General features: G+C 51.5%; 2 protein-coding genes and 1 long non-coding RNA gene across 6 annotated transcripts; 1 reads left to right on the forward strand and 2 right to left on the reverse strand.

Annotated features, from left to right (window-relative positions):
• Positions 1-6,072: 6,072 nt before the first annotated feature.
• On the reverse strand, positions 6,073-27,099 carry GLTP (glycolipid transfer protein). 3 transcript variants are annotated; one of them, XM_032398008.1, is made up of 6 exons: positions 26,911-27,099; positions 13,045-13,103; positions 11,945-12,078; positions 9,111-9,261; positions 7,082-7,260; positions 6,073-6,740 (listed from the first exon to the last, which is right to left on the reverse strand). In XM_032398008.1, the coding sequence occupies exons 1-6, from the start codon at positions 27,011-27,013 to the stop codon at positions 6,659-6,661; spliced, it is 708 nt and encodes a 235-aa protein (XP_032253899.1). In that variant the 5' UTR covers positions 27,014-27,099; the 3' UTR covers positions 6,073-6,658. The 3 variants fall into 3 exon arrangements, with proteins under 3 accessions (XP_032253899.1, XP_032253900.1, XP_032253901.1); XM_032398010.1 differs by having other exon boundaries at positions 6,656-6,740; positions 7,078-7,260; XM_032398009.1 differs by having other exon boundaries at positions 6,073-7,260.
• Positions 27,100-39,946: 12,847 nt separating this feature from the next.
• Positions 39,947-46,156, reverse strand: LOC116627974. Its single transcript, XR_004298559.1, has 4 exons — positions 46,071-46,156; positions 44,362-44,423; positions 40,820-40,921; positions 39,947-40,056 (listed from the first exon to the last, which is right to left on the reverse strand). It is a non-coding gene; the product is annotated as an uncharacterized LOC116627974 (long non-coding RNA).
• A 122-nt stretch (positions 46,157-46,278) lies between these two features.
• On the forward strand, positions 46,279-61,443 carry TCHP (trichoplein keratin filament binding). 2 transcript variants are annotated; one of them, XM_032398021.1, is made up of 13 exons: positions 46,279-46,422; positions 47,672-47,865; positions 48,665-48,875; positions 49,483-49,539; positions 51,350-51,418; positions 52,095-52,268; positions 53,125-53,237; positions 53,415-53,481; positions 54,644-54,816; positions 55,651-55,732; positions 57,174-57,359; positions 57,962-58,105; positions 59,318-61,443. In XM_032398021.1, exons 2-13 carry the CDS (start codon positions 47,672-47,674, stop codon positions 59,348-59,350), a joined length of 1,503 nt encoding a protein of 500 aa, XP_032253912.1. In that variant the 5' UTR covers positions 46,279-46,422; the 3' UTR covers positions 59,351-61,443. The 2 variants fall into 2 exon arrangements, with proteins under 2 accessions (XP_032253912.1, XP_032253913.1); XM_032398022.1 differs by lacking the exon at positions 46,279-46,422 and having other exon boundaries at positions 47,783-47,865; positions 48,511-48,875.
• Positions 61,444-69,279: the final 7,836 nt, after the last annotated feature.

The following is a 69,279-nucleotide window of genomic DNA, read 5'->3' on the forward strand; positions in this document are numbered from 1 at the left end:
GTCCTCAGGGTGGACATGGTCTCAAAAAGACAGACAGTAGTAAGTGTCAGCAAGGATGGGGAGGAACGGGAGTCCTCCACTGCTGGCGGGATGTAAAATGGTGCAGCCGCTTTGGACAACAGTCTGGCAGATCCTCAAAATATTATGTCTAGAGTTACCATATAAGCCAGCAACTGCAGTCCCAGGGATAAAGCCAAGAGAAATGAAAACATACGGCCGCACCAAAGACTTGAACACAAATGTTCATAGCAGCATTATTCGTAAGAGCCCAAAATAGAAATGACGCAGATGGCAAATGGATGAATAAAATGTGGTATATCTATACAGTGGAATATTATCCAACAATAGGAGTGACGTATCGACACTTGGCTGCACCGTGGATGAGAACATTGTCATCACCCCAAAAAGAAACCTCAGATGCTTTAGGTAACACCCTCCAAGCCTCGCCTCTCCCCAGCCCCTGGCAACCATTCATTTACTTTCTGTCTCTATAGATTTGCATCTCCCGGATATCTTGCACAAACATGATCACACAACACACACAACAAATGCGATCACGGCCTCCGATGTCTATGTGACTGTTTTCATTAGCATCCCTTTTTCCAGGCTCAACCATGGTGCAGCCAAGTGTCCATATGTCATGATCTCAGGGTCCTAGGATTGAGCCCCGCATCCGGCTCCCTGCTCAGCGGGAGTCTGCTTCTCCCTTTGCCTCTGTGCTCTCCTCTCTCTCTCTAGAAAAATAAATTTTTGGGGTGCCTGGGTGGCTAAGTCGTTAAGCGTCTGCCTTGGGCTCAGGTCATGATCCCAGGGTCCTGGGATCGAGCCCCGCATCGGGCTCCCTGCTCAGCGGGAAGCCTGCTTCTCCCTCTCCCACTCCCTCTGCTTGTGTTCCCTCTCTCGCTGTGTCTCTCTGTCAAATAAATAAAATCTTTTAAAAAATAAAAAAAAAAAATAAATAAATAAATAATTTTTTTAAAAATGTTAAAAATAAATAAATAAAATTTAAAAGATAAAAAGAATGTGGTCCCTGGGGGATCTGGGTGTGGCTCTCCCCTGTGTCTTAGCTGTGTGACCTCAGGCAGAGGACGCTGCTTCTCTGAGCCTCACTTTTTCCTTTATAAAATGGGGATAGTAACCGCTCCTACCTCGCACAGTTGGGAGGATTCGACCTGGTAGTGCTCTGGAGGGCTGGGCAGGGTAAGGACAGGGTAGCTGCTCAGTAACTAGTCCTCAGAAGTCCCCACGCTTCCCCCGCACCGACCAGCTTAACATCCCCTGCCAAGCGCTCCGACGTTCACCCAACGTCCTCCCTCACATTACTGTAACATCTTCCTCCTGTGATTCCTTCGGTAATCTTGGTAGGTTGGCACTGCTGTTCCCATTTTACGGATGACAACTACGGAGCCCAGGAGAGAGCCAATATCCTTGGCACAGGCCCCGCCCCCAGCATTCCCAGGGAGAAACTTGTTTCCTCTCCCCGCACACCCCCTGCTGTTCTGGCCCCATCAAATCATATTTCCTCTTTCTCTTCACAGGCGGTGCCTTGGCCCAGCTGGTGGCCTCACAGCTCCAGAGCTTGGCTGAGGCCAAGGGCTGGTGGGTCCCTGGGGGCCTGGTGTGGTTCTCCAAGTACAGACGAAGCTGAAACCACCAGGTGCGGCTGGATTCCCCCTCTCCTCTGCACAGCCTCGAGGGGGTGAGTCTTCTCCAGCCCCTTCTGCAGTTGGATAAACTGAGGCTCCGAACGGTGAAACCCTTGGCCCAACGTCCATGCCAGCGATGCGGTCAGGATTTGAACCCGGCACCATCTGAATTCAAACGACACCCTCCAGCCCCTAGAGCAGCCACCTGGCCCTAACCCCAGGTGCCTCAGTCCCCTCACCTCGCACATGGGAAGTCTGCTCACTCCCTGGATGAGACTGGGGAGTGTGGGGCTGTTGGGGTGAGCAATTCTGGCTGGCCTTTCTGCTCTTTCTCCAGCAAGTGCGCGGCGTGGATGGGCTCAAGAAGGACAGACAGAAGAAACAACTGGGGAAAGTTGCTGAGGAAGGGCCGGGGCTAGCACGTAGGCATTTACGCGGCCCTCCGTGTGTGCCAGATACTGGATTCCCAGCTACGGGACAGGAAGCGCGCCCAGAGAGGGGAGGCAACCTGCCCGAGGTCACACAGCCAGAAGGGCACTGTGTCTGATAGTCTTTTCTGGGAGCCTTCCCCAGTAGACAGCAGGCCCCCCATGAAATCACATTTACCAAGAAGCCACCGAGACAGGATACAAGGGGCTGGAGACAAATCAGCTGGTTTGTCCTCAGTCCCGCATATGGCTGTGGCCCAGAGACTGGAGGCCCGGCCCTGCCAGACACCTTCAGGGAGGCTCTTCTGGAATTCTCCCTGGGGCAGAAACCTGAGAGCAGATGGGAAGGAAGCCCTTCCCTTCAGATGACGTTGGCACAGTCACCGTCCTGTGGGTGTGGTTGGGTCGCAGCTGCCCACTGGCATTTCAGAGATGAACTTCCTCTGAAGTTGTGGCGTGGGGGGGGGGGGCGCGGGGGGGCATGTACGCCTTGATGCCAGCAGGCTCTGAGTAATTCGGGCCTTCCCACGGGGGTCCCTGGGTAGGCTGCTGGGGGTCTGTGGAGGTCCCTGGAGTGATGAGTGAAACCGTCACAGTGAACTCAGTTTCTGGAGAGAGGCCCGAGGCTTTCTCGAAGGCCTGGGATGCTACCTTGCTCACCCACACGTGTGATGAGGGCTCCATTTTCCCAGCCAGGAAGAGGCGCAGGTTGGGGGCGGGGAGTCCAGGAAAAGGACCCATGAAAATCCTAGAGAAGAGCTTTGTAAACTGTGAATTGGCTTTGTCACCCTCTACTCACAGAGACTTCCCTTGCTCTTAGAACAAACACGAAAGTCACATTGGTTCCATCCCTCTCTGTCCTCCCACCTTAATCTCCAGGCTCCAGCTACTTTCACCTCCGTCTGTCCTTAGAACATGCTGCTTTCTCTCCTGCCTCAGGGCCTTTGCACTAGCTGTAGGCAGCCTCTTTTCATGGCCTGCTATTTCTCCCCTTTCAGATCTCAGCTCAAATGTCACCTCCTCAGAGAGCCCTTCCCTGACCTCCCCCATCTACGTCTCCTCCAGTGGTCCATGAGCCCCTTGGAGGGTAGGGCCTTATCTCTCTTGTCCCTGAAAGAGCTCCTGAGCCAAGCTCAGGGCCTTGAGCACAGTAGGTGCTCAGCAAACAGCAGTTGAATGACTTGCCTTCCAGACAGTCCTCTCTGGGCTAGATCAAGGGCTGTCTAAGGGTGAATCATCACCATAGGCTGTCCTTTATCAAGCAACCTCCAAGTGCCAGGCCCTGTGTGAGTGCTTTGCACATGTCACCCCCTAGGTGTCACAAGGAAGGACTAATGTCCCTGCGTGAGGATGTAGTTTTGATTTCACTGGAATTATGAATACAAACCAGGGGCTCCTTGCAGTGACACGAGGTGTCTGCGGTAGATTGACAGAGCGGGGAGTCTCCTGATGTTATAGATGAGCAAACTGAAGCCCAGAGGGGAGCAGGAACTTGCCCAAAGTCCCACAGCAGATCAGCTTGGAGTGAGAAAAGCAGCCAGATGTTTTCTGGGGTTTTCCTGTTGCTATGTTGACATGGGCCCTGCTGTGTCTTTAAGAACAAGAGGTAAGCGAACACGCTGAGATCTAACTGCATGAGGGGCTGGGATGCCCCTTCAGGAGGCCGGGATTTGTATTCATAATGCTATTGTGTTCAAATCCTGGGATGCTATAGCCTCGTAATAAATTACTAGAGGCCCTTTACTGAACATGTCTGGCACTCGACACACATGATTTTATGGGCTCCTGCTAGGTGGAGGTGATCCTGTCCCATTTTACAGATGCAGAAACTGAGGCCCAGAGCGGTGAGCTGGCTGCCCTGGATCCCGCAGCGACACAGTTGTAGAACCTGGACTTGAACCCCAAACGTGTTGGGTGGCGGTGGTGATGTTGCTACCGGTAGTAGCGACAGTAGAAGTCAAAGCAACAGGATACACATCGGTTTGAGAGGCTTCAAACCTCCCCAACAGTGTTCAAATGGGGCTCCTCATGTGGCCCTCGGAAGCCACCCCGACCACGGGTCGCAGGCCGCGGGGCCGGAGGCCGGGACTCCCAGCCGCGCTGCGGCGGCGGCGGCGCAGGGCCCACAGCGCCACCTACCGGGCCCCGCGGGAGCCGCAGGCAGTCAGCGCGCAGGCGCGGGGCGCTGGCGCGCATGGCCCCAAGGGGGACCCGGGTCACCCCGCGGAGCTCTTCAACAAACCCACCAAACCCAAGGAAGGGAATAGCCCTCTCTTCTCCTATAACGCTCCGTAAATGATAAGTGGGCCAATACCGGACGATTACGCAGCCCAGCGCCAGACCAGTTTTATTGACTCTCGGTGAGCAGGGAACTGTTATATCCCCATTGTACGGATCAGGAGACTGAGGCTCAGAGAGGTTTGTCCGTGGCAACTCAGCTACAGCAGAGCCAGGACTCCAATGCCCAGTCACATCCTTATACGCACCCTGCTGCGTAAATATATCCTTGCAGTTTAATGTAACACTTAGCTAAGGCACCTTTCTGTGCTTCTATACTTCTAATTGCTTTACAAATAGTAGCATTTAATTTAAACCTCACAATCTGTGAGGTGGGTATTAGCAAGACCCCTGTGGTACAGAAAAGGAAACTGAGGCTCTTTAAGGGAGAAATGAATTTCTGCTCCTTGTCTGTAAGAGAGATGTATTATGATGGGTTTGAAACTTTTTTTTTTTAAGATTTTATTTATTTGACAGAGAGAGAGAGACACAGTGAGAGAAGGAACACAAGCAGGGGTTGTGGGAGAGGGAGAAGCAGGCTTCCGGCGGAGCAGGGAGCCCGATGCGGGACTCATCCGAGGACCCTGGGGTCATGACCTGAGCACTTAACCGACTGAGCCACCCAGGCGGCCCTCTTTTTTTTTTTTTTTAAGTAATCGCTAACCCCAAAGTGGGGCTCAAACTCACAACCCCAAGATCAAGAGTTGCATGCTCTATCGATGGAGTCAGCCAGGCGCCCCAAGAAAGGCTGTTTTTAAAAGGAAGATGTAGAATTCTTTTTACGTGTTGGCAGAACTTTGTGTTTCTAGGAAACCCGAAGTGAAAAAAAGCCCCAAAAGCAGTTACAGCTTAGAAAGGCCGGTAGCGTTCTAGACCAGCAAGGGTGGGAAATATGATGAAATCGGAGACAGTAAGAAACTTGGTTCAGGTGTCCATCCCTTGGTCATGCCGGAGGCAGCCTTCCGAACTGGCTACCTGAGTGGATTGAGCAGGAGACTCCTGAAGGCGTTCCATCATTTTCAGGGTCATGTTCAGACCCCCTTGGAGCATGACTGTGTGCATGCACGCACACAACGTGCTGTGTCAAGCCACCAGGTCTTTGCCTAGACCTTCAGGTGTACTTGCCTCTCCCCCTCCGTCAGGCTCTTCCCCCCCACCCCCCGCCCCTTCCACGGAGGCTCAGGGCCCGCTGTGACTCCCTCAGAGGCATCCCAGGATGTGGCCCCTCATCTGTGGCCCCAGGCACCCTCTGGACCCTGACGACTGTGTCGTCACTGTTGATTTGCTGACCCAACCTGCCCCCCCAACTACCAACTCTGGAGGAGCAGGAATGAAGTAAGATCAAGCTGCTCCCTCCATTTAACGCTAGTAATTGGAGGAAGCATCAGCCTGTGAGAAAGTGCAAATAACCCTGCAGGTTAGGGAGGCAATTGGGATTGCTGGGGACTGAGGTGAAGTGGAGAATACATTTGTCCACTTGTCCCATCCGGCCAAGGGGGGCAGTCATTTCTCAGCGCTTGCCACGCAGTCTGGTTTTTTTCCGAAAGCTGATTTGTGTGTGAAATTTCCCCCGTTTTTCAATGTGGCCACCACTTCTATTTTTGTAAACCATGGAGGCCGGAAGACAGGTCCCTGGCTTGTCCCCAGTTGTAACCTCTGTTCCAGGGCCGGGGGGGTGGGGGTGGGGGGGAAGAATCATGAACCAAAACAGCACACCGATGTGATTCCAAAATAGAGATTTATTTATTAAGGATCATTTAGTTTCTTGCATAAAAATCACCAATTGTTGTTCCTCATTGGGTTCTGAACACACATCAATTCTTTTGGGGTTGCTTTGTTTACCCCAACACTTTAAAAAATACAGCTCTTTTTTAGCGCCAGGAAGGACAGTTAAGGCAGCGAGGCATTTTCTTGGGTCTCAGATGGAGGGTTCACCCTCTCCCCCGTGAGAGAATACACATGGTAGGTAGTTTCTTAGGTTGGAAAAGCTGTCCCTGAAGAAAATAACTATGCAGAAGAATGCAAATATAGTCATCTGTGGTCACTTATTTGTGCCTGAGAGCTTTAAAATGACCCCCCTCCCCTTGGCCATCAAAGGCTTGCTGGTTGGTTTCAGCTATAAAAACACTGTCCGGCAAAAGACAGTAAGAAAGAGCAGGATCGATAATGACAGGGTTGTGAGGTCGGGCCGTGCAAACCACATGAGAACACATACCAGTTTGCTTTTAAAAAAAAATGCCCACCACAGGGGCCCTGTATAATTTCAAATCAAACTCCTCATGGTCCTTAAAATACCCAAAACATCATTCAGCCAGATCCTAAGGACACGTGCTTCTTCTTTTTCAAGTGAGGTGTATGACACACAGTTCCCCCCAGAGTTATGCTCCGCCTGGGGGAAAAAAAGAAAAAAGAAAGAAAGAAAGAAAAAACAAAAAAACCCTTGGACTTGAATAGAAACATTGATTTTTACCACAATGAAATGGAGGGATAGCAGTCTGTGCTGTTGTGAAATTCAAAGGGGATTCGGAAGTAGGATCGTTATTTATTGCTCCATTAGGATAACCCCCCAAAATGACTTTTAAACAAAAAAACCAGGGCTGGCCGTGCCCTGCGAGCCACCCCCCCTCCCAGCCTCCAGGCAGCTCCCGGGGCGGCCGGCCGGCTGGATTCACAGTGATTCGGTTCGCCTGGTGCTGCGAGCATCCCCCTGCCCCCGCCGGACGTGCCTACACCTTGTAGTTGAGCTCGGCGTTCATCTTGGTGTACATCTCATAGATGACGTCGATGGTGGCCGTGTAGTTGACCAGGAAGAGGCGGACCTTCTCCAGGCACTCCTCCTCCGTCACGTTCTGCCCCTTGGAGAGCGCTTTCAGGAAGTCGGACTTGTAGGGTGCCGCGAACAGCGCTGCCTTGAGACGGGCAACGGGGGGGGGGGGGGGCCGCGGGGCGGGGGGGGGCGGGGGGGGCCACCGGGGGGGCCCGGCGGGCGCGGGGGCGGGGGGGGGGGGGGGGGGGGGGGGGGGGGCGGCATGGCGTTAGGGGACCGGCGGGGCCACCAAGCGGGGCCGCCGGGCCAGGGACGGTGGGCTTCTGGGAGGGGACGTCCCTGAGGCCCGTGCTCCTCGTGGCGTGGGAAGGGAAAGGAAGAGGGAGACGTGTGTGCCCGTCTACCCCTGTGAGGGACAGCAGGACGGACACGAGCTTTTGGGGACCGACAGACCTGGGTTCAAATTCCAGCTTGTGCCGCCGACTAGCTGTGAGCCTTGAGCAAGTTACTTAGCCTCTCTGAGCCTCAGTTTCCTCATCTGTAAAATGGGGATGATGATGGCACCCACCGAATCAGGTTGCTCTTGTAAAGGATCAAGGGGGTGGCGCCCGGTGCTCGGCGTGGTACCAGGCACAGGGGAGGCTGCCCAGCGCCGAGGAGCCTCTGGCCTCCGGGGCCCCGGCTCTGGAGAAGGCAGACCGCGGGAGGTGACTGCTCATATGGACTGTGGCTTCTCTTGTCCTTCAGGGGATGACGCTTCCCTAACTTTCAGGGCTTCCCTGATCCGTGAAAAGTACCGAGAACCAGAAATGCACAGAATTGCAGAGCCGGAAAGAAAAGAGTGCAGCCGGATGAGAAGCGTAGGCTGAGTCTGACAGGCTGAGGCACCTATAAACAGTGTCACACGACGAACACCGACAGCAAGACTCCGGGTACCTGAGTGTAAACCATGCGCCAAGCACTCTGTACACATTAACTTCTTCAATTTTCACTACGACCCTTGGAGATGGGGCCTCGTTTACACCCATTTGAAAGATGAGGATGCGAAGGCTCAGGGAGGTAGAGTCCCAGACCCCCTCTTACGGTGTGACCTGGAGCAAGACACTTAACCTCTCTGAGCACCAGTTCCTCATCTGTGAAATGGGGGTGAGGATGCACCCACTCCACGGTGCCTTTGTGAAGAATACAAGCCGTGGGCAGCCCGCCCCGGGCCGGGTGCGCAGGACACACCGTGCTCACTCAGGTGCCGGGCGTGAGGACTTGGCAAGGGAGCAGCACACAGGGAGGGCAGGGCTTCATGGCGCCCACCCGGGATGGGCCCTGTCCCCAGCCCCAGCGGGCGGCATAGCCCAGAGGTGGCCCAGCTCTTCCTGCCTACACCCAGACTGGCTGCCGGCCCAGCCTGTGCCCTGTGGGGAAGAGGCCAGCCTGTCAGACCCCGGGGACAGGGGGACGAGGATGGGCTGCAGGCGAGAGGGTGGGCCAGAACTGGCTGGGCAAGATGAGCGGGCCGAGAGAGGCAGGGTGGCCAGCAAGTGTGTAGGGCACCGCAAGGGCTGCTTCATCGCTGGAGTGCGCCTCTCAGCCTGGCGACCCTGGGGTCCCCATTTCCAGAAACCCCGCCCAGTGTCATCCCAACATAAACCACAAGACCCCTGCGGGCCGGTGCCTCTTCAGCAGCTGCCCCAGCGTCAGGGGATGGGTGCGTACAGGAGCCTTTCTTCTCTTCCCTGCCCAGGGTGAGGATCTGGGCGGAATTCGAAGGGGCCAAACAGGCCTGCCCACCAGCAAGAGTCTCTGCCAGGCTTTCTCCCATGGCCTCCCAGTCAGGCCTCATGGGACACAGAAACCCCACGGAGCATCTACAGTAACACCCACTGCAGCCACGGATGGGACTGGGCAAGCGCACAGGATGGGGCCACACAGATCGGGAGACCTTCTGGAGCCCAGGTGGGCCCACAGCTAAGGAGCGGCAGTGTGGGGCTGGCTCACCTGGAAGATCTTCTGCACAATCCAGCCGTGGTACTTCTTGAGGGCCATCTCGTAGGCCTTGGTGGCGTTGACGCGGATGAGGTTGGGGTGATTCTCATCCTGCTCCCCGTCGCAGATGCTCTGGAGGAAGACCTGGATGAAGCGGAGGCCTCTGCAGCCCAGGAGAGAGAGACAGCTCCTCAGGACCGCGCACGCTCCTGCCCGTCGCCCCGCCAGCGCACCCCTGCGTGTGGCAGACCCTGACGCACTTGGACTCGGGCACGTGCTGTGCACACTCCTCAGGTGTTATCCTGAACCCGGCTGACGTGTAATGTGACCACCCGGCTCAACGCAGCCTCTCCCCAGCACCTTGCTGACTGCAGTCCCCGCTGGGCTGTAAGGTCTACGAGGCAGGTCTGGGCCCACCTTGCCCATTTCTGTGTCCATGTGACCTCCCCTGGGTTGGCACTCGGCAGGCAGCTGTCAGCGCTTGAGGACTGAAGACACAGTGCTGGCCCTCAGAGGGCTCACGGACCATGGACTCTGGACACACTGGGCACGCTGACGAGCCTGGCCCTGTGCCCGGGCTCCCCACCCCCACCACGGCCCCAAGCCACTGTCCGCACTCTCCAGCGGCCACTTGGGCCCTTCCTCCAGGGGAAGGACGATGCTTTAAGAGCCAGGAGAAAGCCATGGCCGTGGGGTAGAGCAGGGTGACTACGTCAGAGATGGGTACATGCTAGTCCTTTAATGCACAGCATTTCATCTCCCTCAGCTCCACAATCCACCCATTTCACAGAGAACACTGAGGCACCCCCGAAAGTCTTGGGCAAAGGCCAGGATGCGAACCCAGCTGTCTCACCCCTGAGCTGGACTCCTGCCTTTGCTGTCCCTCACTGTCCCCCCAGGGTGCCTGGATGAGCTGCTCTGCTCCTTCCCTGCAGGGAGGTAGGGATCGGGTTGGAGGGCTCTCAGGGGCAGGAGCACTGGGACTAAAGGATCTAACTTTACCACCTAGGAGGTGAAGGGAAGTCATCTGTACCTGGATCAGAACCCTTAACCATCAGGGATCAGCCTGAGCTGTGGAACTGAGCCCAGGGGACAATCCCAGCCCTGCCCTGGGTCAGCCACCTCTCTTGAGCCCCTGCCTTCCCCCAGCCCTAATGACCACTCCTCTCCCCAGCAGAGGGGATGAAGCGCCATCTGACCCTGTTACTGACCAGCTTCATGGCCCTCAGTGGCTCCCCAGGACCCCGATCATGCTGGGACTCACTTGTCCAATCCCACCTGGTCCCTCGCTGCTCCTGCCTCGCATCCAGAGCCTGCTGGACCAGACCCTCCCAGAGCAGCAGACACACCGGGCCTCTCCTGCCCTCCCACCTCTCAAAGGCCTCGTCCTCCTGGGACCCTCCTGCTCAGTCCTAGAGACTCTGCTTGGCACCCCTCCTCCAGGAAGCCCTCCCTGATCTCTCTCTGCTCCAGGCTCTGCTATCCTGCTGTCAGGATCCACCCACCAGCCCGATGCCCCAGCTACGCTGTGATACCCACAGTGGGGCCCTGCCTCATTCAATGTGGCATCCCCCACACCCAGCAGGTGCTTATTACATGCTCAGCCTGTTGGCATCTGCCTTCACCTGCCCTCCCAGTCACCTGGCTCTGTCCATCTGACCAGGACACGAACTGAGCTGAACATCACCATCTGCCTTGCTCCTCCCCAGAAACGCACAGAGCGTGCTGATGGATAGACCAGGGCAGTTCTCATCCAGGCCTGGGAGTCTCCTATTGACAGACCAAAGTGGGCAGCTCGGTGGGGGCAGTTTCTGCAATGCTCTAAGGATGTTAATCACATCCCACCTCCCCCCTGACGCCCACTAGGCTGCACCCTCCAGGGAGCTGGCTCCTCCTGTTCCATTTCACCAAAGAAGTGTGTGGTGGGGAGAGGGGACTGGCTCCAGGGGATGGGGGGAGAGACAGGGGAGGAGCACCCTTCCTGACGCCTGACTCCAGGCCCGAGAGAGGGCAACACTGGGCACATCTGTGGGGCCAAGAGTGCATCCCTGGCTTCATAGTGGCTGCCAGTGGCGTTTGCACAGCTAAAAGAGAATTCTGTAGCTGGTAGAGAGCAGTGTGAAGGCAGCAAGCAAGCTGCCTGGCCTCTCTGAGCCTCAGTGGCCTTATCTGTAAGATGGGAACAACTGTATGTGGCTTCACGTATTTGCTAGAAGGACAATATAGAGAGAGATTATGAGCATTCTCAAGTCTAGGGTAAGACTGTCTGGGTTTAAATCCCATATCAGGGTACCCTGCCCCCAGCCCAGGGGACAGATCTGTGCAAGTTAGATAGAGTTCCTTCTCCTCAAGACACTGTATTTCTGTCATAATATATGAATCTACCATGTGCATGATGTAACCAGCCCTAGATACGACACCTTTGTGCAGTGCACAACCTGCACAACTGTGCTTGGCCAGAGTCCCAGCTCTGATCTTGTGACTTCGGCCCATGATTTGGCCTCCAGAGCCCCAGTGGCCTCCCTCTGTGAGATGGGGATAACCACCACTCCTAACTCCCAGCACATGAAATAGGATCAGGCGCAGGAAATGTTTAGCACAACGCCCAGAGTATGCACTCACTTGCTATGTCTCTCTGATGGGGCTGGAACAGGGAGCATCACCATCGGGTGGGCCTTGGCCCTTTGGGCGCTTTTCCTCAGCTACTAACTAGCATCACACAAGGGAGCCTATGTGAAAGAAATGGAGGTGACCTCGCAGGGCAAGAGTAGGGCCGGATGTCCATCTTCTGCAGAGCAGGGCCCCGGGATGCACCGCCACACACACCCGCCGCCCAAGCCTGTCACCTTTTCAGCCACATCAGCGCCAGCGTGGCTCCCACTTTGGGCCACTCTGCTCCGTACATTTCCTTCTCCACCTCCAGGATGTTCTGCAGGGTCCGGAACTTGGCTGGGTTGGTGTCGTACACAGCCTTGATTTTCTGGAACGGAGCACATGGAGTTTTCCCCTTGGAAAAGCTGTCTTCCCAGATGGCCGGCCCCCGTGCTCAGTCGGGGAGCACCACTCTCCTTCCCACCAGCGCCAGGCCCGGCAGGTAACTGCCATGGCTGGTTGCATTTATCGAGCACCTTCCGTGGGCCGAGAGGGGCCAAGTGCTTTATGGGTGCTGCTTTATTTGGTCCGCACAGCGATCCCAATGTTGCTCTGTCATTATCTCAGTTTGCAGATGAGGAGACCAAGGCTCAGAGAGGGGACACTGACAGCTGGTACGGGTGGCCATGGGTTCCAGTGCAGACGGGCTCCAGAGGCCATGCCCTCCAACCCTCACTACTGAGAGCCCCTCTGACACCGAGCGTCTGCAGACAATCGCTTTGGGATTCACAGGTGTGAAGGAACAAGGCTCCTGAGTTGGAGCCAGGCAGTTCAGATCGGAATCCCACCTCTGCCCCTTCCTTGCTGTGTGACCTTAGGTGAGCCTCAGCTTCCTCATCTGTAAAATGTGGATAATGACAGACCAGCCTCAAAGGGCTGCTGGGATGTGCCCCAACCCTGCAGGCCAGGCCCTACGTGGATGCTCATAGGGAGAGGGTCAGTGGCTGGGGGGATGGCAGCGGGAGCTCCCAGGAACAGGGAAGGGAAGGGCCAAGCCGATGCCCCTGGGGACTTTGGAGTTTATTTCTTATTTGGTTGGGGTGGATACAAGAACCAGGTTCCTGCTCAGGTCAACCCTTCAGACTGTGGTCCCTGTCAGGTTGTGACTGGGGGGCATGACTGCAAAGGAGGACCGGGAACCTTGAGCCCTGAGCTGGATGAGCTGAGGGCCAAGCCCATTTTCCACATCTTCCTGTTCCTCAAGCTTGTGGCGGGGAGCGGGGCACTGGTGCCCAGTGCTGGTTTAGGTTCCCGATGCAGGCTCCACGCCGTGGCTGCCGGGCCAAGTACATACCGTGATGTTACCGCTTATGTCTGCCTTGATGGGAGTAAACACTGGGGACCCGAGGCAATCTGGGGACAAAACAAGAAGAGAGATTCAGATTCCCGGCCAGGATGAAGATTCAGGAACGCCACAGGCCACGGAGGCTTGGGAACAGGAAGGAGGGTCATTTGGTGTGTTGAGGGAAAAGCCGAGCTATTCATTGGTGTTGAAAAGGCTCATGGGCAAGTTAAGATTGAGTGCTGGGCCCCAGGTGAGACCAGTTTCTTGCTGCAGGACTTGTCAGAGCCTTTAAAATGCAACTGGAGGGGCACCTGGGTGGCTCAGTTGTTAAGCGTCTGCCTTCAGCTCAGGTCATGATGCCAGGGTCCTGGGATCGAGCCCCGTATCAGGTTCCCTGCTTGGCGGGAGGCCTGCTTCTCCCTCTCCTGCTCCTCCTGCTTGTGTTCCCTCTCTCGCTGTGTCTCTCTCTCTCTCTCTCTGTCAAATAAATAAATAAAATCTTTAAAAAAATAAATAAATAAAATAAAATGCAACTGGAGGGGCGCCCGGGTGGCTCAGTCGTTAAGCGTCTGCCTTCGGCTCAGGTCATGATCCCACGGTCCTGGGATCCAGCCCCGCATCGGGCTCCCTGCTCAGCGGGAAGCCTGCTTCTCCCTCTCCCACTCCCCCCTGCTTGTGGTCCCTCTTTGGCTGTCTCTCTCTCTGTGTCAAACAAATAAATAAAATCTTTAAAAAAAAATAAAATAAAATAAAATGCAACTGGAATATCTAGGGGGCAAACCCTTTCATCCACAGCACCCTTTCGCCCTCGGACAGCACCGTCCAGAACTTTGTGCAGTGATGGAGATGTTCTCTATCTGCGCTAACATGGACCCCACGTGGCTCCTGGGCACTTGAGACGTGGTGTGACTGAGGCGCTGGATCTGTGATTTTATTTGACTGCCATCCACTGAAATGTGAACGGCACACGTGGCCCGTGGCTCCCGTACTGAACGGCACAGCTGCACAGGACCCTGCAGAACTAATGCTCTGATAAACCCATCTTGGTCAACAAGGCAGACCACCGCTCACTGACCAGCTGCCCAGTATGCAGACTGAGGAATCTTATGAGGCAGAGGAGGGGCCAGATTTATTAAAAATGACCTTCTCATTCACCAGCTTCTAAGAAAGAAACGAGCTGGGCACGCAGAGGCCCCATGGTTCTGAGACCCTGCTTTAGAGCCCGGGAGAGCCCGCAATGGCATCCCAGTCACTTAACAGACATGAGGAACGCGGGCTCGACCCGCCCCCCCCCAGCTCTGCACGCATGGGCAGTGCGGGCTGGGGTGTTGTCCCTTCAGCTCCCCCCCGGCCTCAGCTTTCCCGTCTGGCCAGTGGGGCAACAGGACCGATCAGACATGGCACGGGCAGGACTTGGAACAGTCCACTTCCAAGACACATGTTTTGTTTATCTCTGGAATTGGAATGTTCTTAACTGGAGGGTTTTTTCCCTACGTGGTTCCTTTCTCGGGGCTACCAGTGACACCTCTGAGTTGAGAAAAGGCAGACCTAGAAACTGGTAGACCTGAAATGCGAGCGGCCTGGGGCCTGCCCGCCCCCCTTCCCTCCGTTGTGACCCCCTGGCAGACCGTCACGAGGACCAGAGATGAGCAGGCTCAACGTGGACTGCACCCTCAGAGCCTGAAGACAGCTGAGCTCCCCCAACACGTTCTCACTGTCCTCAGCGCTGCGTCCAGAGACCCGCCACGCCTGATCCAGAGCCCGGGGGACAAAGACGCCCGAGCAGGCCGGGCGTGGGTACCAGACCCACGGGGGGTAAACGCCAGTGCTAGACTCTCCTTGCCCGGCCGGGGCCTCGGTGTGCACACCACCTTCACCGCACAGGAGCAGAGGACTGGGGGGAGCGGGGAACATCCACAAGCTGAATTCCACCCAAGGTGACCCAGCACACCTGGCCAGCCATCTGGAACAGTCTGAGCACAGCTGTTAAAGGAGGTGCACTGGGGAAACAGCTTGAAGACACTAGAAATGAAATATGAAGCTGGATGAGCTGAGGGCCAAGCCCATTTTCCACATCTTCCACATCGGAAATACCCCAAAGAAATGAAATACCCCAAAGCCCAATGGAAAGAAAGTGCGGTAGTCACCCAGACAGGTGGGGTTCGAATCCTGCCCCAACCATGCCCCAGTTGAACAAGTCTCCTCGCCTGTGTGCCTCAGTTTCCTCTCACGTCAAAAGGGGCAATAATAGTACTTAATTCATAGGGTTGTCACAGGAATTAAAAACCATGCACTGGATGCACCTAGCAGAGTGCCTGGGACAGGAACACTCAAGAAATGAACTTTGATCATTTTTGTGACCTCAAGCTCCATGGTCCAGCAAACGCCACCCAGATGTCACCCAGCTGTGCTTATAAGCCACCAGGCCCCGCAGAATCTCTGCCGAATGGGAACCCACTTGGCCTGTGGGGGCAAACCTCCCTTCAGGGGGCCATGCCGGCCGCGGCTCCGAGGTACTGGGCCGGGGCTCTGGGCACTCAATCCTGAGCACTGCGGCCTCACAGACCCACCTGCCGAGGGCACTCAGAAGTGAGCCGACTACTCCATCCCGCTCGTTAATCTTGCCCGGCAAGCCACTGACGTCATCCAGCAGAAGCCAACCTGGAGACGTCCTGCCATTTGCGTGCCCTGCGGTGCGTTACTACTGGGTCCCGCAAAGGACAAGGCCTTCTAGACTTAACGAATAATGCAAGTGAGCCAAGACCCCCACCGCCACCCGCGGTGCGTGTTCCCCTCTTGCCCGTAAGCTGGGGGCCACCAGCGCCGACCCTCACTGGGGCCAGCCGGCCGCCACGGATGTGCTGCGTGGGGACCGGCACGGCCCCTCTGAAGGCACGGCTGCTCCCCAGCGCTGACAGCGTCAGGTCCCCAGCTTCCAGAAAGGCAGACTGTCCAAACATACAGGGTGAAGTGATGGACGGCGAGCCAGGGGCAGTCAAACATTAACGGCAGAGTAGAGGTGGTGGGTATACAAATTCTCGCCGTAGGGCGCCTGGGTGGCTCAGTTGGTTAAGCGACTGCCTTCGGCTCAGGTCATGATCCTGGAGTCCCGGGATCGAGTCCCGCATCGGGCTCCCTGCTCAGCAGGGAGTCTGCTTCTCCCTCTCCCGCTCCCCCCTCTTGTGCTCGCTCTCTCTCTCAAATAAATAAATGAAATCTTTTAGGGGCGCCTGGGTGGCTCAATTGGTTAAAATCTTTAAAAAAAAAAACAACAAAAAACAAAAAACAAATTCTCGCCGTAAAATTCTTTCAATTTTGCCCTGTGTTTGAAAACGGTCGTATAAAATGCTCGGGGAAAAGTCAGGGTTCTTTTTGTTGTGTGTGGCTGGTTGGTTGGTTGTTTGTTTGTTTGTTGCTCCTAAAGTCACGTATTTTCCTTTTCCTTTTTTTCCAAGACCGTTTCACCGTGACAGTGCTTGTGATCCCACATGTAACTCCGTTTACCCTCCGTCTCCAGCCCTTGGACTTGAGCTTTGAGAGGGCAGGGACCCGGTCGCCTGGGTTGCCCCGTGTCCCCAGCGCCCGGCAAGTGGCCGGACCCCGTCGGGCACTCGGGCGGCATGTGCGGCCCGGATGAGGTGGGCCACCTCCCGCCAGGCCCGTCGGGCTGCAGGCTGACCGCAGGGCAAAGCTGCCAGGGGAGAAGGAGAAAGCCCGGGCCCGGGCGGCAGACTGGCGTGGCCGGTGACGGGGCATTCGACGTGCATTTCAGAGATGCAGAGGAGCGGCCTCCGGCCTCCTGGGCTCTGAAAAGGCTCTTGTGCGGTTCGGAGCAGCCGGGCGGCCGGAGAAAGGCTCTTTGTTCCCCGTGCCCCTGCCGGGGCGCTCCGCGGGTCACGAGGCCGCGTGGTCAGCAGCAGCCGGGCCCTGACAGCAGCGGTTTTGTGCAGCCTGGCCAGTGCGCTGGGGCAGAGCTCCGGCCCCACTGGGGGCAGGAATGCAGGCCGAGAGCCGAGCGGGAGCCGGGAGGGGGAGGCGTGGGGTGGGGGGCAGACCCCAGAATCCACTTCCAGCAGGCCACCTGGGGTCACGGAAGCAGCAGTGTGGAGCTCGGGAGTCTGCCGCTTGGGGTTCAGCTCTCAGGTCTGGAGTGACTGGGGATCAGTGACTCAGCCATGCTGGGCTCGGGCCCCTCCTTGCTGGCCACAGCTCACGGGGCGGGGGGGGGGGGGGGTGCGCTCTGGGTGTAGCTGAGCTGACGCCTTGAAGCAGCTTCACTGTGACCTACCCAAGGCCACCGGGCCCAGAGAAGCCAACAGACCTGCCTAGGGTCACACAGAGGAAGCCAGGCACTCAGGCACAATTACAGGACCAAGGTTGGTTCCACCACTCCCTTGCCTTTCTTTCTAGAATGTTTCCATCCCGTGTGAACTCAACCAAAGGGGGAGTACTCCAACAGGAAAACCAGAAGATGATTTTAATCACCAAGCACACGGTGGCCTTTCGAATAGTTTAAACTCAGGCCTGCCCCTGCTCCGGATAGAGCGTGACAGTATCCAGGCTCACCTTTCCTATAGTATGCAGCCCTGCCCCCAAATTACCTTTCTTGTTTTACCAGTTTGGCAGATACCTCAAAGTTGTTTTTCATTGTTGTCAGCAAACAGGCTCTTTAAAATGCCATCCAGAAGCCCTCTGCCCAGAGGGAGGGAGGGGGCTTGGAAGGCTTCCTGGTTCCTCCTCCAACCTCCAGGGAGAAAGGAAGTTGTCTTTAAAAAAAAAAAAAAAAAAAAAAAGCGAAACAAAAAACCAAAAACCAAAAGAAAAATCAGATATAACTCCACGATTTTACTCCATAGGACCAACTCTAATGAGCACAGATTCTCAATACAGATAAGCCTTGGTTATCTGGAACGTGTGGCAAATGGCCCCTTCTGTTTGGTGTGGAAGGTTTTTCTAAGCCTGCTACTCAACCCACGAGGCATGAAGGAAAATACCACAAATCTGATTACAAAATCCAGAGACCTCCCGTATGGGGCATGAGGAGATATTCATCACTAATCACAGGCCAACAACAAACTGATGGTTGGAGGTGCTGATCAATGAAACAAACCACGGACTGAAGATTATTATCCCTAATATGTAAAGAGCTCTAACAAATCAATAAAAAACCCAACTCAATAGAAAAATGGCAAATCACAGAACAACAATAAAATGCCTTATCTCAGTAATAAGAAAATAAAATTAAAGCAGTGAAATATTTTCTAACTACCAAGTTTTATGAATGCACGGACCTCTAGTTCAACCATTCTGTATGGAACTCATCAAAATGTAACACAAATGTCCCTGATTTTGTACAGCACACCATGCACGGTTTTCTAAACAGGGTCATCATGGAAAATATGAATTATGATAAAGGTGTGACCCAGTGACATCACAGACCCCCTCGACCCTTCACTAAATGGCTCTGCACAGTTTAAAAGAAACTCGTCTTGAGGGGTGATGGTCACTTCCTCCTGCTTTCTCTGCAGTGCTTTCATTCTGCTAGATACTTGGAAAATAAATAGCCAACTGTGTCAGCATCACCTGCAAAATGTGGGCGCCAAGTGAGCATTTTTGTACCTGACCTCTGTGACGATTCTGGCTGGACCACCTCCTACCTGGGTCTTCACCATAGCTCAGATGAGTGAGATTGCCAGAGAGCAGAATTCCCCATGAGCCAGCGGTCACCATATGCCACCCAGAGTCAGACGCATTTCTGCTTTCTCTGGCCTCAACGTGGTTGGAAAGCAACAGTCGCTGTGCTCTGAGTGAGACCACAGCACACTCGATGCATGGCTGCCCCACAAGACCTGCCCGACACTGGACACCAGGGTGACCCAACTGCCCTGCCTAGCCCACCCTCTCGTTGCATCTCAGGAATGCAAAGCCTTCCATTTCTTAGGCACGTGCCTTCACTTCAGCCTGTGTGATTCAGGATGGAAAACACCTAGCCCAACCCATAAATACTTACTCCCCAGAAAGGAAGAACAGGATGCCTGTGTCGTTGATGCTAGGAGCCTGGTTTGGGAAGGTTCTATTTCAAATTCAATTTTTTTTTTCCAATAGCCAGATAATAAGGTTTTGTTGTTAAAGACGTGGGGGAAATTAACTTTACAGGTCCTAGGTTACAAGGACCATAATGAGAGGCACTCAAATTACAGCCGATGGAGATGAATCATTTATTAATCCACAGGTATGTGGGGTGGTGTGTGTGTGTGTGTGTGTGTGTGTGTGTGTGTGTGTGTGTGTGTGTGTGTGATGGCTCGGTTTGCCTATTTTGAAGAATAAGAACGCTGAGAATGCCCACCTTCCTAAAACTAAAACTTATTATTGAGATAAGGCATTTTATTGTTGTTGTTCTGTGAATTGCCATTTTTAAAAAATCCTGGCTGAGGAGGAAAGAATGTTTACAAAACAATCCAAAAACATTGTTTTTAAAAATCACCCCTATGACATGCCAACTCTTTGTCCGCAGTTGCCTGCTTCGTTCAGCAAAAACCAGCCTTGAAGTGGGAATGTGGTTGGGAAATGTGTTTTTCTTGCTGTGTGGCCTGGGAGAAAGCAGTTAACTTCTCTGAGCCTCCTTATTTGTAAAACAAGGCTGATAATGGACCCCACCTCATCAGGTTGCTGTGAGGCTTAAATCAGGTTGTATGAAGGGCTCTGCATGGTCTCTGCCACCTAGTAAGTGCTCCAGAAAAAAGGAAGTATTCTTTATGCTCATTATTATTATTATTACTATTATAAATGATAACATCATTTCCATCTTTTTCAACTGGCACAGGAAATCCACGAAAGAATGATCCCAATGACTGAGAAATCAAAGGACAAAGAGAGGAAGAGAGGGAAGGAGGAAAGGGGTCTCCACAAATGGGTATGGATACAATTAGCAGGAAACCTCCAGTCATAAAATCATGACTTCAAATGTATTCCAGACGGTTAAAAAACACGATCTCAGAAGGGAGTGGAGTAAGGAACTGGGGGGAACAGCAAGGCAGAAAATGAATCATTTCCGAGCACAGGGAAGTGTGAGCGGGCTGGTTTTTATAGGACCCTGGAGAGGGCTGATCAGCTGTAATGACTTAAAAGCTCAGCTACAGTTAACACTCTAACAATAAAAAAAAAAAAAAAAAAGAAGCAGCAGCCAAGAAAAAAGGCCCCTGATACAAGTAACACTGTAAGAAGGTAACAAAAGGAGTTCACACCCACCCAGGCCGGTTTTTAAATGGAAACAATGAAACCTAAAACCAGAACCCCAGCACTGCCAACTCAGGGCTCAGGGAAATGCCAGGTGGGACCCTCCTAGCGTCCCCTTCCCTCACAAACTGGGAGGAAGGGCCAGAAAAAAGAGCCTTGTCTCTGCCCTGAATAAGACTGCCCTCCCTTGTTGCAGGGCCAGCCCACTTCTAAGCCCTGGGGACCCACTTCCTAGCTGCACCACCTGGTCGAATCCCTTCACCACTCTGAACCTCAGTGTCTTCCTCTGTAAAATGGCACCAACTCCTCCTCATTCCTGGGGTCATGATAAGCGGCTAGTTCAAAGCTCGGCCCATGGGAGCCACTCAAAATGGGGGTTTCACTAACTATGATGGGGGGAGGGGGGACGCATTACATTTTACAAAGCCCTCTGTCACTCATGTCACTCATTCTTTTTTCCTTTCACTTCGACACCTGCTGGGCAGCTCCACTGGGCCGGGTGTGCTGCTGGGCTCTGGGAGGACCCAACTTTTCTCTGCCCGTAAGGGATTTGCAGTGGGGCCCGGTTCTTCCTCCAAGCAACCCCAGGCTGGAGCTGAGGAGGGCCTCTTGAGCTAGCAAGAAACAGAACGGATGCTTGGATCTTTTCTCTCCTGTTTCTCCATTTTATTCCCTCTAGGGGCAGAGGCCAGACTTTAGTCCTTGACCTCAGGGCCAGACTTCCCTGGACACGGTAGTTGTCTTGGGCTACCCAAAGTGACTTCTCCCTGCTGGGCCTCAAAAGCAGCCAACCCACAGCTGTCACGGAGACAAGAGGCTAAGACTACGGGGCCAGCGGAAGCCCTCCCATCGGGTGTTCCTCGGATCTTACTGGGGCCGGGCCAGATGAGGAGCTGGATGCCTCAGAACAATGGCAGGCACCCAGTAGGTGCTCCTCAAGCCCAGCGGGCCCTCACCACTTGCAAATGCACTGCCAACTAATAACAAAGAGTCTGCAGGCACTTTCAAGCCTGCAAAAACCCATTGCAGAAAGGGTATTTTTGGCTTCTTTCTCCCGCAGGACATCGTTTCTTCCTTCTAGAAGTGTCCCTCCCAGGCATACGGTCTAGGTCCCGTCCCTAGAGAATCCGGTGCTCAACAGACACTCAACCAAAACGATAACTAACCTGCTGTAGTAAAAGGGTTCATAGAGCTGCTTCTCTTTCTGGGGGATATTCTATATAAAACCAAAAATAAACATCTATTTGTCTAAACTTAACAAGCAAAACAAAACATTGCAGAGATCTGACAGGTGGTCCCAAGTCCCGGAAGGTGCTTGTTGCAATGGGGAGAATAACTTCCCCTAAAGAAGGGGAATTCTTACTCACAGACCAAGGGTGCTGGTGGGGCTGGTTCCCAGGCGGGTTAATGCAATGTCCCAATTACAGGAAAATCTGACCGGTTTGGGACCTCCCCACTGGAGGACTTCTATATCCTACTCATTCAAACTTGCATTCAAATGAGCAAGGGTTATGGGCCCTGCTGGGGAAACCTGTATATCTGGTGTGCGGTGCCCAGCATCTTGGACAAATCACTGTGGGGCCAGCAGAGCCCTGGACTTCTTTGGTCCAGGCTGGCTCCATGGGGGGTGGGGGGTTCTCCTCTCTCAACAGGAAGCCGGGAGAGCAGGCGGGCACGCACAAGCTAAAACCACTGCGTAAGGAGTTCTGAGGCCGGAGTTCTGAGTTCTAGGCAGACTCTACTGGTTAACACCCCCCGCCCCCGGCTGTGTGACCCTGGGCAAGTCACCTAACCTCCTGGGCCTCAGTTTCTCTGGCTGTGTAACAAGAAGATTATTCTGTGCTCTGGGCTGCCAAAAAATTAGCAAGCACTGAACCAAAGGGATGGGAAATCACTCTTTCTGGGGTTTTCCCCTATGACTACTTGACGAGCACCAGATAGGTGTAAGACCTGATTCTCTGGACATCCATTTAATTTAAGAGATCTGAATGAAGAAAAATCACCCCCAGAATTTGGATTTCAGGAGCTGAGAGATGGAAATCATCCCCTTCAGCTCCTGCATCTTAGTTTCTCCCTAAACAGTGAAAGCAAACAGGTGTGATGTCACGCGTCACATCTGACCTGCAGCAGTGTGTTAAGAAAAATGCCAAGGTTGTGTCTAGACTAAAAGGGAGAGAACAGGGTCATGATTGATTAATAATGTCTGCTGTGGGTATGGTTTATGAGTTAGGTATTTTAATTTAGAAAGTGAGAGAAAAGCAAAACTGCTTCTGGAAAGAACCCAGGGGGAAAAAAATGCGAAAGGAACCAAAAGCATTCACTCAGCAAATACCACTAGCTCGCCCAGGGCTAGGCACTGAACTAGCTCAGTCACAGAATGGGATGGGTTCTACGGTAGTCTAAGGGAGTTAGGAAAGACTTTCTGGATGAGGCAACTTTCCCATGGAGATACGTGGAACCCAGCCAGGCAAACGGAAGGTGGTAGGCTGGGGAGGAGCGGTGTGCCAGACAGAGGCAAGGGGTACCATGGTACCATTTGGGGGGTTGTAAGCCATTCATAGAGGCTACAGCACAGATTTGAAGCTGGGGTAATAGGCAGCCACTGAGGCTTCTAGGCAGGGAGTGACAAGATGAAATGACATCTAAGTCTCTCCCTCCTCCTCTCCTACTCCCTCCGCCCTCTAATTGTTAATGCTGGAGGACACTGCTGCATAATTGACCTAAAAGATGAGAGAGCAGGCCTCACAAAAGTCAGTTGCAAGCTGATCACTCAAGAGGTGAGATCCAATTACTGGGTCAAGGTAGAGAAGAAGATGGACAAAGGGCTGGACTCTAAGTGGACATAGTAAAAGCTGGAGAGAAGGAGGAAGGGCTAGCCCACAACTGACCTGCAGCACCAAGAACAAGCATCCACCCAGGCCAGCCTATTCTGTCACAAACCACACGGGACACAAGTGAAAGAGATGCGGTTGCTCTAACAGGTTAAAAGCCTTCACATCCGTCGACCTAGCAATTTCACCTCTAAAAATTAGAACTCACAAAAGAAGTACACAAAGAAACATACACGGGGATGTTCACTGCGGCGTTGTTTACCAGAGCAGACAATGGGAAGTGATGTGAATGTCCCACCGCGGGGGACCAGTTACATAAATGATGGCCACATTCAAACGAAGGAGTTCTAAGCAGCCGCGAGAAACGACGATCGGCCTGGAAAGATGGTCAGGCTGCAGAGCTGGGTGGGAAAAGCAGCTTATACATTTTCCCTTAAAGGTGGATAAAAACGAGTCCAAAAGGAAAATACCCTGAAAGGTCGGAAGAGATGCTCTCAAAACAAAGACACACCGACCCAAAAAACCGTACCTCCAAAGGTTCTGAGAGGGTTAGTGAACGAATCCACGTAGAGAACCGGCACATAGTAAGTGCTCAATAAACAAAAGGGAGATTTTTATTTATCATTTCTTCTTGCTCAATTGTCCCTCAATAAACAGATCTTCCTGGCAGCATTAAATACTTTTTAAAAACACAGCTTTCGGGGCACCGGGGTGGCTCAGTCGGTTAAGGGTCAGACTCTTGAGCCTCAGCTCAGGCCTTGATCTCAGGGTCAGGAGTTTAAGCCCCACGTTGGGCTCCATGCTCTTAAATAAAAATAAATTAAAAAATAAAAACACAGCTTCCAGCCCTTTGCCCTGTGTATATCGAGAACAGTGGTTCTCAGCCAGATTTTGTCGCCTTGTGGGTATTTTTGGTTGTTGCAACTTGGGGAGATGAGGTGCTACCAGGGATGCCACTGGAACATCCTCCAACGCGCAGGACGGCCCCCACCACGGAGTGATCCAGCCTCAGCTGGCAGCAGCGCCATGGTCCAGGCACCCTGCTTTGGAGGGAACTGTCGCTGCGACCTCCCTCGGACTTCTTGCATCCCTTGAGCCCAACCTGCTCCGTTCAAGAGACACACACACACACCACCCAGATCATCCAGGTGACCAGATGCTCCCAAGACTTCACAGAGCCCCTGTGTTACAGCCGACAGGAGATCTCAACTGAGCCCTGAGTCCCAGAGAAAAGCCCCTGGTGGGAGCGTCCTTGGAAACCTTAAATCCTCAAGAACTCTTCTCCCCAGACAAGCATAAAGGTTCCAAATGGATCATCGCTTTTTTTTTTAAGAGTGCTAAGAATGATTCTGCGTGGGCCCACCCACTGGGGCTTCTGTATCAGTGGCACCTCTGTCAGCAGATGTGATGGCCCCTAGCACACGGCTCACAGCAAAGACAAGGGTCCTTTGAGATCAGGGGAAGGGAGGAGGGGCTGCTCTTCAGCCCCGACATCACAGCACTGCTGGTTCCAGCGGCCACCATCCCCTTTCCTCTGAAACCAGCCAGATAATCACATTCAATAAGCCCCCCATCCGCCCCCCGCCCCGGGGCTGCAGACCCGCGGTACACACACTAGTGCTGACGATAAGGGATGAAAAGCCCTAAAAGAGCACAGGGCTTAACTCGGGGTTTCTCCGCCTCGACACTGCTAACATTTGGGGCTGGATCGAGTCTTTGTGGCAATGGCTGTCCCGTTCATGGGAGGGTATTTTGCAGCATTCCTGGCCTCTAGCCACTCATGCCAGGGGCACCTCCCTGCATACCCCCCCAAAGCTGTGACAAACAAAAGAGCCCCTAGACGTTGCTGGATGTCCCCTGAGGGGGCCAAACTGCCCTCAGCGGAGAACCACTAGCTCCAACAGATTCTGAATCCTTGTCCAGGGCAAGCTGGCTCCATCCTGCGAATGTTGACAGAACAAGAGGTGGGAGCGCCTGGGTGGCTCAGTCGTTAGGCGTCTGCCTTCGGCTCAGGTCATGATCCCAGAGTCCTGGGATCGAGCCCCGCATCGGGCTCCCTGCTCAGCAGGAGGCCTGCTTCTCCCTCTCCCACTCCCCCTGCTTGTGTTCCCTCTCTCGCTGTGTCTCTCTCTGTCAAATAAATAAAATATTAAAAAAAAAAAAGAACAAGAGGTGGGGTGGGAGGCGCTGAAGCCAGTTGGTTCCCAAGCCCCTGCCTGGAGGGTCTGTGTTATCTCAACACTGAGATACCAGTAATAAGCACATTTCATTCATTCCATGAGTACTGACTAAGCACCTACTAGGTGCCAGGCACTGTTCTGGGTACTGAGGATGCAGCAGCGGACATAAAGGACCAAGACCCTGCTCTCGGGCTGCTTACCCAGGTCTGAGGATCATACAAACCTGGCGACTGCCCTCCCTCCAACACTGATTAATCACCTACTATGTGAAGGAACCAAAACTGGATCCAGGAACTCATATGATAAGCAACCCCCCCTCCCCCCAGGATCTATTTGGCACTTAAGGCCTCAGGGCTCTACACACATGCATTTACTCCTTGCAGCTAGCCTTAGAGATCAGCATCCCCATTTCGCAGATGGGGATCACCCACTAGGGGGAACGTGAGTGACTGCCCAGGTGCCAGATCTCTTCAGTCCCAAGTCAGTGTTAAGGTTCTATCAGTTTGTGGGTTTTAGCTTAACTCTGTCCTGGAAACTGGTATCTTCCCACAAAGCCACTGAGTGCACCAGCAGGGCAGGGTGCTGGGAAAGCCCACATGGAAGAGAAAAAAGCAGAGGTTCAGGTTGCACCCCTTAGCCAGGACCCGAAAGGCAAAGGGCAGGAGCAGATGCTATTGTCTTCTATTTCCCATTTTCCATCCAGGGCCTGGGCTGGGCTCAGGGAGGGGAGGAAGGAGGCTCTGAAGCTGGGTTAGGGACTGCCCTCCTCATGCTCCCACAACCTTCCTGGGCCTGACATACAAGGAACGGGTCTTCTTTTAGAGCCCACACCAAGCACCCTGTGTGGGATGTCACCCCCACAAAGCAGCTTCCCCTGTCCTGACCCGTTCTAAATGGAGGAAAAATCTTAGGTGGTTCCCCCTAGAAAGGGGTGCCAGAGTTTTGCAACTCCAACTCAAAACCCTCCTCCTCATCCTTCCTGGCTTCCTCGGTTCTCTTTTGGAGTGGGGGTGGGGTGTCTTTCATCTGGAATGGGGGAATTCTGAGGAAAGAAGGGTTCACAAGGTCCCGTGAGGGAGAGGCTGGGAGAATAAGGAAAAGAGAGGGCTTATGAAATGGGAGGATTATTTTAAGGGGAGGGGGTTGAAAGTCATTCTGAAAAGGAAGAAGGGAATGGTGGGGGCAGGGATATGGGATTTGGGGGAGAAGGGGTGGGATGTTTTGGAGGAGATGGAAGACTGGGAAATTGAGGCTTTGGAAGAGTGAGGGGTGTCTGGGGGAGATGGACCATTGGGGGAGCCCAAGGAAGTGGAGAACTGGGGGCATCTGAAGGATATGGTGGAATGTGAGGTGCCTGGAAATGGAGTGGAGACGGAGCATCTGGGGGTGTCTGGGAAGAGATGGAGAATGTGCCATGTTGGAGGGAGAGAGGATCTGGGAGTGGTCCGGGGTAGGGAGAACTGGGGGTGCCTGGAAGGAAAGGGGGTCTTGGGTGCCTGGGGAAACAGGATTCGGGGTGTCTAGGAGAGGGATGGCTGGAGGATGCTCGGGAGATGGGGGGTTCGGGTGCGTCTGGGAGCGCTCTGGGGCAGAGCTGCGGGCCGGCTCCCCCCTCCACCCCGGCTCACCGAAGAAGGGCGGCAGGTGGGACACCGCCTCCAGGAAGGGCCCCGTCTCGATCTGCTTGTCCGCGGGCAGCGGCTTCAGCAGGTGCTCCGCCAGCAGCGCCATTTCGGGGTCGAGGCCGGCGGTGATGCCCCAGCCGGCGCCGCGGGCGTCCACGCCGCCCCCCGGGCCGCCGCCGTCAGCGCTGGGGCCGTCACTGCCGCCCGCCGCAGACTCCTGGGACGCCAGCGTCGCCACTTCCGTCCGCGCCGCGCCCCGCGTAGCCGAGCGCTCAGCGCCGCCCGCAGGCCGAGCGCCTAAGCGCTCCGCCGCGCCGCCCCGCCCCTGCCCGCCCGCGCCAATCCGCGCCCGCCGCCGCGCCCGCCGCCGCGCCCGCCCGCCCAATCCGCGCCCGCCGCCGCGGGCCTCCGCGCCGCCATTGGGCGGGGGGCGGGGCCGGCCTGTCCGGCGTGGAAGCGCGCCGACTCTCCGGTCCAGGTCCGCCCAGGTGAGCCGCTCCCAGGTGAGGCTTCCCCAGGTGTTCCTGCAGCCTCCCTCCGTATTGCCCCTCCGCCCCCAACCTGGGCGCGCCGACTCGGGCTGGGTCCTCGCCTAATGGGGGCGTAGAACTGCTCAGGTCACAACACAACCCACCTACCAGCCCAGGTTTACAGCCCAACGCAGCCAGCGCCCCTGAGGACACCTGTTTCCTCAAGAACAGAGCCTGTCCTCCAACAGCCCCAAGTAGCCTGTTGGACTCTGCTTGGGTCACAGTTCTCTTTAGCTACAACCAATGGGGACGTCTGATTCTTCTCCAGTGATCTAAGATCATACCAATACCTATTGGACCCTGCTCAGGTCACAAGTTTAACTCAGCCATGCCAAGCTAAGACTCCTGTTTCCCAAAATCTGGGCTCTAGTCTGACCTAAACAGTCCGATGTTACCTAATGGACCTGGCCCAACTCAACCACCACCGGACTGGACACTCGTTTCCCCAAACCTAACCTCACATCTACAGTCCAGAATACCTGCTTGTCACCACTTGGAGCACAATTCACATGAGTCGCAACCCACCTAAACGTTTGTGTCCTAAAACCCAATGCCCATCTTCTCCAAAAACTCTAGCACACAGTTATTGAGAGGTTTTCATTCATTCCAGAATATTCATTGTGCCATGTGCCATGCACTGGGCTAGGTAGGAATTGTGGATAAAAGTTATGAACAGTACAGCAAAATTCCTGCTGTCCTGGTGCTGGCATTCTGGTTTGGGAGACAACACAATACAATACACAAATAAGACAGTTTCAGACACTCATAACTAGAAATGAAGAAAACGGAACACCAGAGTGTCAGAGGAGGACTGAGGGAAATAGGATGTAGGAGGTTGGGGCAATACGTCCCTATGAAGAGCTGAGACCTGAAGGAGAAGTAGGAGACAGCCAGAGTGTCTGGAGACTGTGCAAAAGCCTTCAGGTGACAAAAAGCCTGGTGTGTGCAAGCACCCCGGGGGACCAGGGGAGGGAATGGGAGTGAAGAGATAGGAGTTTAGCTCAGGGAGGAGAGCAGGGGCATGTTGGGTTAGGTAGGGGTGGTACAGAGTTTGGATTTTCATCCTAAGGGCAATGAGAAATCACTTGTGCCAGAAAAAAATAATGGCCAAACTGTAATAAATAGTTTTAATTTCATCTTTCAGGGGGCAGATGGGAGAAGAGATTGTTCCAAGACAAGGGTATAACCCAACACAGTCAGGAAGTGAGGGGGTCTGAGGGAGACAAAGCTATCATCATTCTTGCTCATGACACAGACCCTGACATGCCCCATCAAGTCAGATCTCCCACTGATAGGAGCCCAAGCCATCCACTTTGGCTTGTTCCCACCCCACCCACCCTCACCACCTCGGGCATCCTAAGATACAATCTCCTTGAAGCCTCGCCGTCCTGCCCAGCACCCTGGCCCAGTGCCAGTACTCCACCCACATTTCAGACACCTCCATCAATTCCACAGAGAGATTACAACTTACAATGAGGACCTCCAGCGTCAGATGACACCCTGATTTCTCAACTTGCCCCATCCTAGCCAAACCACCCAGAAACTATGGCTAACACAAGAAATTCAAGTCTATAAGAATTGTCTTGCCATGGAATATTTCATGTGCTGAGAAAGGTCATTGCTCCAAGTTAATAGAGTTATTTTAAAAGTTCTTCTATCTACCCATCTTGTCTACCCACCCATCCATCCATCCAACAAATGTTTTAAGTGCGTGCTCTGGGGAGATTCCCATACCTTATTATAGGGATTGGGCTGATCCCAGGGGCCAGCTGGTAGCATAAATGGATCCTATGGGCTATACAATAGCCCATATACTTATACAATAAGGAGTGATGGGGACCGAGGAGTAGGGGTAATGGGGACTGTGGAGTAGGGGTCACATGACCCATCTAAACGGCACTGTCGGGGGGGGGCGCCTGGGTGGCTCAGATGGTTAAGCATCTGCCTTCAGCTCAGGTCATGATCTCCAGGTCCTGGGATCGAGCCTCGCTTCGGGCTACCAACTTCTCCCTCTCCCTCTGCCTCTCCCCCTGCTTGTGCTCTCTGTCTCTCTCTCTCTCTCAAGTAAATAAATAAAATCTTAAAAAATAATAAATAAAAAACAAAGGACACTATGGGGGTCCCTGGGTGGCTCAGTCAGTTGAGCATCCGACTCTTGGTTTTGGCTTAGGTCATGATCTCAGGGTCATGAGATCGAGCCCCATGTCAGATTGAGCACTCAGCGAAGAGTCTGCTTGTCCCTCTCCCTCTGCTCCTCCCCCTGCTCATGCTTTCTTTCTCTCTCTAAAATAAATAAATCAAGTAAATCTTAAAAAAAAAAAAAAGAAGCTAATCACTTTGGGGAAACCAAGGCAGCTCAGTGGCTCTAAGGCTTCTCTCTCAGGACAAGGTGGAGAAAGCTAAGACTCCCAATGATGTCCTGGGAAGAAACAGTCCAGAATGATCAAACCCTCCCGCCTCAGGAAATACCAAATAATTCCTCATTACTAGCTCCTCATCTCCCTAGCAGAAAGTTCTGGTGAAGAGTAAAAGGAAGAAAGCTCTAGATCAGTGGTTCTCAAACTTGAATAAACATTAGAATCGCAAGGGCATTGTAAAACACAGATTGCCAGGTCCCGACCCCCACCCTGCTCATGCGCAAATAAATCTTAAAAAAAATATTAAAAAAAATAAAGGACACTGTGGTTATTCACCTGGCCACTCATTGCCCAGAGTTGTTAGCATTTCAGATTTCTCAAGAAGTCAGAAACCTAGATTAGAGGTAAAATCTCTTGATTTTTAGATGTTGACAACGAATTCAAAATTTTAAAAAACACTATGTAAGGCACACAGAACATTTTTTTCCTTTTTTTCTTTTGACACAATCTCAAACTTACAGAGAAGTTGCGAGTACAATTCAAGTAACTCTTTACCCCTGAACCACTGGAAGTTGGTTGACACAATGCCCACACCCTAAATATTTCAATGTGTATTTCCTTCAAACAAGGGATGTTCTCCAGTGGAATCACAATACATCCATCAGTGCAAGAAATTAACACTGATACATCATTACCATCTAAAGTTCAGACCCATTCAAGTTTCACCATTTGTCCAAACAATGTCCTCTGTAGCAAAAAAGGTCCAGTTCAGGATCTCATGTTGCCTATAGTTAGTTGTCCTGTGAAGTCTCTTGAGTCTTTTTCAATCTGGAATATTCCTGAGTCTTTCTTTGGCTCTTATGACCTGGATACTGTTAAAGAGACAGGGCAGTTATTTGGAGAATATCTCTCTGTTTATGTTTGATGTTTCCTCTTAATTAGATTCAGGTCATGCATCTTTTTTTTTTTTTTTTTTAAGATTTTATTTATTTTATTTTGAGAGAGAGAGAGAGAACGAGCAGGGAGGAGGGGCAAAGGGAGAGAGAGAGAGAAGCAGACTCCTGGACTGAGCAGGGAGCCCTACATGGGGCCCAATCCCAGGACCCAGAGATCATGACCTGAGCAGAAGTCAGACGCTTAACTGACCCAGGCACCCCTCAGGTCATGCATCTTAGATTCTGTTTTTTTTAAGTAATCCCTACACCCAACGTGGGGCTCAAACTCACAACTCCAAGATCGAGTCACACGCTCTACTGACCAAGCCAGCCAGACATCCCATGCATCTTAGATCAGATAGATTAGATTAGATAGAATGTGGATTTTATACATCATGAACTATCACAGAAGTGATGCTGTGTCTTTCTTGTTGCATCATAACAGATGATGCATGACTTCAATTTGTCCCACTATTGGTAATGTTAACTTTGATCACTTGAATGAGGTGGTATCTTCTAGGCTTCTCCACTGTGCAGTGAATCTGTTCTTTTCCTCGTTGAAATTAATAAATAATCCATAGGGAGGTACTTGGAGACCAGGTAAATGTCCCATCTCTCATCAAACTTTCCATTTATTTATGTCCGTAGAGACTGATGTAAATGATTCCATGGGTTACAATACATCACTGTTATTCTTTCTTTAGGTGCCAAGTTATCCTAGATTGGCCTGTGGTGGCCCCTTCAGGCTGGCTTCTGTGTCCTTTTGACATGTCACTCATCCTGTGAGCATTTCCTTACTCTCTAGCACAACATATTTCAGACTCATCTTGTCCTTTCCCTGCCCTAGGCCTGAAAGCAGCCATTTCTCCAAAATGCCGAAGTTCCTTTTAGTGGAGAACAGTATTCAGACACCAAGATCTAGATGTGCTTCCTGTTACTGGGGAGTCACTGCTCCTAGATCCTCTCCATGGACAGAATTACACACGCGTGTGCACACCCATGTACGCACACACACATTTATGTCAATATTTGTCTCTATAGTCCTCTGTTATATTAAAAACCGTGAGTTTGGGACGCCTGGGTGGCTCAGTCAGTTAAGCATCTGCTTTCAGCTCAGGTTGTGATCCCAGAGTCCTGGGATTGAGTCCCGCATCGGGCTCCCTGCTCACGGGGGAGTCTGCTTCTCCCTCTCCCTCTGCCTGCCACTCTCCCTGCTTGAGCTCTCTCTCTCTCTCTGACAAATAACTAAATAAAATCTTAAAAAAAAAAAAAAAAACCCAAAGAATAAAACCATGAGTTCATCCTAATAGATCCAATTACAATCTAAGTCCATGGGGCTAAGTCCCGTTTTTCCCATTTCCACTTGGTAACTCCCTTGTCCAACAGTGACGAACCTGACATTCTTGTTGTTTTCAGTGTGTTTCGCTTCTTTGGCCCCAAGTGCAACAATTTCTTACTGTCGATGCCACCCTCTTCCCAACAAGGATGCCCTTTACAGCCCACTGGAGCTCGGGTTGCCTTCCTGCAGGGATGAGCTCCTCAATCGCATGAGCTCTGGCCGCCCATGCTGAGCTCCCCTCACCCCATGCGGACGCTCTTCTTACCCCCTGGGGACTATGACACCTGTCTGTGTGAGGCACAATGTACCCTCTCCCCGTTCCCCCACTGCTGCTGCTTACCTTGCTGGGACCCTCCAAATGGCTCTTGGGTTGAATGGCTCAAGAACAGAAGGGAGGGGAAAGGAAGGGAAAGGAGGAGACATGGAAGGAAGAGGGGAGGGGCCACGTGTTGAGTGTTTACTCTGAACCAAAGAGAACAGAGGATGAAATCATCAATAAGTAAGGTGTCATGGGGGGAAATACAGCCCGACACAGAAGAGCTGCCTCATCTCTTTGGACTGTTGGGCCATCCCACTCGCCCCATCAGCTGCAAACTCCCTCCCAAGCCCATCTGCTCGACCAGCTTAGCCAGCGGGAGTCTACTCTTGTGGTTGGAAATGACTCAGGGGGTTGAGGTGTTCGCCGTACACAGTTTCATCATCTTCCCGAGCCAGCCCCACCCAGGCTTAATAGCTTCTTCCCAAACTGAATCATCCAATCCTGGCTACTCAGACTGTCTCTCCCCAACGGCATCTGTTGGGATGGATAAAGTAGGCCAAATCCATGGTCTTTTTGACATTTTATCCTCAGCCTTCCCACAGGCAACAGTAATAATAACAATAACGACAGGTCCTGTTTTTTGAGCATTTACTGTGTTTGAAGCCCGACACGTCCACTTTCTAGCTGGGTGGCCGTGGACCAGTCATTTCCTGTGTGAGTTTCCTGGGGCTGCTATGTTGCAAAGGCCCACAAGCCTGGTGGTTTAAAACAATCAAAAATTTATTCTCTCTGTTTTGGAGGCCAGAAGTCTGAAATCCATACCACCAGGGCGAAATCAAGGTGTCAGCAGCACGGCAAGCCCTCAGAAAGTTCTAGAGGAGAATCTGCTCCTTGTCCCTTCCAGCTTCTGGGGACTCCGGGCATCCTTTGGCTTGGGGCTGCATGGCTCCAGTATCTGCCTCTGTCTTCACATGGCTTTCCTGGTATGTGTACAGCCCCCCATCTCTGTCTTATAAGGGTGCTTGTGATGGCAGTTAGGGCCCAGCCAGATAATGCAGGATAATCCCTCCATCACAGGATCCTTAAGTCAATCACATCTGCCAAGACCCCTTTTCCACATAAGGTCATATTGAGCGGTTCCAGGGATTGGGAGCCCATCTCTTTGGGGACCCATTCATTACTCAGCCTAGCACACTTTCCCTCTCTAACCCTCCGTGGTCTTGTTGGGGAACAAGAACCTCCTGTCCCCTCAAGGTCCTAGTTGGACCAAGAATCAAATTGATGGGGGCACCTGGGTGGCTCAGTCGTTAAGCGTCTGCCTTCATCTCAGGTCATGATCCCAGGGTCCCAGGATTGAGAAGCAGAGCAGGAAGCCTGCTTCTCCCTCTCCCACTCCCCCCGCTTGTGTTCCCTCTTTCTCTGTGTCTCTCTCTGTCAAATAAATAAATAAAATCTTTTTTAAAAAAAGAATCAAATTGACATAAAACAGATTAATAGGAGAAAATCAGATGTGATTTTGTGTGCACGGGGAATCCATGTAGACATGGAAATTCCAAAGACAGGCACAAGGAGGTGTACGTGTCATGCTGAACTAAGGAGAAGGGGGTAGGGGGTCCAGGACTTCGAAGAGAAGGAATGCAATTCATAGGAAGATAAGAAAGAGTAAATATTTGGGGGGGGGGCGCCCGAGTGGCTCCGTTGGTTAAGCGTCTGCCTTTAGATCAGGTCATGATCCCAGGATCCTGGGATCGAGCCCCACGTTGGGCTCCCTGCTCAGCTGGGAGCCTGCTTCTCCCTCTCCCTCTGCTGCTCCCCCTGCTCGTACTCAGTCTCTCCCTGTCCAATAAATAAATAAAGTCTTTAAAAAACAAAAAAAGTAAATATTTGGTAAATACATGTTTGCTGGGCTGCTCAGAAACAACGGGACATAGAGAGGACTTTGATCAAAGAGGCCTTGCTGGGTCCCTCCCTGTCCACCGTCCCTTGTTCATACCATAATGTAGTTCTATATGGTGCTAGCCCTCTTCCCGGAGCAGGTCCTCTCTCTAAATTCTTTTTAGACAGTTCTATGGGAAGGTAAAGTGCTTTTCCTGAAGCTGCTGGGGTTTGATGGCTTTTTAACTCACCATCATCTTCATGCCAATGTAGCCCATCTTGGGGCGGCCCGCCCTTGGCCCCCACGGTCTCATCAGTGAAAGGAGGATGGTAGGTCACGGTCACGACCTCCGACGTGAGGTTGAAGGGGTTAATGTAAATCAGGCAGTCGGCAAGTTGGCAGGCAGGCAGCCCTCGATGAATGGGGTGGTTATTATGAATTGATTTCTTGAGTTATTTCTACCCAGGATTGGCAGTCCTGGGGGTAATTGATTCCAGTGATGTCACCTCTCCAACTGCCAGGTTTTCGGCAGGACTAAATGTGCCAAATGGGCTTTGTTGAGCCAACTCCTCTGGGTGTGAAGAGCCGCCATGCCAACCCGCCTTGCTGTTTCCAGGGCCTGTCTGCTGCTTTTCCCTAATTAACGTGTAGGCGACACCGCGGCAGGCCTGCTTGCTGCCGTCCCCGGAAAACGGCACAGCGCACTGCAGCTCAGTATTTGCACATTTTTTCAGTTACTGGATGGAAAAAGTACTGGGGGGCACTGAAACAGCACAGAGTAGAGGAAAGGGAGAAATACCACCTCATCCTTGCCCCCATACGGAAAATGCTGCAAGCAGACCCAAGCATTGTGTCCCCCGGCCCAACACATCACAGCAAACGACCACTGTTAATCAATTGGAGAAATACAGAAATTGAAAGCTAGTCTTCTTCATTCCACTCAACTCCACAGACTTTTTAATTTTTTTATTTTAAAAAATTATTTATTTATTTATTTATTTGAGAGAGTGAGTGAGAGAGAGACAGAGAGAGAAGGAGCAGGGGCAGAGGCAGAGGGCGAGGGAGAAGCAGACTCCCCCACTGAGCAGGGAGCCAGCCGTGGGGCTCAATCCCGGGACTCCAGGAGCATGACCTGAGCCGAAAGCAGATGCTTAACCGACTGAGCCACGCAGGCGCCCTTCTTCTCCCCCCTTTTTTTTTTAGTTTTTTTTTTTAAAGATTGTATTTATTTATTTTGACAGAGAGAGACACAGCGAGAGAGGGAACACAAGCAGGGGGAGTGGGAGAGGGAGAAGCAGGCTTCCCGCTGAGCAGGGAGCCCGATGGGGGCTCGATCCCAGGACCCTGAAATCACAACCTGAGCCGAAGGCAGACGCTTAACAACTGAGTCACCCAGGCGCCCCTCTTCTCCCTTTTTTAATAGGAATAAATCATGCGCCGAATCTGAGCATCTGAAAATGAGGAGACAAGGGAGCAGATAAGAACACAGACTCTGGAGTCCAACAGACACGGGATCAAACCCTAGGTCTACTGCTTCCAGCTGTGTGACCTTGAGCAAATGACATCATCTCTCTGAGCCTCGGCTTCCTCATCTGTAAAATGGGGATCCTAATGGCACTTCCTTCCAAGTGCCAAGGACAATATTCAGGGAGATGGCATATTTAAAGATTCAGCTGGGACACACCTTGGCACTTGACAGAGGTCCCATGGGGATGCCGAGGGTGATGTTGCCGACTATCAGCATGTCCTCCCCAGCTCTCAGAAATTCGGGGTAAAAGCAGGGAGTCCAGGAAAGTGGAAAGCACCCAGGCCCACCTGTCAGGGGACCTAAGATCTGGTCCTAACTCCGTGGATCGGTTTCAAGACTTGATGTCCCTCTTTGAGCCTCATTTTCCCCGAGGGTTAAGGGAGGAGGCCTGGCACGATAATCTCAAAGGTCCCTCTGTCTGTCACGGGCACACTAGGAAGGCACACACACGAAATGTGTCTTTCCACAATGTCAGCTTTATTCAGTCATAAAGCAAGGCTCACATAATTATACAGCAGGTTCAGGATTCCAAACTCAAGGACATTTCACCACGTGACTAACTTGGCTTCTTACACAGCACGCAGAGCGGAACACAAGTCACATAACAAAGGAGATAACAGAGCAGGGAGGAAGTTAATGAAGAAAAAAAGAAAAAACGCGGAATCAGTCTGTGGGCGCACCGTTGAGAAGAGACCTGGGCCTAGTCCCGGGTCAGCTCTTGGCACTTACTGCTTCTTCTTATTCTGTTCAAGCGGCGAAGGATCTCAGTTCTGTTGGGGGATCCAACAGGCAGGGCCTTCGGGGGCCGCTGCCTTTTTTAAGTGTCCAGGCATAGAGGGGTCATGGCTCAAGAGTCTGACAGTCTCAGCTCCTGCTTGTTATCAGCTCTGGAGTGTGGTCAGCTGGTGCTGGTCCCGGCGATATCTCGTAGCCGAGGTACCCTGAACGGCTGGCGTCATTGTTCCGCACAGGCCCCTGCTTGACATGAGTGACTCCATCTTGCTCTCTACATCCTTCCACTTTCTAATTCCAATAGTGGCTTTGGGGTGCAGGGGGCCCTGTCCCTCACTCCTGCTGCCCTTCCCCCAGGACCCAGGCCAGTCACGTGAGCACTTTGTTGTCCTGGTGAGGGTGGTGCGGTGGCACACCTGAGGAGACAGGACAAGTGGGGAAGATTTTCCCAGGGACTAAGGCTCTTGAAATTCAGTAGAGGAGTTTGGGAACACCCCAGGTGCTTGCTCAACTGAGATTGCGCTCGCTTTCAAGAACCAGTCCTGGCACATGGCCCAGGTTGGGGGCAAACATCTCCGGCAAAGGCGTGGCCCTCCAGCTCCGGCCCCCGTGTCCCCCACTACAAGTGTGCTTAAGTTAGTGTCCCACTGGCCAGAGTTTCACTCACTCCTTCATCCAGTATTTATTAAGCACCTGCTGTGTACCAATCAGTACAACAGAGACAGGGGACACATCGTAGGAACAAGGCAGTAAGGTCCCTGCTCTCATGAAATTCACAGTGTAGTGTGGGCAGGTTATTAATTTTAAAAAAATCATTTCTTTCCCACTGCGGTGAGCACTATGGGAAAAATGCAGTGTGCCCCAAGGCCAGGCAACCTGACCTCATCAGAGAGGATCAGGGAGGGCTTCCCAGAGAAAGGGGCATTTATGAGACCTGAAGGATAAAGAGGAGTTAGAAGCGGTGCAGAGCCTTCCAGGCAGAAGGAACAGCATGGCAGAAACTGGCCATGGGAGTTACAGGAAAGGCCAGTGCGGTGGGCAAGGCTGGCCAAGGGCCAGACTACCACGCTGGGTCCCGTGGCTTGCTCACGGTGTGGGCTTCATGCAGAGGGAAACGGGGAGCCCAGGAAGGCTCAAGGTTAAGCAGAGAAGGGAGTTGCTCTGACATGATCCACCAGTCACCTTGAACTTGGGAACTTAGGAAGTAGAAGCTCTCTGCCACCCAGGGGTGGCCAGTGGGTGCCCACGTCCAGGAAAGTCACAGAAAACGCAAGGCTGGCTTGATGATGCTCCATCTCGGTGGACTGCGACCACATCTGAGAGCCCAGCAGAATGGAACCAGTGTGGGCTTTGGGATGGGGACCCTGACTCCCTCTACGGGCCCTGAGAGTCCTCTGCCCACCGGCACGAAGCCTCAGTTTCTCCATCTGAAAAGTGGGGTGGCCATAACCCATACTTCCCGGAGACCCTGTGAGAAGGGAAGTCACAGGGGCACGGGACAGTCCCTGTCCAATGACTGCCGAGCAGGTACTCGCTGAGGCCACCAGCCGCACTCACCAGACACACTGGCTTGGCCGCTTACCCCGTTTGGGCACGCCCTCCCCGTCTCTGGGCCTCAGCTCCCCCTGTGAAAAGTCAGGGGTGAGCGCCACCAAGCTGGCTCAGGTGGTTCTCCCACTGTGGTCTTGGGAGAACCGGCCTGGGGGTGAGGGTGAGGGTGGGGTTGTGCGGGGCGGGGGGGGGGGGGAACCTTCGACATCAGTTCTCCGGCGGCGGTTGGGGTTCAGGAATTACACTCGGGGGCGCCTGGGTGGCTCAGTGGTTAACCGACTACCTTCGGCTCAGGTCATGATCCCAGGGTCCCGGGATCGAGTCCTGCATCGGGCTCCCTGCTGGGCAGGTAGTCTGCTTCTCCCCCTGACCGTACCCCCTCTTGTGCTCTCTCTCTCTAATAAATAAATAAAATCTTAAAAAAAAAAAAAAGAATTACACTCGGATTCTAAAAGTGAAGGTCTCGCACATCACATTTTTTTCTCCCCCAGAAGGCGTGCTATTTGCACGTGGAGCGGCTGTGTCTTCTGAAATGCGGCCGTGGCAAAAGCAACCAGCCTGAGTGATTCAAGCTCTATTCTAGGCCCCTGCTGCACCCCTGCGGGGCGGGGGAAGCATTCTTCCAGCAACCTCTCCTCTCTGCGGGCCACGGCAAACTGCCAACCTGCCCAGGGAAAAGGGTATTTGAATATTTTGTTTTCTGCTGTCTTTTTTAGCCAGTAATACCTCAGTCACAGAAATACCCATACCCGCCCGCAGTGTGATACGGGCCGTGTAAGTATTATTATTGTTATTATCTGTTTCCACGACCTGATTTTGTACATTAAATAATAGCTGAAGCACATGGAGATGGTTGCACCATACTGTGAGTGTACTTTTTTTTTTTAAGATTTTATTTATTTATTTGAGAGAGAGAGAGCACAAGCCAGGGGGGAGGGGCAGAGGGAGAAGCAGGCTCCCCGCTGAGCAGGGAGCCCGATGTGGGGCTCGATCCCAGTACCCCGGGACCATGACCTGAGCCGAAGGCAGATGCTTAACGACTGAGCCACCCAGGCGCCCCCACTGTGAGTGTACTTCATGCCACTGCATTGCACACTTAAAAATGGTTGATTTTATAAGTATTTTAACGCCCTCCTCCCTAAGTGTCATATATATATAGCACTGTGAGCAATGCTACTCTGGAAAAGTCTGTTGGTGGGAATGCTTCCTGGTAACTGAAAAAATGACTTAAAGCAAGAAGACTCTTTAGTTGATCTTCTAAAAAGGAATCCCATTATCTGTATATACCACATCTTCTCTATCCATTAACAATTCTTTACTGTATACTTAAATCTTTGTTAAGGGGGGGGACGCCTGGGTGGCTCCATTGGTTAGGTGACTGCCTTTGGCTCAGGTCATGATCCCAGGGTGCTGGGATTGAGCCCCCACATCAGGATCCTTGCTCTGCGGGGAGCCTGCTTCTCCCTCTCCCTCTGCCTGCCCCTCCCCCTGCTGTGCTCACGCTCTCGCTCTCAATCTCTGACAAACAAATAAATAAAATCTTTTTTAAAAAACCAACTTTTGGGGCGCCTGGGTGGCTCAGTCGTTAAGCGTCTGCCTTCGGCTCAGGTCATGATCCCAGGGTCCTGGGATCGAGCCCCACATCGGGCTCCCTGCTGAGCCAGGAGCCTGCTTTTCCCTCTCCCATTCCCCCTGCTTGTGTTCCCTCTCTAGCTGTCTCTCTCTCTCTCTGTCAAATAAATAAAATAAAATCTTTAAAAAAACAAACAAACAAACTTTCTTAAGGGGGTAGATCTCAAGTTACATGTTTTTTGTTCTGTACCATAAAACAGTAATAAAAGGAAAAACTTAGAAGGAAAAAAAAAAAAAGAAGCCCAAGCTATGGGGTTGGGCCCCACGGATGGGCTGATTCTGTTTCTGACCTCACCATATCTTCATCAAGGAGCAGATTCTTCTCTCTCCTGCCCTGTGATGATCACAGCCAGCTGGGTCAGGGGGCTTCCTCCCGGTGGGGATATGGCTGCAGCAGTACCCTGGGTCTCCTGCAGATAGGACCACACCCAGCAACCACCCCCCAACACCCAGCAGACATCCCCTGAAGTGTCATTGGGCAGAACTGGGCCCCACGTCCCCTCCCACACAAGGGCGTGGGGCCACCGCAGTTGGTTTGGACACATCAGGATTTCCTCCTAAAGCACACAGAGGAGGATACTCCACCCCAGTCAGGGTGCAGCTTGAGCAGGGAACCTGGGGGGAATGGCTAGGTTGATCACAACCCCTGATGGGCACATAAGTAACAATGTCCCAGCGCCTTCCTTTCCCAGACGGGGGACTGAACCCAGCCCTTACGGAGGCAGGCGCTACGCAGAAAACCGTCAGTGTCGGGGCCACTGTAACCCCAATAGGGGTCATTTATCAAGTCCTGACACTGTGCCTAGCTCTGGGCTAAGGCAGCTGTTACTACCAAACTCGTACTATCGTCCCCATCTCACAGATGGGAAAATTGAAGCTCAGAGATACAAAATGATTGAGAGCTGCACGGAGCCTCCTTCCTTCACACTGGTTTGGCCTTGAAAAATAAAAGGAATCCCCAAAACAGTGCCATTCCATCAGATGAATATATTCTAGCAGCTGGAAGCAGGCTGAACTACGCGGGGGCTCTGAATGGGAGGTTCTGGAACACGATTCCATTTTGCAGCTCCCTCTGCACATAGGAACAGGATCTGATGCGCTCATCTGATTTACACATGGTGCATCAGTGGTCATGGGAGGTCCCGAGCACACACCTGAAGAGGGCAGGCTTACCTGGACAGGTGTCTCTCAGGGCGATGACCTCCACACTGGGAGGAATGAGGTAAGCACGTGCCAGGAGTGCTCAGAGGGATGAGTGATGTGGCAGTGATGTACCTTTTTTTTGGGGGGGGGGGTGGTAGAAAACAAAAACGAAACCAGATGAAATTGAATGACAGTAATTAAAAGTGTCCCCCTTTCCTCCTGTGGTGGGTGGAGTGATGACCTCCAAAGATGTCCACTTCCCAATCCCAGAAGCTGTGAATATGGTACCTTGGCTATGTGGAAGAAGGGGCTTAGCAGATGTGATTAAGGTTAGAAACCTTGGGATGGCGAGGTTATCCTGAATTATCCAGGTGGGTACATGAATCCTTAGAAGTGGAGAAGCTTCCCCAGCTGCAGTCCAAGCAGATGTGACTAGTGAAGAATGGTCAGAGGGGGATGCTCGCTGTAAGCTGTGAAGACGGAGGAAAGCCAAGGAAGGGGGCAGCCTCTAGAAGCCTGAAGAAGGCAAAGAAACCCATTTTTCCCCTCAAGCCTGGAGAAAGGAGTGCAGCCCTGCCGACACCTTGAACTCAACCCCGTGAGACTTCTGTCCTACAGAAGTACCTAATGAACAGAAGATGTTAGTAATGGAAAAATGAGTATCGAGGATAATGGAACTCTCTGTACTCTCTTTGCATTTTTCTGTAAATCTAAAACTATTCTAAAATAAAGTTTATTTAAAATACGAATGAGCTGGGCGCCTGGGTGGCTCAGTCGGTTAAGCGACTGCCTTCGGCTCAGGTCATGATCCCAGGGTCCTGGGATCAAGTCCCACATCAGGCTCCCTGCTCCGCGGGGAGCCTGCTTCTCCCTCTCCCCTTCCCCCTGCTTGTGTTCCCTCTCTCGCTGTGTCTCTCTCTGTCAAATAAATAAATAAAAATCTTTAAAAAAAAAAAATACGGATGAGCTTCTAGTTAAATATATCAGTCACCAGGATGATCAGTACAGCAAAGGGAATACAGTCGATAATATTGTAACAACTTTGGCAACAGATGGTGACCACACTCTTTCGTTGTGTATACAATTGTGGGATGGCTACATTGTGCAGCCGAAACTAACATGATATTGTGTATCCACTCTACCTCAATTAAAACATTACAAAAAAAATTTTTTTACTTTTATTTTTATTTTTTTAAATTTAATTTTATTTATTTGACAGAGAGAGACACAGCGAGAGAGGGAACACAAGCAAGGGGAGTGGGAGAGGGAGAAGCAGTCTTCCCGCGGAGCAGGGAGCCGGACATGGAGCTCGATCCCAAGACTGATGCTTAACCACACTGAGCCACCCAGGCACTCCTCAATTAAAACGTTTTTAATTAAAAAGAGGGGCACATGGGTGGCTCAGTAGGTTAAGCATCTGCCTTCGCCTCAGGTCATGATCCCATGGTCCTGGGATCCAGCCCCGCATCGAGCCCCGCATTGGGCTCCCTGTTCCTCAGGAAGCCTGCTTCTCCCTCTCCCACTCCCCCTGCTTGTGTTCCCTCTCTCGCTGTGTCTCTCTCTGTCAAAGAAATAAATAAAATCTTTAAAAAATAAGTAATTAAAAAAATAAAAACCTAGGGAGAAATAAAAATTCAAATCACCCTGAATCCTGCCCCCTAGTGATATCCACTGTTGTTGGTGAATGCCTTTTTACTTTTCTCATGGATATCTACATTTATGATGATTCCTATTCGTATTATTAAAACACACAACCGGAGGCTCTGATGGGCAGCCCCATAGTCCCAGGGTCTCCTGCAGCACCTGTTGTCTTCAGGGAGGATGGGGAGCCCAGCCCCAGTGAGGAGAGAGAAGCCGGAGGAGTGGCTGATGTTGAAACCCTGTGAAAACTCAGCTTAGACCAATGTGCCTTGGCAACGCCACCCACTAATTAAGCAAGGGCACGGTGTGGCCTCCAACGCCACCACACTTCAGCCAATGGGGAGCTGCTCCCGTGTCGTCATGCCATCTCTCCAGCCCTGTTTTCTCCTCTCATGCTAGGACACCCAAAGACACAAGTCCACGAACAGCCTTCCTCACGGCGCTGGCCCAGGGCCCAGCACGAGCAGCATCCACATGCCAGGCCTTCCCCTCTCCGCCCCCTGTGGGCCACAGTCATCAACCTGTCATTAAATATTTAATATTGCTGAACTCTTTAAATGGCCCAGCTGGTCCACATCTGCTGGCCTCTTTTAAGAGCTACACCTGCAAGTCACAGGCTCCTGGAAAAGCAGTCTGAAGAGGGATCACACACTCCTGGAGGTTGCGTGTGAATCCTGGTTCGCACAGTCCTTGCCGTGTGACCTCAAGAGAGTGGCTTGACTTCTCAAGGGTCTCAGTTCCCTCATGTACGGGGTGGAGGCAGGACTCCCACGGGCTGGAGGGAGGCTTAAGGGAGCGAATACATCCCAAAGCGTCTGGCACATGGTATTCAAATAATGTTTTAGTTCTGTTTTGTCGTTCTTTTTGCTTTCTTTCTACATTATGCTTCCCTTTTCCTTTTGGAGAAGAAGAAGGGACTCAAAAGCAGGGAATCTGGTGATTCATTCTCAACAAATATTTATGGTGAGTCTTCCCTGTGCTGGATGCCGGCATTGATCTCAGGATCATGAGTTCGAGCCCTGAGTTGGGTGTAGAAATTACTTAAAAAAATTAAAATCTTTTGGGGCGCCTGTGTGGCTTCGTTGGTTAAGCATCCAACTCTTGATTTAGGCTCAGGTCATGATCTCAGGGTCCTGGGATCGAGCCCTGCGTCTGGTTCTGTGCTCAATGGGGAGTCTGCTTCTCCCTCTCCCTCTGCTCCTCCCCCTGCTCATGCGCACATGTGGTTTCTTTCAATCTCTCTCTAAAAAAATAAATCTTTTAAAAAAATTTAAAAAATAAGATCTTTAAAAAAATAATAACATGGGAATAAAATATCTCACAGGGGTCCTGAGAAGAACAAAGGAAAAGATACTTGTAAAGATGCTTAATGAGCTACAGGTAGCTACGTATCATGAGGGTAGAAGTTGAATAAATGGGGGCCAGTGGGGATGGCTGTCCAGCAGAAGATGCCCAGAGACCACGGCCGGAGGACGAGGCCCATCAAGCCCTAGGACCTGGAGTCCCACTACTGGAGCTTGCTTGTCCTTTAAGGCAATTATACAGATAAGAAAACCAAAGGCCCAGGGAGCAGAGGAGACTCACTCAAGAGGCACAAAATCAGGACCTAAGCCAGGTCTCCCCCTACTCAATTCACATATTTCTTTTTTTCCCCCCAATTCACATATTGCTGAAGTTCCTACCACACTCAGAGAGACCCACCAACAAGCATTTATGTATTGGGCTCTTTTGCTGGGCTGACCCCGGTGGGTAGCTGCTTCCCTGGCCCATTGAGGGGAGGAGGGACACAATGTGGAAAAGTGGCCATGAGCTTGGCCAAAGGGGTAGGGGACCAACAGGAGGGTAACCCTGGGGAATCTCATGCATGGAGCAGGGCACACCCCGAGTCAGCAAGAGTCAAGTAAAGGGAGATGGGAAAAAAGAGTACTTACCTGAGATGCACCAGGTGCTCTGCTCTCCACTGAACCCTTCATTTCGTCTCACGAGGGTAATTCTAAAAAAACAGCACTGCTAGTACTCTTGTTAAAGGGTACACTGAGACACATTAAAATTTTCAAGCGTTTATTTGGGTATATATCAATTTTTTTTAACTTTTTTTTTTTAAGATTTTTATTTATTTATTTGACGGAGAAAGAGAGAAAGAGTTCACAAGCAGGGGGAGAGGCAGAGGAAGAGGGAGAAGCAGACTTCCCACTGAGCAGGGAGCCTGATGTGGGACTCGATCCCAGGACCCCAGGATCATGACCTGAGCTGAAGGCAGACGCTTAACCGACTGAGCCACCCAGGTGCCCCTGGGTATATATCAATTTTAACTGAGTATCACCAAACCAAAGGTAGGTAGGAGCTTTCTGCCAGAAGGCAGGACCTGGGGGGAGAGCTTTTTTAAAGAGAAGAGGCTGAAGCAAAGCAAGGAAATCACTTTATTGGCTACAGCGTATGCAGTTGCTTTGTTTGGGAAAGGCTAGGTGGCTCTCTGTGGTTGGCTGTCCTTACGTTTAATCTTTCTCAGATTTTGGATTTTAAATTTTAAATTTTCTCAGATTTCTTGTGTGCAGCCAGGCTTGATTCTGGGTTAGGTTTTGGTTTGCTTGCTAGGCTAGCAAGGCATTAGAGCTGCCTGGTCTAATGGTCTCTCTGTTCAATTGCTTTACCACTCTCATTTCCCAGAGGGAAGTGACCTGCCCCAGGCCCCACAATTGGCTTGGTGGAGGTTGGATTAGAGGCCAAAATGTTCAACAAGACGCTATGCTGCACCCAGGAAAAAACAGAGCAATAAGAAGGAAGGGAGGAATTAAGAGAATTAAACACGAAAAACGGGAAAATGAAAGAAAAGAGGAAGTTGTCTTTATTATTTTTTAAGGTAAATTTATTTATTTAAAGAAAAAAATGAGTGGGTGCCTTGGTGGCTCAGTTGGTTAAGCAGCTGCCTTCAGCTCAGGTCATGATCCCAGGGTCCTGGGATCGAGTCCCGCATCGGGCTCCCCGCTCAGCAGAGCGCCTGCTTCTCCCTCTCCCTCTTCCTCTGCCTACTTGTGCTCTCTCTCTCTATCTCTGTCAAATAAATAGATAAAATCTTTAAAAAAAGAAAAAGAAAAAAAATGAGTGAAGTTGTCTTTATTATTTTTTTAAGGTAAATTTATTTATTTAAAGAAAAAAAATTTAAACTAAGCTTTACGCCCAACATGGGGCCCGAACTCACAATCCTGACATTCAGGAGTTGCAAGCTCCACGGAATGAGCCAGGCGGGCGCCCCTTTATTATGATTCTCACACATAAAATAATCCACGTAACACGTGCGAGTCATAAAACACCAATAGAATGAACACCCTTGAACCCACCACCAAGCTAAAGACAAGAGATACCAATAACTGGTCTCCACTTAGGCCAGCTCTTCTGCGAGCTGGTTGCACGCTGAGTGCACCTGGGGAGCTGAGACAACCTCTCACGCCCTGAGAACCTGATGGGACTGGTCTGGAGTTTGGTCTGGGCATCTGGATTTACTTAATTTTTCTTCTTTAAAGGCATCTGGACTTTTAAGACCTCCCCAAGGGATTCTCGTGTGCAGCCAGGCTTGAGAACCACGGACTTATAGTCTCCTCCCCTATCGTGTCCCCCTGACCTTCCCCCCTGCAACCCTCACCTTCATCCCCCGCCAGGTAACCACCGTTCTGAATTTTGCGAAGTAGCGAGTATTCCTTTACAACTTCGTCCTTCCCTGTTTCCGGGACTAGCGACGTTTGCGATTGATCTCCCGCCCCCCACCAGAGGGCGCCAGAGAAAAAAACACAGCCTCTTTCCTCTCCGCGCGTTCCGTATCGCGCTGGAGGTGGCTTGGCCCTCGCGGCGCTCCGTCGTCGGTCCGTTGCCCCGGCGACGAGCGGGGAAACGGCCGGTGTCGGTGGCGCGCGGCCGGGCGGGACTGGCCGGCGTTGGTTGAGGCATGCCGGAGCGCGGCGGGGGCACTTTTCGGAAACTCCGGGGCGCGGAGAAACGTGAGTCGGGGGGTGGGCTCGGCCGGAGCCGGCGTGCGGGCGGGGACCCGCGGAGCCCGGCCGCAGTGGCCCCGCGCTGGCGGGAATCGCGGCGGGCGTCCGGGGACCCGCCGTCCCTGCGCGCTCTGGGTGCGACGCCTTCCTGTGCAACCCCTTTTGTCATATGTGGACGTTGGGGCTGCAAGAAGGATGCCCCCGATTCGGGACCGGAGTCTCGTTTCTTGATTCCTGGTGCAAAGCTTTTCCGCGGGCGGCTTCCAGGGCAAGGAAAAAATTAGGTCCACCTTGCCACGGTTTCAAGACAGGTTGTAAACAGGCAGCCGAAGGCTAAACTGGGTCCATAGACGTAGATTCTTTGCCCCCAGCTCTGAGCGCTGAGCTTGAGGCTTGGCCTGGACGCAGACCTACCCGTTTATTCAACAGACGTTCCGTAAGCACTGTTCTAGCCGGGCACTGTGTAGACCCTGCCCATCGTGGCAGCTCTGGGGTCAGGGAAGGAGGTGCCTGGAGTGAGAGTGCTCTCTGCTTTCAAGTCTCCATCGTGTCCCCATTTTACTCCGTGACCCGGGCACATCGATTCCTCTCTGGGTCTCAGTTTTTCCATCTGTAAGTTGAGGGATGTGTCCTCCATGCTAACCCAGAACACTTCTAGCTGTGACAGCCGGGCTGGGCCTCTCCCTGGGCGCTGCCAGAGCCAGGGCGTGTTGGTCCCCACAGGCAACCTTTTGCTGTCTACAGAGCCCAGGCCCTGGTCTGACACCACATGAATTAGGATCCCAGTCCTTTCATTTCCTCTACTTCCCAGCTCCGTGGTCTTGGGCAAGTCGCTTCACCATTTTGAACTTGAGTTTGCTCACCTGCCAAATAATGGGGGGATTATAACAATGAAAAAGATCATATATGTCAAGAGCTTGGCACATATATATGTTCCTGAAATTATTACCCCTGTTACTTTGTGGAGAGCGTAGAAGTCCCCAGGTGTTTGGGCCAGCACTGCTAGGACTGGTCCCCTGTCGTCATCTGCAGCACCCTTGATGGTGTCTCGCTCACAGCTGGGTGCAGCCCAGGCTTATTTAAAGTGATGATTTGCAAATCATTTGAAAGATGCTGATGCCTGGGGGCCTGCACTGAGACTTTTTTGATGTCATTGGTCTGGAGCGGGGTGATTCCAGGGGGCAGCCAAGGGGTGAGGACCACTCATTAGGGGGCTGCAGCAGGCTCATTTTCCTACCATTGCCATTATCCTCAGATGGCACTCCCTACGCTGCCCTCCTCCTGGTGCAGCCGGAGGCTCCTGGATCAGCAGATGGCCCGACAGCGACACCGAGAGCAGGAGGCCCGGCTTCGGCAGCAGTGGGACCAGAACAGCCGCTACTTCAGGATGTCTGATATCTGTAGCTCCAAACAGGCGGAATGGAGCTCCAAGACCTCCTACCAGCGGAGGTAACTTCAGTGACCTTAGGGGGACGGAGGCAGGAAGCCACTTGCTGGTCATGGCATGTGGCTTTAAGAACCCGGGGGGTGGGGGTGGGGGTGTGTGGCTTAACAGCATGTTTTCTTGAGGAATTTGCTGCATGGCACAAATTCCCTGCATGGTCATGTTTTTCCAACTGAAAATTGAAGAGAAAGATCATCAGTGATATAATACATTTGCACTGAAAAAGAGAAAACAGTAAGAAATATATGTAGAATCTGGGAGTCTCCAGGTGCCCCTTTATCCCCAGAGAGAACCACAGTTAACAGGCTGATGCAGATCCTCCCGTACTTTTCCCCTGCTGTGTGTGTATAAATACACACACACATATCCATCCATTGTTGCAGAAATATATGTAAAAAACATGGAAGGTAAAAGCATAGGCTTTGGAGTTAGACAGACCTAGATGGAAATCCTGACTGTGTCACTTGCTGTATAAACGAGCCTCAGTTTCCTCCTCAGTGAAGTGGGGCTACAGCAGAACCTACTTTGTAGGATTTATGATTCGGCATATCGTACGTCGTACGTGGTAATTGCCAAGTGTTACCTAGTACTGTCGTTACGTGCATATGAGACATTTTCTTATTGCGAAACCAAGATTCTGTTACGCATAGTGTTCTGTGACCTGCTGTCTTCACTTTGGCTGGAAGATACTTTCCTGTGTCACCGTGTCACGTCCACCTCAGCCTCTTTGGCCGCAGAGCAGAGCAGAGCGTGCCGCGTGTGGCTGTCGCGTGACTGATGGAGGGAGGGCTCCTTCCCACCCAGCATGCATGCCTATCAGCGGGAGAAGATGCAGGAGGAGACGAGGAAGCAGCTGGAAGGCAGACGGGACAGACTCAGGCAGCTGCTGCTGGAGGAGCAGGACCTCCTGGCCAGAGAGCTGGAGGCGTCGCGGCTAAGCGTGGACTTGCAGGAGGGAAGGATCCGGGAGCGGTGCGGCAATCTGAAGTCGGCCCGAGAAGAGCAAAGGAAACTGGTAACTTCTTCTAGCCCCGTAGGAGCCAACAGAGCCAGAGTGTCCCCAGCCCGTCAGTGAGGCGCGGGTGGGGCCCCCCCCCCGGGCACTGGTCTGATGAGCCAGCAGTTAACAGCAGAGCCAGCAGGGGGACGGGCGTGTGCTACGTTGTTCTTCGTGCGTGTTTGGCACGAGCCACCTCTATTCTCTTTGGCCCCTTAAATCACCACCTCTGAGTCCTTTGTCTTTATTCCAGTCCCGTGGTCCCGCAAAGGCTTGGCACTGGTATATTTATCTTCCGAGTACTTGTGGGGAACGGTGAGCCCCAGTCTACGTATGGAAGCCTGCTGTATCTTTTGCAACAGGTCTGTCCCATCTGGGATCCGTCTGTACCATCACATCTTGGCACCCTTCCATCACCATTGTGGCAGTCATTTGTCAGGGCTGTCTGGTTCCATTCTGGTGTCTCCCAGAGCCGGGGGTGCAAGGCGGGCAGGCGGTCCGAAGGGCAGGCGCAGGGACAGCGAGCTGGTGGAGGGGCTCTCAGCCTGAGCTGACTTCCCCTGGGGGTTATCCAGAATGTGAATGGATTTGAAAAGTGACATCAGGCTTTGTGTTTTCTTGACAGATTGCTGAACAACTTTTATATGAACACTGGAAAAAGAACAACCCCAAACTTCGAGAGGTGAAAACCTTTGATTTGCCTAAGTAGATGAAATCATGGTTCCCTTCTTGTTTGTAAACTTGCATCTCTTGCTGGGGTGAAACAGGAGAGGACACCCCAGCCCCCTGAAAAATGCACCAGGCAGATCTGGTTCGTTTGGTGTTTAGCCAACACTTACCGAACATTTGCTGCACGGTCTAGCACCTGGGCGTGTAGAGATTAGACGGGGTCTTCAGGACCGCTCTTCAGGAGCTCGCAGCCCAGTGCAGGAGACTGGGCAGCTCATTACAGTGCAGGCTGTAGTGGGCTGGGCAGGCCCGGAAAGATGTGCACTGGGGCAGTGCCCCCAACTCAGTTGGGGGTCAGAGAGGCATCTCAGAGGAGTTGCTGGGGTGGAGGAGTTTGGAAGGACATGGGCTTTTACCTGATGGTGTGGAGGTGAGGAAAGGACCCTCCAGATTGAGGCAACTGAGTGAGGATCAGGCCCAAGCAAGTCCAGGGAGCAACAGTGGCTGAGAGGTTGTGCCGTCAGAGAAGGAAGGGGGACTGCAAGAGTTGAGGCTGGTGAGGCAGGCGGGCCCAGACCCCAGCCAGCCTTGTGTGGCCTTCTCCTGGAAGCATGGGGAGCACCTGGGTGATTTTAAGCAGGGGTACAGTGGGGGCCAGCTGCATTTCAGGGAGCAATAACTTTGGCAGCAGTGTGGAGGTTGCAGGACGGGGCGAGGCCAGGGCAGTGATGGTGGAGGCCAGAATGGGGTAGCAGCAGAAAGGAGGACAAGGGGCGAGACCTTGGGGGCAAGGGAGGGCGGGGCTGGTTTGAATGGCATCATTCCACGGAGACTGGGCCAGAAGAAGACCCGTGATGATGTCAGTAATTTATTTCAATTTAAACTTTGTGTCTTTGGTGGGATGAGTTTATTCATAATTATAGTTAGAAATGGCTAGTCACTAAGTAAGGGAGCGATTTTGTGCTTTTGAGTCTTGTGCAGTTAGCATTAAGACTTTCCCTGGTCCTTTGAGGGTTTAGGTAGGTGCTCCAAAGTCTTTTACTCAGAAATGTTTATTTAGAACACTCAAATTAGTTACAAATGTTTACATTTGTAAGTCAAGAAAGAAATTAAAACTTTTTATAGACAATTTCCCAAACAAAAGCTTTTGGACAGTGCTATAATTCATTTTCTGATCCAAAAGATTCTCTAAACCCAAATCTCTTTTTTTTTTTTTAAGTAGACTCCACGCCCATCTTGGAGTTCAGTGTGGGGCTTGAACTCAGGACCCTGAGATCAAGACCTGAACTGAGATTGAGAGTCAAATGCTTAACCAACTGAGCTGCCCAGGCAACCCCCGAAATCTCTTCTTAATCACCCCAAATGTGTTGCATCTATTGCTACGGGAGTACATGTTTATACACCTCCGCTTTGCAGAGGGAGTTTGGAGGAGCCAGGCGAAAGGCTGAGCCTGTTCCTCAGCTAGCTGCGGTGGCCCTGGGGCCTGGCATGCTCTGGAGCAGCCAGGGGTGGCCTTTCAGATCCTATTTCCATTTCAGTGTCCGCTGACCGGCTCCTGTTGAATCCCAAGGGTGCCGGCAGAAAAATTTGTACTTTGTTACAACTCGTACGATTTGTTTAGAACTGCCTGGTCCTTTAAGTCAGTAAACACTAACTGACTGGCATTCAGACTGTACATGTTGGGGTCTCCTTGTGCTCCCCTGTAAGGTACCTGGGCCTCCCTGAGTCCTTGTGTAGGGAACTTAGGGTCGCTGCGTTCCGCAGCGCACGTTTGTCACATGAACCAGTGAGGAAGTTCGTCTTCTCTGCCTTCTCACCCTCAGATTGAATCAGCCCTTCACAAGGAGCATGTGATAAACTCTTGGAAAATGCAGAAAGAAGAAAAAAAACAGGTGTGGTATATGACTTGGGAAATAGCCCTCCGCGCTGTGGTGGGCGTGCTGTGCCTCCACGGCTTGGAAGTTTCCTTGTTTTCGATGTTAATGACTCTGATCCAGGAATAGACTTGATCTCAGCTTATGTAACGTGTAACACTGAACGGCGGCTGCTCTTACACGTACGACGGTCCATTGTGCTCGTTCCCGGGGCAGAATCACACCAGGTGACCAGGGTTGGCCCCAGGCAGGTGCAGTGCTCATCTGAAAGGTCACTGTTGTTGCTGGCAGTCTCTTTTGACATAGTTTGCAACCTTGGCTTACAGCAGCACCTCTGGGGACAAAAGTCCACACCTCTGTGAACCCACAGCTGTGCCTCTGGGTTAATTTTGGAGAGTATTGTGCTGACTTTGGGAAGGGGAAGGAACCCCGCCATTCTTGAGCCCCTGCTCTGTGCCAGGCCCTGTGCTGGGTACTTTCCCAGCATCATCTCTGAGGGCAGCATCACTCCCATGGTTCCCACGGTGAGAACAGAGCCCAGGAAGACACACCGTTGCCCAGGGTCACCAGGCTGATAAGTGGCATGACCCACTCTGACGTAGACACGTCCGAATGAGGGATAGCGGCGGGGAGCTGGGTCTTTGCTGGCCGTGTTACAGATACTGACCTCCTGGGTTCCTTTGGGTCCATGTAGCAAGAAGCCACCAGAGAGGAAGAGAACAAACGGTATGAAAATGAGCATGAACGGGCCCGAAGGGAAGCGCTGGAGCGGATGAAAGCAGAGGAGGAAAGGAGGCAGCTGGAGGGCAAGCTCCAGGCTGAGTCGCTGCTGCAGCAGATGGAGGAGCTGAAGCTGAAGGAGAAGGAGGTGAGGGCACGGTCCTGGCCGCATGGCCGCCTCTGTCACAGCTGCCTGTCGTTAGAAAACGGGCGTGTGGAAAGCGGTGCTGAATAGGTTCTGTGGGGGGGCGGGGGGATGATTCTAAGACATGCAACAATGCTGGGCTCTCCCTTCTCACATGTATTCCTGGCTGTGGTTTTTCCATCCTCCTAGGTTGTATGCCCAGATTCTAGAATGTTCATGATACGGAGAGAATACCTGTTCTCTTAGGTGTGTTTCCAGAGTGGCTGTGTGAGAACCTTCTTAGAACTTGGATTTTCCAGGGCACCAAGTAGACTTGACTTAGTCTGATGTCCTAGCACACAGCTATGGCTCTCCCCAGCTAGCAGGTTTGGGATCTCAAGGCATAAACTGTGAGGGTCTTTGGTTCAGGAGGCTGTTTTGAGGATACTGTGCAGTTTCCCTGAGCTAGATTCCTGGGCTGGATCTTCCCATTCAGACAAGGGGAAGCCTGTCCTTCCTCAGGCCCAAATGATTCAGGAAACAGGTCCTTAATGCCCACCATCTGCTTGATGCTTGATGCCAAGCACTGTGCTGGCCCTCACGGCAGGAGCTGTGTCGGGTGGAGACAGGTTAAGTCACAGTAAGGTGTGGATGAATGCAGCGTCCCGTGGGAGCACGGAGCATGGGTCTCGTCCTTGTCCACAGGCCCGGGAAAGGCTCTTGCAGGAAAGGAGTGAGCCAGGCCCAGGGCTCAGAACCCAGAGGTGGGAGGGCGTTCTGATCACCCCCGGCCAGGCCAGCCCTGCTGCAAATGCAGATGAAGAATGAAGGGAGCTCTGATTCTGATGACCTTAATTGGATTTAACTGTCGTCACCACAGGCCACCAAACTGAAGAAGGAGCAGGAGAATCTGCTGAAGCAGCGGTGGGAGCTGGAGAGGCTGGAGGAAGGGAGGAAGCAGATGGCAGCCTTCCGGCAGAAGGCAGAGCTGGGGTGTGTGTGAGAAGGGCCCCCAGCGGCTGCCCTGGCCAGGCGGGCGAGCCTCTCACTTGCCCAGACTTGCACGGGTACCCCAAACCAGAAAGGAGACAGTCTGTAGTAAGCAGCTGTCTGAGCTCCGGTAATTGTTCGTAAGACACTGAAGGCAGCCCCTATTTTGCTCATTTCTAGACGCTTTTTGAGACATCAGTATAACGTGGAACTCAATAGGCGTACCCAGCAGATCCAAGAGGAACTGGTGAGTCTGAGTCAGCCTGGCATTTCTTTCACCCTCTTCGGAAAAAAATGCTTTCCGTTGCTCAGTAGCTGAGTGCGTTCTCATAATAAGACACCAGGGGAGATTCCGTCTTGATCAGCCCTGCAATCCCTGCCCCTCCCCAGAGGTCTCCTCCTAGATATATTTACATGATGCCCAGAGAGAGAAGCGGTGGGGTTCTTTACAAGTTGAAGTGGCATTCCTCAGCATATTTACCTACCGGTAAACCTCAGATCCTGGGAGGGAGCCTGTTCTTTCATACTAGCTGCTCAGTCTTCCTGTTAGGTATGTCCGTGGGCTCGCTAGTGACGCAGGGACGGGGAAAGTGAATGGGCCAGCCCATTTGCCTCCATCCCTGCCTGCTGCAGTCAGGGCGGGCGGTGGGGGGGGGGGGGGGGGCCTCTGCTGGGGCTCGAGCGCATTTTTCCCATCCCAGGACCTCCAGAGCTCCCCCGTTCTTTTTTTTTTTTTTTTAAGATTTTATTCATTTATTTGACAGAGAGAGACACAGCGAGAGAGGGAACACAAGCAGGGGGAGTGGGGGAGGGAGAAGCAGACTTCCTGCCGAGCAGGGAGCCCGATGCGGGACTCGATCCCAGGACTCCGGGATCATGACCTGAGCCGAAGGCAGACGCTTAACGACTGAGCCACCCAGGCGCCCCTAGAGCTCCCCCGTTCTTTACAGCGCCCCACTGTAGCAATGTGCACCACAGCCGGTTCCCCACCGGTGCGTATTGGGGTCGTTTCTGGTTTTTCCCTCTTACAGCACAGCTGCAGTGAGCATTTTGTGCACATGTCTTTGTGCCTTTGGGTCTCCAGTCTGTGTTCTCAGAAGTGAGACTGCTGCCCAGCTGTGTTCTCGAAAGGGGTGCTACCAGGCCTGTCCAAGGGGAGGGACATGCGTGTGGTGGCAGAGGGGTCTCCCTTGGAAAGGGAAAGCTCCTGGGCCTCTCCTGCATTGTTTTAAACCATCCGTAAGTGGTTAAACCCTGACCCTTCCCGTCTCTATCTTGGGAACCATCGGAAGCCTCACGAATGTCTGCTCTCAGTGCCGAGTGCAGAAAGGCGGGGCCGTGGGAGTGGGAGGCAGGGGCCGCAGAAGGGCTCCCCCCGCTCCCCCTGTGCTTCTTCGGCCACCCTCCAGGAGGCGGACAAGCGCATCCTGCAGGAGCTCCTCGAGAGAGAGGACGAGAACCAGCGCATGCAATTGGCCAAGAGGGCGCAGGCCGTGGCCGACGCGGCGTGGATGAAGCAGGTCATCGAGGAGCAGCTGCAGCTGGAGAGGGAACGGGAGGCAGAGCTGCAGCTGCTGTTGAGGTGAGAGGCGGCCCCTGCGTGCGCCCGACACTCCTGGCCTCTCCTCTGGTCCCTCACGTCCCCACAGGGCACCACAAGGGTCTCCCTTGTGACCGAAACATCTGCCCTTGCTCAGCTGTCCGTCATGACGAGCACATGTGTGCTAACGGACCTGGCTTTCCGGTCCGGGGGTGTTTCCCTGAAGTTCTCTCAGGGAACTTCAACCAGGGGGTGTTTCCCTGAAGTTCTCTCAGGTGGAAATCATCAGGGTTTAGAGTAAGGGTCTGTTCCTTTAAGATCTTAGAAACTTGATAGGAAGTTGTTATAAATTGTGGAGATGCTGAATGCTTCTTAGGTCTGTTAGAGATGGTTCTGGATCCTAAAAACCTAGGAGATTGAAATAATCAAATAACAGGTAACATTTATTGAGCACTGACTGTGGGCCAGACACTGTGCAAAGCGCTTTCCCGTCCTCATGTTATTGGCTCCTGACATCGTCGGGACGTGAGGAGCAAGGGGATGGGGCTCAGGCACCGCCGGGCTCCTGTCCCTCTCCAGGGTCCTGACGGCTAGAGTCCCCTTGGTGTCCAAATGGCGTGGGTGCAGGTCATCACAGTTGTGTTTCGTAAGGAGGCGGGAGCATAACCAAGGCAGCCCAAAGTACTTATGGGAGGAATACTCTCGGTGAGCTGGTCCGGAACTGTCACCTGTGAAGAGTTGGGTGCAGAAGTTGGTGTGAAGGTTGGCCCCACAGAAGATGTGTGGACCTGTGTGCCAGAGCCCTGTTGGTTCTTTAGTTGTCTTCTGCCGTGGGTGGTGGCAAGGAGCCTGCTCTCACCCGCTCTGTGTTCCCAGGGAGGAGGCCAAGGAGATGTGGGAAAAGAGAGAGGCAGAGTGGGCCCGGGAGAGGAGCGCCCGAGACAGACTGATGAGTGAGGTAATGCCGGCTGCGAGCACATACTGACCCTGCCAAATATTCTGGAACACAGGCCTCTCTGGTCATCATAAAGAGACTTTTAACGTCATTATGAGAGTAGTATCAACTTATTCGAAAAAAATTCATAAGTACAGGAAGTAAACGCCAAGTCACCCAGACCCCCCAGCATCTACAGTCATCATTACTTGATTTCCCTCAACTCTTCCTGTTTCTGTGCATAGTGTGTGTTTCTGAGCATTCGCTATTATACTGTGCTATTTGATTTCAAGCATTCTAACATACTATTCACATCTTCCTTGTAGATATTTTGACGACAGCATATTATATCATGTGGGTGTGTTGTAGTTTGTGTTCTACTCCCCTCTTGTGGGTATTCTTTTTTTTCTAATTTTGAGGCATTACAAGAAACATTGCAGTAAACATCTTGGGGCATAAGGCTTTCCATTTTCCGTATTTAGCATTTTTTCCCTTGAGGTGTATAACCAGAAGTGGATTCTTGGAGGAGCATAACTGTTTTCTTTGTCAGGATTTAAGTAATACACATAAGGCATACCCCATTTAGAAGGAAATCTTTTAGGGGCTCCTGGCTGGCTCAGTTGGTGGAGCATGTGCCTCTTGATCTCGGGGTCGTGAGTTTGAGCCCCACATTGTGGGTAGACATTCTTAATAAAAAAAATTTTAAAAAAAAGGAAATCTTTTAGAAAAAAGCCTTCGTTATCCATGTATGGAAAGTTAAAGTGGTTTAAAATGGAAATTCTATTTTGTGCATGTCCTTTTCGAATCCATGGGAATTCGGGTTCCCACTGGTGCTGTCTCACTTTTGTGAGTACCGATACTCTGCAGCACGTTTTGATTTTCCCTATTAAGAATGTTCCTCCTCATTGTGGCCACTTATGTGTCCCCTCCAGGGAGCATAATTGTTGGGTGTGGCAGGTGGCTTCCCACCGTTCCTGGTTCTTGAGGCCTGACCATGCTCTGGATGTAATCCTGTGCTGTGGCCAGGTCTCAAACCTAGGTTTCGGCCACTCTAAGCCGTAAATTTAAATCCAAAAGGCTGAGGGGAGGACCCAGACTCTATCTCTGGTCATCTGCATGGCTTGTGGTTTCTTTTTCTGGAACTGATGGGGAGTGAGACTCACAACCTTGTTGCTACGTTTCTGCCCTGGGGAGGGAGCTCCATCCCCTCCTCTGACCTTGTCGGTGCCCCGCTGTCTCTCCCTACCACACAGTGTGTGCATTTTGTGTGTGGTGGGGACGGGTGGGAAGCGGGGCTGACACTGTGTGGGCCAGTGATCTGGACTTGCCTTCACCTGGCGTATTCAGGCCTGAGGCTGAGGACAAGGCTGGGTCTCAGGGCAGCTATGGCCTGTCCACGGCTTACAGGACAGGTACCTGTTAGCATCACACTGAAATCTGCCCTTTGCCTTCCCGCTGCGGGTAGGTTCTGACAGGGAGACAACAACAAATACAAGAAAAGCTTGAACAAAACCGACGGGCACAAGAGGAGTCCCTGAGACACAGGGAGCAACTTATTCAGAATCTTGAGGAAGCAAGAGAGTCAGCTCGTCGTGAGAAAGAGGAGAGTGAAGAACTGAAATCAGCCAGGAAACAGGAGCTGGAGGCCCAGGTGGGCTCAGCCGGGGGGTTGGGGGGGGGGGTAGGAGTAGGAGGCAGCCTCAGCCAGGGGGATGCGAGCTGCAGGTAGCAGGCCTCGCTGTGGCCCCCACCCCACTGTGGCACCAGATGCCAAGACCCTTGACTTATTTTCGCAGCCTGGCACTAGGACCTTGTCCGAGAAGCCCACGTTAGTGAGCTCAGTGCACCCCTTTTCCTTTCCAGCTGAAACCCCGACCCTCCTGATTAGTCCCAGCTTTACTCCAGGTCCTCCGTCTGTATGGGAGCAAGGCTGTCAGGCCTGGCCAGCCTCTCTCTTTCCTGTCTGTATCTGCAGGCCTCTGGCTTGCTGGGACACAGTTGATTGAGTTCAGGACCTGACAGGGAGCAGAGAATAATCTTCCAAGCACGTGGGCACACCAGAGCTTTTTACGAGCTGCATGTTACACACACAGCCTTTCCAAGCTCATAAATGCCCTTCCTTCTGGCACTTGCCGTCACTGTGGCTTAGCTGGGCTTCTCCAGCTGGCAGAGGCCCGCGGGCTTTCCCCCATGATCCGAGGCAGGGTCTGCCCTGGGAGCATTGTCCTGGGTGACTGTGCTCTTGGTGGCCAGGTTGCAGAGCACCAGCTGCGGGCATGGGAAGAGGACCAGCAGCAGGAGGAGGAAGAAGAGGAGGCGAGGCAGGCAGAGCGGCTCACCGACACCCTGCTACAGCAGGAGGCAAAGACGATGGCCAAGCGGGGCTACCGGCCCAAGGTAGGGAGTCTGCAGGGGACGGGCCCCGCTGCCGAGCCACCACCCAACCTGGCCCCTGCCGTCCCAGGCCTGTTCGTAGCCCTGTGCTCGGCTCGGGTTCTTCCTCGCTCCTCCTCGGTTTCACCCTTTCTCGGCCAGTAGGGAACCGTGACACATGGCTGGTCCAGTCCTTCTTTGGGCTTGACGTGATCTTGCTCTGGTCCTGAATGCTGAGCTGTGGGCTGTGTGGCCCCCGCTGGGGCCGGGAGCCATCTAAGAGCTCCGGCGCCGTGGGTGGAAGGTGAAGGAGCAGTGGTGCTAGGTCCCCGCTATGCAGACAGCAGAGCCCAGCTGAACAAGGGCCCGGTGTCCCTTCTTCTCAGCACCTCTGCCTGCCCCCTCCCCACTCTGCAATCCTCTCTTCTCCTTCCATCTTTCCCTGCCCCTCGAAGTACATGAGTCAGCCCTGTGCAGGACAGCACAGGGCACACAGACAAGCCGAGGCCAGCACGCCGCTCCCCAGGAGCTGGTAGCAGAGGACTGGGAACCGAGGGACGGCCAGCAGGCCTGTCGCCTCTGCTGCGGTTCCAGGGCCGCTCCGGCTCCCTGTCCCCCACCCCCGCCCGGCGCTCTAAAGCGCTGCAAGACCAGGAGGCTGGCTCCTTTGTGGGCCGAGAACTCTGGGAAGCCGACGAGGCAGGTAGAGCGGGTGCTGCACCGGCTGCAGAACCGTTTTGTCCTGGCTGGCTGGGGCTCTCGGGGCGCAGGGAACAGCATGTTCTCAACTCACTTGACCAGGGATCAATGAGTGCCTTGGGACCAGGCTTTCACAGAGCGCACGTGAAAACGTTATTTAAAAAGGTAATAGGGGCGCCTGGGTGGCTCAGTCGGTTAAGCGTCTGCCTTCAGCTCAGGCCACGATCCCAGGGTGTTGGGATCGAGCCCTGTGTCGGGTTCCCTGCTCGGTGGGGAGTCTGCTTCTCCCTCTCCCTCTTTCCCCCTGCTCCTGTTCTCTCTCTCGCTCTCTCTCTCTGTATCTCAAATAAATGAATAAAATCTTTAAAAAAAAGGTAATAAAGTGTCTCAGTTATGGCTTAGGGTCAAAGCTTTGTCACTTGTAAATGAAAAAGCCATTGATTTATATGGCGCTTTCAGCTCTTAAGTTGGGATTAATTCCCAGTGCTCCAGCGATTGGCTGATCTGATCAGGCTTGTGTTTTCTTTCTTTCCTCAGCCCTACGGACATCCCAGAATTGCTTGGAACTGACTTTGTTGGGAACGTAAGCACAGAGAGCAGGGACACTGAGGCCTGTGATACGCAGGTGCCAGACAGTTGTACCGTGTCTGTTCGAGTGTTCGGGTCACTGCGGAACAGATCAGTGAGCCTGTTCGGGTCCACAGTTACCCAGAGCAAGGGCCTCACCGGACTAAGGGGTTGTGGAGAGGCAGCACCCAGCAGGAGGTCCTTTCTTGCCTTTCGTATCCAAGGATGGGGCTCTTAGAGTCACACACTGACAATACTGTCACGCAGTCCCTAGACTTAGAAAGTCAGACTCTGCAACCGCGCTAGGAGCTGTGGGGTGTGTCCCGTGACAGGATATATGGTTTCCTGTTGCCTCAAGCTAATTGTCCACCGCCAGTGAAGACTCCCGCTGGAGAGATGAGGGAAGTTTCTCAGTTCTTAAACTTGCTATTTAAATTTCATTATTTGGTTGCGAGCAAACTCATAAGTCTTGGTGCAGTTTATTTCAGGGTTTATTAATTTAGCGATCCCAGAAGGATCACATCTTGTTTTCTGGAAGAAAAAAAGCTATGAACTCTGAGACAGTCTGATGTGCTCCACAGATGCTTTCTGGAAAGGTAGCAAGAAGTGGGTCTTTCCTCCTTCAGGAAACATTTGGTAGAACTTCCATAGAGCGCCCTGTGTGGGCTGATCCCAGCATGTATGTGACTGAGCCCCAGAAGGGAGCCTCAAGAGGCCACCTGGGTGGCTAATCTTCGGGCATAACACTTTGGACCTCTTGTGTCTTGGGAAGGTCTTGGCAATATGCAGCCTTGTGGGACGTGTGTGTGCAGAGGAAGGGGCACTGAGCCTGAAGGAAGTAGATCACACTCAACCAGACTGACCAGAACTGCCTCTTCCCACTGTTCTATCAACATGACACAGTTCTAGAGTAATCTCGGCACGGAGTACAAGTTGCCTGCAGCAATAATCGTATTTTTATGACTTGTATTTTTTTTTTTCAGATTCTTTCTCTGAGGTTTCAGTTTTCATTATATTGTATTTAAGATTTCCTGTCTCAGTAAATTACAGCTAATTATAGGGCTATGTGCCAGGTTATTAAAAACCTGAGTTTATTAAAAAAAATCCTGAGTGTAAGGGCTGCATTGCCTTCCACATCCATTGTGCTATAAAAACAAATGGAGCAGCAAACTGCATCCTTAATATGTTTTTCGTTTTCTTGTCTTGAATTTCTTTGGCTATGATCCCCTGAGCACCACTTTCATTATGCTTGCTTATATTTGCTTCCCCTGTTTGAGACGTTCATTTATTGTGAAATAAAGTTCTGGTGTGACGGCATGGCTTCTCGGCTTTGTTATTGTTGCTTTTAGTAATTGTTGCAGAGTGGGCCCTATAGAATGAAAGATCTTTACTGACTCAATCACATCTCCTACAGCTTTGCGTATTTCCTACGACTGCTCACAAGAAAAATGAGTATTTTTCCTGTGGAAGGGGTGTTGTCTCCCCTCTAATTTCCACTGGATCCTCTTTTAAGTAAACCACAGGGAATTATTAGGAATCATGCTGTCTGAGCTCCAGTATAGATTTGATGTGGACAGAATGGTAAATAGGCATGTAAATATTTACTGGATATTTCTTATTTCTTTCAATTTCTTATTTTTGAAGCCTTTTTTGTGACGCTGGTTCTCTGCCTAATTCATTTAAGTGTTTCCCCTCTAAACTTGGCCAAAATAATAGTTTCTAAGTTTAGAGCTTCCATTGCCTTCCTGCTTCTAGTATAGCCCAGAGTCGTCTTCTCTCATGTATAGTTTGTGCCATGATTATGTATGTATATTGTCTTTGTTGTTTTTAAGCACCTTTTTCTTTTTTCTTTAGCACCTTTTCCCATTCCCTGTAAAATTGGTGATTTTTAGATTATTCTTCACAGATTCTTCTATGAAGTTCAGTTCCTTTAGAACAGATGGTGCTGAAGCTAATATATAGTAATATATAAGTAATTCTTATTTTCTGTATTTTCACTCTTTGTGCTCGTTCAGCATATACCTTGAGTTACTTTTTGTGAAGGGTGTCAGTCTGTGTCTTTATTCATTTTTTGGGGCACGTTGCTGTCCAGTTGTTCCAGCACCATTTGTTTAAAAGATTACTTGCTTCGGGGCACCTGGGTGGCTCAGTCGTTAAGCATCTGCCTTCGGCTCAGGTCATGATCCCGGGGTCCTGGGATCGAGCCCCGCATCGGGCTCCCTGCTCAGCAAAGAGCCTGCTTCTCCCTCTCCCACTCCCCCTGCTTGTGTTCCCTCTCTCACTGTGTCTCTCTCTGTCAAATAAATAAATAAAATATTAAAAAAAAAAATTACTTGCTTCATTGTATCGCCTTGGCTCCTTTGTCAAAGATCAGTTGACTGTATTTATGTCAGTGTATTTCTGGGCTCCTTAATCTGTTCCATTGATCTGTTTATTCTTTGGCCAGTATCACAAACTTCTATAGTCAATGCCACGGTCTTCATTACTGTTGCTTTATTGTAAGTCTTGAAGTTGGGTATTATCATTTGTTTGTTTCCGTCAGTATCGTATTGGCTCTTCTGGGTCTTTTACCTCTCCACATAAACTTTAGAATCAGTTTGTTGATATCCACAAAATAACTTGCTAGATTTTTTTTTTTTTTTTTTTAAGTAATCTCTCCTCCCAATGTGGGACTCGAACTTGCAACCCCAAGATCAAAAGTTGCGTGCTCCACTGACTGAGCCAGCCAGTCTCCCCCCAAGTGGCTGGGATTTTGACTGGGATTGCATTGAATCTATAGATCAAGTTGGGAAGAGCAGACATTTTAACAATCTTCCTGTCCATGAACATGGAATATATCTTTGTAAGAATTTTGTAGTTTTCGGGCGCCTGGGTGGCTCAGTCGTTAAGCGTCTGCCTTCGGCTCAGGTCATGATCTCAGGGTCCTGGGATCGAGCCTCACATCGGGCTCCCTGCTCGGCGGGAAGCCTGCTTCTCCCTCTCCCACTCCCCCTGCTTGTGTTCCCTCTCGCTGTGTCTCTCTCTGTCAAGGAAATAAATAAAATCTTTAAAAAAAAAAAAAAGAATTTTGTAGTTTTCTTCATATAGCTCTTATACATTTTTTTTTTTAGATTTATACCTACAATGTTTCATTTTTTTTGGGTGCTATTGTAATTGGTATTGTGTTTTTAATTTCGAATTCCACCACTTCATTGCTGGTGTATAGGAAAATGATTAACATTTAAATTACATTAACTTTCTATCCTATAACCTTGCTCTAATTGCTTATTGGTTCCAGGAGTTTTTTTGGTTCTTTCAGATTTTCTACATAAAGCTGATCATGTCATCTGTGAACAAAGACAATTTTATTTCTTCCTGATCTGTATCTTTTACTTCCTTTTCTTGTCTTACTGCATTAGCTAGAACTTCTGTGTTGAAAAGGAGTGGTGAAAGGGGACATCTTTGCTTTGTACCTGACCTTAGTGGGAAAGCTTTGAGTTTCTCACCATTATGTAGATTAGCTATAGGATTTTGTAGATTTTTTTTTTAATCAAGTTGAAGAAGTTCCCCTCTCTTCCTAGTTTGCTAAGAGTTTTTATTATGAATGGGTATTGGATTTTTTTCACATGTTTTTTCTGCATCTATTGATATGATGTGATTTTTCTTTTTTAGATTGTAGATGTGATGGATTACAATAATTGATTTTTGAATGTTGAACCAGCCTTGCATAGCTGGGATAAATCGACCTTGGTTGTGGTATATAATTCTTTTTATATACTATTGGATTCAATTTGCCAGTATTTTGTTGAGGATTTTTGCATTTATGTTCATGAGAGAGATTGATCTGTAGTTTTCTTCTCTGATAATGTCTTTGTCTAGGTTTGGCTTTAGGGTAATGCTGGCCTCACAGAATGGGTTTTGCATTTATCTTCTGAAAAAACCTAAGGGGAATTGGTATACGTTCTTCCCTAAATGTTTGGTAGAATTCACCAGTGAATCCATCTGGGCCAGCCTGGTGCTTTATTTTTGCAGTTATTAATTATTGATTGAATTTTGTAAGTAGATACAGGCCTGTGCAGATTGTTTCTTCTTATGTAAATTTTGACAGGTTATGTATTTCAAGGAGTCGGTCCATTTCCTCTAGGTTATCAATTTGTGGGCATGGAGGTGGTCATAGTATTCCTTTATTGTCATTTTGATTTTGATGTTCATGGGACCTGTAGTGATGTCCCCTCTTCATTTCTGCTTTAGTGATTTGTATCCTCTCTTTTTGGCTTAGCCTGTCTAGAGGCTTATTGATTTTATTGATCTTTCTAAAGAACCATCTTTTGGTTTTGTTGATTTTTCTCTATTGATTGCCTGTTTTCTAATTCTACTCTAGTTAACATACACATTATGTAATAGGCTTACAGTTAACATATTTTTTGTTCCATCTGGGTTGACAATACAAATGAGGTTCTTTGGGCACTTTTGCAGTCACTCTGGCCTTTGCCAGTTGTAACCCAAGGAGTGCCAGCCTTTAGGCCCAGGCTTCTCTTTACCACACAGGCCCTTCCTACATGATGTGAGCCAGGCCTACGGCTTCCAGCGTCATCTCCACATCAGTACGTCCTGGATCTGTATCTCTAGTCCAGACTTCTATATCCACCACCCCTTTGATATCCCCACTTTGATATGCATCTCAAAGGCACCTCCAACTCAGCACAAGACTATCAAATGATCTGTCCTACTAAACTCCTATCATTAAAGAAAACAACAGCAACAACCTGGCTCTTCTCCGGTGTTCTCAGATAAGTGAATGGCACCCCCACCCATCCTGCCAGCTGCAGGAGCCATAAGCCTAGGGGCACTGAGTCCTGCGACTTTGAGCTCCAGCAACCTCCAAGTCCATCTGCTTTGCTCCCTCTGCCCCTATCTTTCATGGCTACCACTGACTTCTGTCTGAAGTCACCCATCCACCTCACTTTCTTCTCCATCCTGCAGTCAGAGATCTTTTACAAACACACACCTGAAATGAACATCTCCCACTTTCTTCAACAGTGTCCCTCTGCTTTTAGACCAAAACTCAAATGCTTTTGTGGCCTACCAGGGAAGGCCTTCCAGGGGCCCTCCCTGAATGTGCCATCCTGCCTCAATTGGCTGGGAAATAATCGAATTGGGACAAAGATGTTTCTCACAGCATTATTTACAGTAAGAGAAACTGATAACCTGGATGTCCAACACTAGGAGGCTGCTTGAATTTGGGATGTTATGCAGTGAATTAGAAGGAAATGGAATGTTTTTTTTTAATTCTGGAGAAATGTTCATGCTGTGTTAAATTAAAAAGTTGTCCAAAAGTGGGGTGTCTGGCTGGCTCAGTCATGAATTTGAACCCTATGTTGGGCTACAGATTACTTAAAAATTTTTTTAATTAAAAAAAGTTGTCCAAGAGCAATATTTATATATTTCCCCTTTTAAGGAAGCAAAACACTCTGTTGGTACTTCTAAAAGTTGGAATAATGACTATTTTTCATTTTGGGTGCTTTTCTATATTTTACACAGAGAACATAACCTTTGAAACAAGGGGAAAATGTTTTTTAAAGAACGAAAAAGGCAAATTCTAGAGATAATTAACAAAACTACCTGACAAAACTAAACAACTCTGCCCTGTTCCTTAAAGAGATACTTCCTACCTTCTGGCAGGGAAAATTAAGGACTCTTTCCCAAATATGGATGTGGGAGGTTTCTGCTGAGGCCACAGTCCTACGATGGCCTCTGGGGCCCCTATCGAGGCCCCTGGTCACTGAACAAGTTGGAGGGGTATTACGAAAAAGGCAGTGTCAAAAGGTCACGTGCTGTATGATTCCATTTGTATAACATTCTTGAAAGGACAAAATTGCAGAGCTGGAGAACAGATTCATGGTTGCCAGGGCACAGGGTGTGACTCTCAAGGGGCAGCGTAAGAGAGACGTCTGTGGTGATGTGGGAGGTCTGTCTTCACTGTGGTGTGACAGGAACGGGAACCTACATGTGGATACGACAGCACAGAACTACACACACACACATGCATATAAAGTCGTGACATCTGAATAAGGTCTGTGGTTGTGCCAAAATCAGCGTCCTCATCTTGATATTGTAGTACAGTTTGTTAGAAGTTATCATTGGGGGAAATTGAGCAAAGGGCACAGGGGACCTCTACTATTTTTGCAACTATTTTGTGAATCTATGATTATTTCAAAATAAAACATAATGGTCTAGTGGAGGGGAGGTTTCTTAAGACACAGGAACATGAACCATGAGGTAAAGGTTGATAAATGTGACTACATTTAAAAAGCTTATTTCAGGGCACCTGGGTGGCTCAATCGTTAAGCGTCTGTCTTCGGCTCAGGTCATGATCCCAGGGTCCTGGGATCGAGCCCCACATCAGGCTCCCTGCTCAGTGGGAAGCCTGCTTCTCCCTCTCCCACTCCCCCTGCGTGTGCTCCCTCTCTTGTTGTCTCTCTCTGTGTCAAATACATAAATAAAATCTTAGAAAAAAAAAGCTTATTTCAGGGGTGCCTAGGCTCAGTCAGTTGAGCATCTGACTCTTAGTTTCGGCTCAGGTCATGATCTCCTGGGTCATGAGATGGAGCCCCGAGTCAGGCTCTTTGCTCAGGGCAGAGTCTCCTTGGGACTTTTTCCCTCTTCCTCTCCCTCCCCCTTTGCCCCTCCTCCTGCACTCACACGCTCTCTCCAAAAATATAAATTAAAAAAAAAAAAGCTTATTTCAAAAGACACCTAAGAAGGAAAAGACACGCTACAGAATGTTAAAGGATGTTTTAACACAGTCAACAAAGGACTAGTGTTCAAACATTTTTAAAACTCCTATGAAGAATAATACTAATAAAAGATAGAACCTAATGGAAAAATGGGTAAACACTCCAACAGACACTTCACAAGAGGAAATCTAAATGGCTAATAAACACGGAAAAGCACACAACCATATTATAATCAGAGGGATGCATATTGAAACTGAGATACCACCACAAACCCATTGGATTGACAAAAAAGTTTTTAAAGTTTTATTTTTAAGTAATTTCTACACCCAACATGGGCTCAAACTCACAACTCTGAGATCAAGAGTCACATTCTGCTGACTGAGCCAGCCAGGCACCCCTGGATTGACAAAATTAACACAGCTTTTATACCACTGTTCATGAAGATGCAGAACAATGGGAAATCTCATATTCTGCTGGTACAACACTTTGGAAAAAGGAATAAAAACAATGTTACAGGTTTGGAGATGCACGCTCTCTACGACCCAGGAGGCTCCACACCCAGGTCTGTGTATATCCCCTACAGAAGTACAGTCCTACACGGACCAAAAGACACACCTTTCAGAGCAGTTTTTTTAAGAGCCAACAACTAAAAATAACATCCATCAATAAAATACTAGATAAATAAATCGTGTGTATATATTGCATGAATGCTACACAACATGGAAAATCTAAGCAGAGTCATGCACGTTGACCTAGTTGACTCACAATGTTGAGGGAAAGAAGAGAATACATCAGTAGGGTTCACTTACACATTCAAAAACCAGACAAAACAAAGCTCTTCCTTAGGTCTCGGCACACACAGGGCATGGAACCAAGAGCTAGGAAGCAGTGAGCACTGAAGTCTAGGGGAAGGAGGGGCCCATGGGGACTCCTGGGGGAAAGGCAGTGTTCTCTTTCTTGCCTGGGTTGTGGCTACACAGGTGGTCACTGTAGAATTCTATGCTGACATGACAGACCTATTTCTGAATTTAGAGTTCACATGGGAGGCCGTGGCAAAGAGAAGTGTAAGAGTGAAGAGGGGAGGGTGTGGCCCAAACTCGCGGGTTCCCTTTCTGAGGCTCCACCTCTACCATGTAGAGCCCAGGTGACCCCTCTCTGAGCCCAGTTCTTCATCTGCGAAATGTGGAGAATGGCGATATGTGTGGATGTGGTAAGGTAAATACAGAAAGCGCAAAGCCCAAATGGACCTGTTTTCCTGCAAAGAGGGGGCCTCCCTGCCCAGGGAAACAACCTGCCTATGCCCTTGTCTCTGTCGTTGGACTTGGGTAGGATTTCATCTTGTTTTAACTGGCAGAAGCAGGTCAGATTCCGGCTTCCACCCTCCGTGGGGAGCTCTCCCCCTATACTGGGGATGAGTGGACACCCCTCCACCCTGTGCTGGGCCCTGGAGCCCTCTTGCTTCTAGCGGCAGGCCCAGGGCTACTCCTTCCAGAAGGGCTGACGGGGTGTCACCATGCCACGTGGGATCTGTGAGGTCCCTGAGTCACTGAAACTGGTGAAATGGGCAACGTCCTCCACTCACAGATCAGTCTTACTGGAGCAGAAGTTACCAAGAATCTCAATTTGAAACAGACAGAAAAGATTGGAAATATTTGTGGCAAAAGTAAGGAGTGGAAAGACTAAACACACATGTGGCCACCCAGACCCCATTCCTCTAAGCCTGCCCAGGCGGGCAGGGGACCACACAGACAGAAGCATTGGCCTTCCCGCTCCGCCACTCCCAGACAGGAGAAATGGTAGGAGAGCAGGGCCACTGAGCCTGCTCCTCGTCTCCCTCCCACCTTACCTCTGCGAAGCTCATGGCTGGCCTTCATCCTCTTCTGCTTCCAGAAGCTCTGCCACCTGCCCGTCCTTCCAGCCACCTTCCTCGGATGGCCCACTGTGCCAGAAGAGCCCCGTGATTAAAAGCACAGGCCCCGTCCTCTAACTTCCTGTACCACCACCAACTGGGCTTTGAGGTCTGAGCCTCAGTTTCCTCATCTGCAAAATGGGGTAGTTTCAGTTCCTACTTTATGAAATGGTACCCAGCGCGGTGGCTGCACACAGCATGTGCTAGTACTCACTTAGCCCCTCCATTCAGAAAGGAATAGCAGGGGGTGCAGTGGGGAAGGGTGGAAAGGGCCAGGGCATGGGAAGGGGAGGGCTGGAAGAGGGAAGCAGATAGCAAGTGTGGTGCAAGGGGAGACTCGGGCCAACCTTAGATCCGGGGTCAGAGTGGGGGTCCAAGTTAGACTTCAAATCTTCCCTGTCCATAAAGAGTTCCAGGCCCATGAGCCAGATGAGGCTTGCAGGACTCAGCCCCAACGAAAGGCTATGGCTGGGGGTGGGGTACTGAGGGGGATGGGTGCAGAGCTGGCTGAGGGGGAGGGCAGGACACAGAGGTCCCCGCTACAAGAGTGGGGGAGGGGGTGCTGGGAGGGAAGAGAAGGGAAAGGGGAGTCCCAAAAGAGAGGAGGTGCTAGAAGGGGTGAGAAGAGGGATTTTGGAGAGGTGGGTCCTTGGAGAGAAGCTGCATTTGGGGGAAATGTGGCAGAGATGTTCCCATCTCTGGGGTCTGGGAAGGGAGTGCAGTCAGGAAGCTGTGTGTGGCAAGAGCCTGGGCGGGAGGGAAGGTGGTGGTGAGGTGGGAAGGAGCAAGGTTCGCACATGCCTCTCCTTAGCCCCAGCAGCCCTCCCTGGGGACCTACTCTGTAGTGAGCTGACCATGCCCCCGTAAAGCAGTGAGGGAGTCCATCCCACCTCGTGTGGCCCTGGCTTTTGGTGGGGTGGCCGGCTGGCAGAGGCATGGACCACAGTGTCCTCTGCCTGGCATCTGTGGGCCAGAGGGCCCGGCTCCCCGACACTCCTGCATGCCAGCCTGCTGGGCAGCGGGTCACCCTTGGGTGGTTGCCAAGCTGCCCTGTGGTGAGGCCACCCCTATGCAGCCCCACGGGTGAGAGAGCGCTGCTCATGGTCCTTGGGAGCCAGCGGACAGTCTTCCCAGGAGTCATTTGGCAAACGCTGGAGGGGTCCCGGTGCCCGGGGCTCAAGGGTGAGACAGCCCTGCTTGGGGGGCCTGTCTTAAGGGTCACAAACTGACTGTGCCCCATTTACCCACACAGTCTCACATCATGCACGGGCCCCCCTCTGATGTCTGATCCAGACCCTGGGGGAACA

Source organism: Phoca vitulina, unplaced genomic scaffold (genome assembly GCF_004348235.1).
Source record: "Phoca vitulina isolate PV1807 unplaced genomic scaffold, GSC_HSeal_1.0 scaffold108, whole genome shotgun sequence".
Classification (NCBI taxonomy): domain Eukaryota; kingdom Metazoa; phylum Chordata; class Mammalia; order Carnivora; family Phocidae; genus Phoca; species Phoca vitulina.

Bases quoted from the DNA above. Each gene is read 5' to 3' on its own strand.
- GLTP (XM_032398008.1), bottom strand. From the start codon at position 27,013: ATGGCGCTGCTGGCGGAGCACCTGCTGAAGCCGCTGCCCGCGGACAAG. The intron at 9,262-11,944 runs GTGACAGGCTTG...CCTGGGCTGCAG, and splicing joins GCGCTGATGTGGCTGAAAAG to AGGCCTCCGCTTCATCCAGG. The intron at 6,741-7,081 runs GTAGGCACGTCC...TTTTTCCCCCAG, and splicing joins GCCGAGCTCAACTACAAGGT to GCGGAGCATAACTCTGGGGG.
- TCHP (XM_032398021.1), top strand. From the start codon at position 47,672: ATGGCACTCCCTACGCTGCCCTCCTCCTGGTGCAGCCGGAGGCTCCTG. The intron at 47,866-48,664 runs GTAACTTCAGTG...CTTCCCACCCAG, and splicing joins AAGACCTCCTACCAGCGGAG to CATGCATGCCTATCAGCGGG. The intron at 55,733-57,173 runs GTAATGCCGGCT...CGCTGCGGGTAG, and splicing joins GAGACAGACTGATGAGTGAG to GTTCTGACAGGGAGACAACA.